The sequence below is a fragment of the Haemaphysalis longicornis genome, unplaced genomic scaffold (assembly GCF_048455015.1).
Source record: "Haemaphysalis longicornis isolate Haplotype H1 unplaced genomic scaffold, Haemaphysalis longicornis Haplotype H1 scaffold_2, whole genome shotgun sequence".
Classification (NCBI taxonomy): Eukaryota; Metazoa; Arthropoda; class Arachnida; order Ixodida; family Ixodidae; genus Haemaphysalis; species Haemaphysalis longicornis.
Window position 1 is genome coordinate 160,340,661 of NW_027526295.1, and position 60,948 is coordinate 160,401,608.

Sequence of the window (60,948 nt, forward strand, 5' to 3'; positions counted from 1 at the left end):
CTCGATCTCGGCCGAAATTCGGGAGTGCTTTCGGATGTCTCCTACGGCGTCTCCGACGACGGTGGGTGGCGAGAGAGCGATCGAGGGGCGCGCGGGCCTTCTTGTGCCCTCCGCCGGTGCGTGGAGGGAAAGCATAGCTGGGTGCTAGTTCGGGGAACTGGCTGCGCGCATAGACCGTAGACGACGCCTCCATCGAGCGCCGGGGTGTGAGCGTGGCGATGTCTGTCGCGGCGGGCATTGCTCGAACGCGGGGTGGGACGTGCGTCGGCTCTTCCGGGTTTCGGTGTACGCCGTCGGCTGCCCTAACAGACAAGGACGACAGGACGACGCTGTATCACAACTTATTGAAAACGCAACACAAACATAAGTACTAAGGCCGAACGGACGTATTCTTACATCAAGACGTACAACTAGATTATGATCACTTATTATCAGTTAATGATCAGTTTGTTATCTAGTTCTAGGTCATGATGTAAGACCACGTCGGTTCGGTCTTAATACTTATGTTTGTGTTGCGTTTCCAACAAAATTAGTTAATCTTGAGTACAGCGTCATCCTGCCCAGGGGTTTCCCCAGGCATCGAATCAAGGGGGGGCGGGGGGTCTCAATGGCTCTGGGGGGGGGGGGGGGGTTTATAAACTAGAAAAGCTGTTTTTTTATCCCACTAGTTAAATAATAGACGTCTGTTAACCAAACGCTCATCCACGTGACGTACGTTTTTCATTTTCTATATATATATATATATATATATATATATATATATATATATATATATATATATATATATATATACACCTGAGAGGCGGTGCTTTCTATTCAATCTAAGAAAAAAACAAATTTAGAGAAATTCAGTTTTTTTTTTAATTTCTCGCCATTTTTCAACGTATAAGGACATTTTCGAACTTGTTACCGGGGCCAGTGACGAAATTTGAGTTCTTGAAACAATGTTTAGGTAGCACACGAATTATGCAGCTCTTATAAATCAGGCACCGATTGTACGCTCCCGATTTATTAAAACGCCAGGATTAGCTTCCGTAGCGCTTCGCCTCGCCAGATTGCCCATTTTAAATGTACATGCTGAAAGAGCTTCTGCAAAGATTACGGTTGTAAACAAAGAACGGCATCGAATCAATGAAGAAAGTAAATTATGTGTGTTTACTGCACTTCAAGTCAAAGGCGGCCTCAGTCGAAGTAATTTTGGGTGAGTGCTTGTCGATATATGCTTTGCTCGTACCTCCTCACGGGCTTGTTCTTGCTCTTTACCAGTGAAAATCGATACTGAGAAAGGTCCATACAAGGACTGACAAGAGTGACATTTGGGGATTCAAGGGGGGGTGTCCAGAAAAACTAGGGGGGGTCTACACACCCCCTAGGGGGGGGGGGGGGGGGGGTGTAGGGAAATCACTGATCCTGCCGTCTTCTTTCCCTCCTGCCTATTACCCTGCCGCCGTTCAAGATGCATAACCAGTACCAACTCGCTCAAATGTCGAACGTTTTATTTCAAATGTACAAATCACTTGTAGCACAACAAGTGTGTGGCCAACGCTCACGTCACTCTCCTGATAAAAAGTAAAGGAAAACATCGCCGACTGAGTCGCTTGCTAATATTTGCCCGGCAAATTTATTTTGGTTAAGCGCCACCTGAAGAACCAATACGCCGCCATTTTTGCTCTCGGCGTTGACGTTGCAATAAAGCCGGCCGCCCAGCTATTCGAACTCTGTTACTTATTAGAGCATGAATTTAATTATTCTAGAAAGAAAAACGTGCACATTATCTTGGGCAAAAAAAAACATTTAGCCAAATAGGTGTTTAGCAAGACTACTGTTAAATAAAGTTGTTAAAAATACATTGGCTCACCGGCAATCGTTACCCATTCGTGGCCGGTGGCCACCTTTGACAAATTTTGGGTTATCATCCATGCTCTGGCCTCTCCTCAGATAAATACGAGCTGATCTTTCGCCTTTTACTAAAGATCACCGTGGGGAGGGGCCACGTAATGAGCTTTTTAAGCAAATTTTTGAATGGTCCTGGCCGTTTGGCCGGGGCCTCGCAATAATCCCAAAATCAGAACTCGCATGACACAACAATTCGAAGCCAACCGTGACGACACTAGGCCTCCTCAACGACTAGTCCTAGATCGTCCAGCGCCTCGAGACGCGGTCCCCGCTCAGTGTTCTTATGTTTTCATGTGGGGCCTTAGGTTAAGACTGCCCGCGGACCGTCCAGGACTGGTAATTTGTGAATCGAGGACGCCGATTAGTGGCGCGGTTGTGTGAATCCTGACCGAAATACATGTGTTCAGCAGCGCCGACGCTCCGCTGTCCTTTCAAAGCCCATCGGACTCATTGTCGCTTTACCTGGCCAGCCTCAGCCGAAGTCATTGCAAGTTAGAGATGCCCTTGTTCGTATTTTGAGAGCCGTGTAGTTATACAGTCAACAAAAAATTATGGAGCATTTGCTTGCGTTACTCATTTGCTTAAAAATGACGTCGAAAGACTGCCGCCCTGTAACTCCTCATCGCACTGAGGAATACAGTGACGGTATTTGTGTTGCGAGGATATATCATTGGGCCAGAACGTTTTTTTTATTACTTTGGTTAGAATTAGCACGTTGAGTGTGTTCAAGTATAGTTTAGATATGCGAGTTCCAAACCAAAATAGCTCCAAACTAACACCTTCCCTCACAACAAGCTGTGGCACAAAATATTCCCCACCCCAATACATGCAGTCGGTACATGCAGGCAAGACGTGTATACCTGCCTCAACAGAAATTGCCAACCTGTTGGCAAGCCACTTCAGCTCCAGTTTTTCAGCTGTTAATACTGGCAACTCCGACTATGCAGATAAGACCTTACAGGCAGACTTCATGTCAGCAACGCCAGTTACGAGACGGAGATCTGTGACGCCCCCTGGGAAAATGAAAGCCAAAAAATCATGTGACCATAACAGCACCCCTAGCTTCATTGTTAAGGGCTGTGTACCAGTGCTTACACTCATACTGAGACATATCCTCAATCTCTGTATACACTCCGGAGTCTTTCCAACCCTATGGAAACACTGATCAATTGTTGCACACATATTTAGGCTCGGCGACCCTTCTCTTGTGGTCAATTATAGCCCTGTATACTGGTTTGCTCCTTGTCCAAAGTTCTGGAGCTTATTCTGTACAACCGCCTTTACTCTTACTTCTCCCAGAAACTGTGTATGCAACAGCATTACTTTCTTCCTCATTGTTCACCTGTGACAAATTTGTGTGCTTTCCTTAGCAAAGTGGTCCCTGCCGTACATTCAATACACCAAATTGATGCAATCTACTTCAATTTGCCAAAGGCATTCGACATGGTGTCTGTACCTCTTGCTGCTGTGTAAACTGGATCCCTATGGAATATGTAAGATGTACTTGATGCTTTTTGAAAGTAATCTGTCTAACCGTACAAACGTTGTTTGAGGCTCGGGTTGTTTCTCTGGTGAACTTAGGTCAACTTCTGGAGTGCCTCAGGGAAGTAACCTGGACCCCCTGTTGTTCTTGATTTCTATCAATGTCTTGGCTCAGCACATGCAACACTCTGAAATGCTCCCCTTTGCTGATGACATTAAGATCTTTTGGGCTATAGATAGGGATGGCGAGTGCTCTCTTCTACAGCATGAAATTTACACCGTCTCAGCATGGTGTTCAGCAAGCATGCTTCACATCAACCTATCCAAGACAAATGTGATGTCGCACCATCGTCGACAGGTGCTGATTTAATTTTTGTAGAAGCTGCGCAATGGTTCGACCCATTACTCGATTTTCAGCAGTCCGGGACTTGGCGGTGCACATTGATCCATCACTAAGTTTTAAACACCCCATTGTAAGAACAGGCAGTGAGGCAATGAAGTCCCTTGGGGTCTTGTCACAAAAGAGTTCACCTATCCTACCTGCTAGTTGTCCCTCTTTCGGGCTATTGTGCGTTCCGGGCTAGAGTACTGCTCAGTTGTATGAAACTCTGTTCCTCAATACTTGTCAGTCTCTGGAACGAGTCCAGATGAGATTTGTTCCAAACTATTATGACCGTTAGCTTTTCAGACTATCTTATCCCCCACTCAGGGACGCTACACCACATAATGTGACATTCCCAAACACCCCAGCTCTCCCTCCCAACCCCAGCCCCTTCACAGTGGGCAGTCACGCTGACCAGCTCCGACCCCTGCTCCCAGCTTCGGCTGGTGAATAGCGCACGGCCGGCCAGCTACTGCCATGGAGTCCTGGTCTGAGGACAGGTCTGGAATGACCGCAACGACAACCGATGGGAAAAATAGGGAGTTTTTTCCTCTTCCTCCAGTTATTGAGAGGCCCATTTCCATTATTAAGGTGTAGGTTCACTTGAAGTCAACGTACTAGTACAATTAGTTTTAAACTGCGGGTTTACGCTGTAGAGTAAGAACCCCCAAGGGTTGGCTTTTGAACTAAAATAATAAAAGCCGTATTCTAAAAGAAAAAAAGAGGACGGGTGTCCTGGCATGATCGAAAGGGAGAAATCGGTGTTGTTTTCATAGAAATGCAGCAGAGTTGGGTGAAGTTATGTCGTTAGAAAGATCTGGCAAAATGAGAATGTGAGGTCATATTGCAGAAGCTCTGGTCAGTGCGTTTTTCCTCAGCAGTGCCCAGGTCGCAACTGTAATAGCTAATTCGAGTGGCAGCAGACAGATCAAAATCATTGCTTTTAGGCAGCCCAGGAAAGGCTATCATTTTCGAAAGTCGATGCGTCATCCCAACCATGTGAAGTGGGTGGCCAGAGAAGCCGTTGCAAAAGTAGTTCACCTTCTGATGGGCATATGCAGTGCATTATTGTTTTCGAGTACAATAGAAGGGGCAATCGCTTTGTCGTCAAGACCACATCCAAACATGATCTGTACCATGTGGTTGCTCGATAGGGGTCGTAGTAGCACGAGAATCTGAAGTTGTCCAAGACAAAACAGCCAGGAATCAGTCCTTGTTTCGCAATGCCAGTATTAAAGCTGCAGACGATACTGGTGTGCCTCAATCTTGTCTAAGCCATGCGAAGTGCTTATGCATGAAGGTGTTGATGTCAGTTTCGTATTTCAAAGAATTGATGTGGGCTGTGTACATAAGCCTTCATCCACAAACATTAATTCACACTACAGACAGCTGCACAGCAGGTGTATGAGCTAAGTGCTGCCATGGTCACATTGCACGAGTTTTGGCACTTGCATGGAACGAAAAGTCTTGCAGAAAGCGTTGACCAATACACCACTCTCCATATGTGCCTTTCTGTGAGCATATATGTAACGCTGTCCGAGTTTTGAAACTCCCATGAAACTAACAGTCCTGGGGAGGGAAGCATTGGAAAATACACCTCAGCAGGTACGCAATTTGGTGTTTGTTAGGCCTAACGGTAAGGAGCCCTAACTTTTGAGCCTAATGCCCCTAAACCACTAAATGTGATAGCACTACCGCCAATGTCACAGTGTTGTCCAATACACCACTGCAGACATGTGCTACTCTGTGGCTGTTCTACAGCGAGATTTCACCTGAGAAAATCCAAACAAAGCAAAGGCTAACAGGGCTGTTGCAAGGAAATAAAAGACAATCTTTTAGGTGGCTCTCTGCTTCATAGGATTGCGCCAGTGAACGGTTTACATTTCTTTAGCCTCATCCCACAGTTACGCACTGCAAGCAGGACCGCGACGATAACAAAAAAAGTAGACAAAGTTTGCTCAGTAGGCTTAAGTTCCCTTTGCAGATGTAAAGTCTACAGAGGGCCTTTTAAATGGCCTCTGAAATATGGAGGCATTGGCAATGTTCACAGCACGGAAGACTCAAGACAGCTGGGAAAGTGCAGATTATATAAGCATGTTTCATGTCACCCTCCACGGTCTGCTCAGGCGACATGCATATATAGTGTCCCTGCTAAACTTGCACCACCATTTCAAGAACTAAAAAGTCACCACCGGCAATGATCATAGCACTCTCTAAGAAATATAGTGAAGACCCTTAAATCACCCGTCGGTAATGAGGCTGTTTGTCAATTGAACCCCAACAGCATTCTCTCTGGCAAAGCACTTCTTCAGAGGAGGCAAAGAGGCTTTCTGGCATGGAGGTTGGTACAGCAAAATTCTGAAGGTGTTTTGTGTTACTGTGCAAAAAAAAAAAAAGAAAATTGCATGAAAGGGAACAAGGACAGAAATCAAAGGCACATAGACACCGCTCTGTGTGTTTCTGGCTTCATCTTCCAAGGAGAGGTGCAATCCTCTCCTTGCGATTTAGTCCCTGCGATTTACTCCCTGCTTTCTGTTATTTATCTTTCCCCATCCTCCAATCTTTTCTTTTCTTCCAGGTGACAGTGACCACAACCACAGGATAATAAATGATGCATAGAGTTACGATGAGTTCACGACATTTGGAAGAACGTGCATGCATAAAACAAGGAGTTCATTTCTAGCTGCAGCCAAAACATAGTCTGTCCCTTATTTTTAATGTTGTCAATGTTGAGTTCCCTCTCCTGCAAGAAATAAAATAAATGAACAAACATAAAATGTGCTCTCATAAGCACGATATGCATTCCCAATGTGATATAGCTGTTGTGCTTCAGTGTCTCACCACTCGGTTGGTTCCAGATCGGCTACGGGAATAGAAACCTACAATCTCGCCCCAGACAGCACCATAGCACCTCGCACACTACTCCCACTCCTAATGGAGGGCAGTATCAAGTCAGAACCCACATTGCTTTGATATTTTATTGAGCACAAAGGTTCTAGCCACAACTGCACACAAAAGGCTTCACCAGGCACCATTCAAATACATGCGCATCTCCTTCTCTCCCTCCTTCCATAGCAAAATCTCCGTAGAAAAAGTGAACGCACATTCCCACATCTTTCAGTGCAAAACCGTAACACCTGCCATAAGCTTACACAAAAAGAAGCTTATTTGTGACAGATGGGATTTGGGGTTCACACACTTCCTCAATACAAAACTTCTTCCTCTCACTAGTTTCTTATGGCAATTAAATGCCTCGATGTGGCCATTGCCCGAAACCCAACCACACTTGAAATAAGCTTTACTACAACCCTGTGTGACAGCATTACCGTAAGGGTCAATGACCCAGAACAGGCCTTGTTCAAGCTGCACTGCGCTGAGCCCTCCATTTCTATCTTGAACAAAATGCATGAACTTGCACGCTCAAGATGACCTCGTAAAAAACACTTCCAAAAGCCACACTGACACAAAGATGCTGCGGCGTGCACACAAATGCAGGTCATGAACGTAGCCCTTCTAATAATATGGTTTCCTAATTACTGGCAAGATAATGCAATGTTGGACTAGTATTGGCACATAGTCTGCATCAGTCAAAAGCAATGGGCCCCATTCTCAGGCTTAGAATTTAGGGTGGGCCGTACAGAGAAACACAGTGTCATTTTCAAAAACCACTACCTACAGCAATTAAGAAACAATGAGCGGCACACCCTGCAAATGTGCATGTACAGTAAAGCCTTGTTATAGCGAGACTGCCTTACTTGAATTGTTGCTTTATTCAAAGTTTTTGCAGCCCCCACTGCAGTGCAGAGAGGGAAAATCGCTCCAGCTTTTAACAAAGTTATACCCGTGCCACACGTACATGAAAAATGACATTAGCTGTTTAAGGCCTTAATATACCGAATGACATTATTTGGCGGGCCGTGCTACATGCCAAAACATGAAGGCATTAAATGTATTAGCTGTGATAACAACCAAAAAAAGAAATACACTAATATTTTAGAAGTTTTTAACGAAGAGAAAAACGTCGTACGAGAGTTAGAAATGTTTTTTGTGAAACAAACCGTTATGAGAAATAGTGTTTTCTAAAAAACGGTGTGAGCCGCTTCTAAAAGCGGCTTTAGCAGCTGCCGTCGCCTGCCTGCCAGCGGTAGCCAAATCTGAAAAATTCAAAACAAGTAACAAAATGTTTTGCCTTTGGCCGCTGTTTTAGTGAACTAAGTCTTTTTCAGAACTTCTCGCCACCAACAGTGCACAAAAAATTGTCTTCTTTCGAAGTTCAGCTACGTTTCCGCGTCAACGCTCTGGTGCTGAGAGTTTCGTTGGTTTCATTTGGTGCTCAACGCGTTCAAGAGTAGGCAGATTTAAGGTGTTCGTGAAGGCGAATGAGTTGTGTGAACTCCTTAAACCAAAAATGACATTAGAGCGAATGGCATTATATTTTTGCTTGTAGCAGCAAATTAATGGAATTAAAATTTAAGGCATTAAGCACTTACTGTCATTTTTCGTGTACACGCGGCACGGGTATTATAGGTGTCTGCTCCGAGGAATTCATTGAAACAAGGGTTTACGGCACACTTTCCTGCGGTCAACAGAACCATCACAAAGCTTATTAGTGATCCCCTGACACACAAGTCACACTACAGCGGCATATGGTAAGGCACGTACCTTGCTGTTATCAGTGCAAGACACCATTGTGCACTACAACGCGACATGCATGCCTGAATGTCACGTGTCACGAGTAACATGCTACCCAATGCAACGAGGTACTCCGTGTACGAACCGCGTGTTCGGGCACTACCACATATTGTGGACTAGTGGTTTTCAGATGAAAGTTGTCTGACCTTTGGGGCTCTCTGCAAGGTAATTACAGTTGAACCCCTTTATAAGAGACACGTACCGGGGAGCAATTTCTGTCTCTTATACGAGATGTCTCTTATAAGCAGGGAACCATGTTTTCACTTACTAATCAGACCCTAGTTCAATGTGGGCACCGTATGACTAAAACAAGCTCAAAAGAACGCTACAGCATGTTGCAAAAGAATCATTTTAATTAATGTTTGGCCCCAGAATTTATGAAACTTTGTTTGCTTCATGACTGTATTTACACTGTTTTTTACAACCTATTCTACAAGCTTTTTTTCCTTTCCTTGTTTGTGGAAGATGAATCGTCGATTATGAGTTCACAAGCCTGATGAATAGCTAGAGCGCACAGCTTCTTCCGCTGTGTGCTCAGGCTATTCATTATGCTTGCAGGACTCAACATCTGCAGTGCTTCTTGATTGGGAGCTACGCGAATGGGAGAGCCCGCATGTGCTATCGCGCTACATCCAATGGATGGCAGCAAGCTTCAACCACTTCTTTAAGTAGCATTTCCATTGGCAGGGCTTCTCATTGTCATTTTATAGCTGACTGAACCACTTCGTGTTTGCTGAAGTTATAATAAATAGCGACTGCAGGTGTCTGTCGTCCACCTGTGTTTCCACAATGGAAGCAACTGCAATTAGTGACTGGTGGCACTGCATCTGAGGTTAAAATGTCTGTTACAAGCGAGATTATTGATTAAACTTCAAGGATGACTTGTCCCTTATAACCAATCTTCTACATCCAATGTCTGTTATAAAAGAGGTCGATTTAATGGGAAAGATGGGGCGGCCAACCATGTGGGTGAATACTGTCTCTTATACCCATTTGTCTCTTACATCCACGTCTCTTATAACGAGGTTCAACTGTAGTCACTTTTGAGTGAAAGTCTCCTTCACCTATTTCTTTTTTTCGCTTTGCCGCACAGTGCTGGTGTCATGAAGGCAAGGCCACCATTGAGCACAGCTTGAATTGGCTAGTAGAATGAAAGGAGTTCGTGAATGATTTGTGGCAAAGCCAGCATTTTGTATCATCGTCGTTAGGGCTAGTTAAGAAACGAGGTGAGAACAAAAATGAAAAGACAAGGCTTTACAGAGTCATGGTCCCTAAATTCGCCTCTTTATGCCCCAACATATTCAGAGAAGTTAGTATAAAGAACCAATTTTCTAAGGCATTTGTCTACTGTAACTCGATTTTAGAGCGGAGGTTTAGTAGAACAAAACATGTAAACGCATTCCAGAGGCCCCAGAAATGCTGCTTCCCAAAAATGTGAAAAACAGCCTTTACACCTATTCTAAACACAGTACAAAGTTCCATAAAAATGTATATACATATCAAGCCTGACCCATCATCCAAATAATCACAGTACAAAATCAAACATTTCAAACCTCAAACATGCGCCAAGAAAACATACAGGAGACCTGCACAGCTATTACAGACAGGCGAAAAAAAAAGCCTCTTCAATTTATGCCTACAACCCGCATAGTAAGCACAGCCCAGTGTTTTCAAAAACTGGTCACACACCTTCCCCGGACCAGCCATCACGTGACAAACTGTAAAACTACGAATTGTGCACAAATTGGCAGCAACAGCAGGCTTACAGATCTCCCCAGTCCTCCTCTGCCTTTGTTCGAAGCTCTGGCCATTCCTACTGACCCAAAGGGGTCTGCTAAAAAAGCACTAACCACAATGACCCCACCATGCCTTACAACATTACTCCCTTATTTCTGCGCACCTTGATTCAGGAAGATAGCCACCACAGTTTGAAGCATTGCCTCGTATTTTGAGAGACTGCTCAAATACTTATCGTGATAATCAGTGGCACAGGAACCAAAACTAAATGGACATAGCATTGAACAAAAGATGTTTTCCTAAACAGAGGCCTTAAAAATAGTTTATATTTATATACGTGATAACAAATATATATATGCATATAGAAAACACAAACAAAGGAGATCAGCCATCATTTATCAGCTTGCAGATTGATAACTTTTTTGAAAAGAAGCGCCTGACAGACTAAAGGGCTATTTAACAAATAGTTCAAAGCACAACGAAACATTCGTTAAACATAACCAAAAATGAGAGCTACATAGATAAAGAACACACAGTGAGATCCAAGGGAGTCTTTTTTTGCCCACAATGAAATATTTATTAAAGGCTTTCGGGACTATATTGTTTCATTCTGCTGGCGAAACATAATCATCGCAAAAAAAGGAAAAAAATCTAATTCCTTTCATGATCCTCAAAATGTTCGACTGATTTACAAAAAAAGAAAGAGAGATGAACTTTCAGAAATTTTTAAGAATTAGGTCACACGTGATATGTATGGTAAGATAAGAGGTGCAACCTGGGAAGAAAAACATTGTTCAGGATGTCTGAAGTTCTGCCCGTTTTCCTTATTTCTAACTTGATCCAGCTTGATCAGCTGAGCACAAAAAAATTCATTTCCGATCAACTCAAAGTGATATGACCTATAGCAACAAGCACTGAGATACAATACAACTTGGCGATCACGATGGTTCTCCAGAGAGGAAATTTCGTACAGAAGGCATTATATTGCTGCTTTAAAACAAACAGCTTTTTATTTGACAGCCTGATGGTCAGTCATGAAAAGTTGCGCAACAATAACTACAAATTTTCCGCCGATTTTGCCACAACACCACATGGGCCAGACAAATTAGCAATACAGTAAAACTTCGTTACAAGAGACACTCAAGGGAACCGGAAGATGTGTCTCTGGTAACCAAAGTCTCTTCTATGCAATGTTGCTAACATGGCAAGCATAGGAAAGCCAACCAAAACGCTTTCATTCAAATTTCTCTCATAGCTGTAACTTGAGCGCACAAAAAACGAGGACTGAACGAAGACACGAAGACCACCGCAGACTAACACATGTCCAGCCTTAAAGGTTGGCCATACACGCATCTGGCTGCACACAGTGTGCAGTGCACAACAAAAAAGTGCGAGCCGTTGTTTGACCTAACGACGACGGAGTTCCACCACTAAGACAGGACTACAAGAGAGATAGTGGAAGCCTGGCAGATGTCAAAATTAAGGGAACGTGCGTAAGTAAACCATCAGTAGCCCTGTCCGATAAGGAAATTAAGTTGTTAGACGATAGAGATAATGCAAAGGTTAAAGTGTGATTCTTGTTTTTCTTCTTGCGTTTGTGTGTATGACGCGATATGTACACATTTGATCATGCGTGGGTGTTGTCAAAGAGGGTATACATGTGTTGAATGATGAATAAAATTTCAGTTGTTAGTCTGCGCTGGTCTTCGCGTCTTCGTTCAGTCCTTGTTTTTTTGTGCACTCAAGTTACAGCTATCTAGCTGTAACACCAACTAGCCCACCTTTCAGCGTTATTGTCTCATATAACCAAGTGTCTCTTGTAATGAAGTTTTACTATAGCACAACATTGTAATTGTACAGAGGAAGCTCATGAAAAGTCAATATTAAAGCTCAGTATACGAAAGCAATATTTGCACTTCAAAGTGCAGCATATTGGAGGGTTACCGGTGAACTTACATCACCTGGGTACATTTCGCGTGCACCAAATGTCACACACGACAGAATCTTATTATCGTATCGAAAGCTTTTGCTGCACAGGAACACAGTTTAGGTGTTGTTAAGATTGGCTCCCTGTCAAAATGCATACGATCAGTCAGTGAATCAAAAGAGAGGTGCAACTTGCTCTTGATGGCAAAAGTTCACATCAGGAAATTTATACGCCTATTCAGACTTCAGCTATCATCTACCAGTCACCCCAGATAATCGCAACCCTTGTTACCCCCTCACCAATGTGCTTGAGTGAATGAATAGAGTGAAAAGTTGTGTGCAGTATGTCTGTCACTTACAAAACACACTGAAGTTTTCGCAGTGGAGAAAAAAAAATCTCCATCATCTTTGAAGTCTCCTATCGCAATACCATGCCTGACACCACTGAGCAAGGGTTTTTCTGGCTTTACACTGGCAACACAACCCCAAAATTTGGTAGTGCGAGAACACTGAGTGGGGCAGCAGAGCATTGCATGGCAAAACTCCACATAGATTTCTGTAGGCCAATGGTTACTAAGATAGCAATGGCCATCATGGTGGCATTACAGATGGGCTGTATAGTTCAGGAATAGATTTTCTATCCTTCAACGAACTTATTAACGTTTACAAGTACCAGCTAAACAGGCATGCAGCAAGAGTAGAAGAAATTGTGTAATGAGGACTAGAGGTATACAGATCACGAAATAACGCTAACATATTATGATCTGTGCCTGTATACTTTCTCGCATAAAAAAGGTGCTCGACTGTAACAGCGGTAAACTTTAAAAACTGGAGCATTGAAATGAACCGGACAAGATGAGCTTCACGAAAACGCTACCTTACTTTAAATGAACGAGCCCCTCGCAACAGAAAAAAGCATAACACAGAGATAATTTCAACAAAACTTTGAAGAAGAAGAAAAGTTTCATTGGCTCCTTCAAGATGGTCGCTTTGGAGGAATAACTGCTTCCAAGATTTTAATGGTACCTCTAAAGCAGAGCTACAAACCAAGTCAGACAAGAAATTTGTTTGACAGCACTAGTTAGAAGCAGCTAAGTTAAATGGAAAAAAATTGCCGTCACTCCCATAACATAACCTGCATTTTTGTAAGCACTTAGTATTTCATTCGTACGCGCACACTTTCATCATGAACATCTAAAAGCTAAACTTTTAAAGTGCAGGGAACGTCAACAATAAACAAAACATATGAAACTGACTCCATGCTCACAGATAATGACCGCACCATTACCGAAGGCACATTGTCAAACCCTCTGCCCAACGATGGACCAATTGATAGTGTCCTTCAATTTGGCCATACGTAGCTGTTATCAAAAGGCTAAATCTTGTACCCAATGGCTAAATGCCTAGACAGAAATTCTATTCATATTTGGGTCACGGAGGTAGAACTCAAAGGCCTGCGCAAGGAAAGCACATACAAAGATGCTTTGACCATTTTTCTTGTGGGATAATACACAAACACCCCCACTGTTGTCTTTCGTTACCAGATGTATTTGTGTATGCCGCCACACAAGGAACAAAGTTGAACCCAGCAAATAATGTGTTGCATCCTGCCTATTTTATTATGACTGGTCCCAACTGCATAAGGAGGTCCCGAGTAACAAGGAGAAATTTCAGATTATTCCAAAATTCCCCGACAAGACAATGACTGAAGAGTATTTGTTCCGCCGGCAAAGAGTTGTGGAGAGCAGATTTGGAGAATGGGTCTCTTTAGCCACTCTAGTCGTTGGCAACCGAGCGAAGGTGTCTACCAACAATGTATTTCAAATGCACAGCCCACAGATACCAAATGTGTTCATTGCATCACTTAGGGGTGATACAAAAGGCTTACTTCCTGTTCCTCAAATACTACTGGCAAAAACGAGCCCTTATTCTCAGAGACAACATTACCCCAAGCAAATGCAATCATCATCCCTGTTTTAGGAAGAACACTTCGTTTTCTAAGAGACTAAAAAAACCTCCTCTGCCACACTTCTGCATCACCCATAGTTGAAACAAATAGAAGAAATTTGGAATGACTGGACTAAGTGAAGCCCGCATCCACATACTGCCGTGTATTGAACACTCCAGTCTGCTATTCTTTTGTAATAGTTACCACGCAACTGAAAATGCACACGGAGCAATCGCCTTCACCCAAACCGTTCTTGAACTTATCACTTTTGGTAGCACTGCCACGTGTTCTATGAGGAACTACTTTTCCCTCATCTCTGGCTCTCAACAAGCAGTCAAAATACCCTTTCCAGCCGTGACAACTTATCTTTATTGCAGTCAGTGTCCTCAGCTCTGCCGCCCGATTCCCAAGCTACCCAAGCGTCTTTTCCCTCCACAGACAACTGCGGGCACCTTTTCTAACATCTAGCGCAAGCCATATAAATTAACTACACCACTGCTACGCTGCCTTAAATAGCACTCGTAAAAAAAGATATGGCGGCTTGAAGGCGCCAGTACTGTAAAGAAGATCCATACAAAAGGGGCGGGAGACAGAGAGATAAGAGAGCACAGTAGTACGGTACTTCTCACACTCCGCTCGATTCTCAGTCATCACAGACAGCGGGGCTCTTCGATGTACAGTCCCAAACTCACCACGGATAGTTCGTGAGTAGTGCGAGGATTCTCTGCACCATAGAAATACATGCATGTGAAAAGCAAATGCTGGACTGCTTCCCAGGGCGCCCTTAGTGAGCCCGAGACTGATATCTAGGAGCCCCAGTATCGAAATGTAATAACCATAAGCTCGTACAAGCTAAGGTTGAGGGAAGAGGGAACCGCAACTGTTCTATGCGCGAGCGTTGCATCAGGGGCTGCCGCCCTCCTCCCCCTCGCTTACGCCATCGTGGCACTCAAAGAGGCGGGCATGTTCCTCCCGCATATGTTCGGTGACCCTGAACATGGGGCCATGGCCGGGGATGATGTAGTCGGCCACGTCCAAAATCATCTGGCGGCTCTTGCACTGCTGCTTGGGGTCCTCGCTGCCACCCAGCTCCCTCCACAGCTTGGGGTTCCCAATGTCCTCCACCTTCTCAAACAGGTCCCCTGCAGGAGAGGTGGGGAAGAAGGGAGGACGAGTTTTACCTTAGATAAAACTCCCGTGGATGCCCACAAATGCTTCGGCATACGACGGAAAGATGGCATGTCGAACGACGAGCTCTGTTTTATCAGCTAGCTGCACAGATGGAGGAGTGAGTTAAGAACAAAGAACTTCTTCCTCTTCGCAACACGACAGTTGGGGCTGTTTGGTGCCCAAATAGTGAGCACGTACCCCTGCCCATACATAGGGTGGCAGTATCCCTCCACTTCGAAAAGCATCGTCTCGAAGCAAAAATAGTCGAGAAAATAAAGCAAGTTGCAAAAGTCAACAAAACTGGGGATACAAAAATCGCAAAGAATCGGAGCAAGATCGAAAAGAAAAGTCCATGAGTTAGAGGTGTGCGAATATTCAAAACTTCAAATAAGTTTATTTATTTATTTGTTTATTAGTTCTTTTCTGAATACAAACAAGTCTGGATATAGAGGAATGACTAGCAGGCATTCAAAAGTGTTTGCTATTCTATTTGACTCACAGCAAAGTTTTACCGTTCGAAGTATATGAAGTTTTTCGGTGTTTAAAATTTACAAAACATAGAGGAATAAAAGTTGGCTCAGCCGCACAACTTGTATACTATAACAATAGAGTCCTTCAATGCTTTTCCTAATCGTGAAACTCCCATCCACAGATCGGAGGGCACCAGGCGGGCGCCGCTGCTCTGTGCGTGCAGCCACGTGACAGAACCTGCACCCACCTTTGGTAGCACTTTCTCGATAGAAACACATTGTTGGTAATTGTGCCCTCAATTGTTGTTACAAAACAAAGCCAGCAGAAAAGTCTTGTAATTGCAGCCCTTACGGGGAACCCACATCAGGCAGAACGCACACTCAAAACTGTTGGCTGATGTTGGGTTTTGATTCTGAGAAATTTCTCAAAAGTCTCCATGCCAAAGGAGATTTTAAAGGGAGTTGGGTTCCAAGATGGTGTAAAATCTTTCCTGACATTCAACTACGCTTTTCATGGCCTTGCCCGGCTGCAGCTCTCAACCTTAAAAATCGATTTCACACCACGGACATCCAAGTTCGGCGCAGTTGATTCTAGGGAAAATTCACGCGCGTCGAGAGCCTAAGTGGCTTGGCCGTGATGCTTGCATGCCATAGGCACCAAGGTTCGAGACATTTTAGTTTAACCTGCAAGGAGGTGGATATAGGGAGTGACATGCTGAACTTATTTCTGACACCTGCTAGGACTGTACTTGCGTGCAAAAAAAAAATCCCGGGCCATTTCCACAAACGTGAAACCTGGAGAGGGGCGAAGCATGCAGTGTATAAGTGTATTCTTGGCACCTTGGGGTTTTTTCCAACAGTGATGAAACCGTTGGGGGTAGAGGTATACAGCTCTACTGTAAAAGACTGGTGTCTTTGAAGCATGAAGCACGCTCTAGCGCGAGGCGTAAACGAGTGTCCCGGTGTTTTAGTACCGTGACTACATGATGCGATGATTATGACGACGATTACAACAATGATGGCGACAGGAGGCGCCAACAGCCCCAGCCCCTAAGGGGCTTGTCCCCTAAAGGCAGGGGAGACATATTGACACGGTGAAAAACGTAAAGTTTGCACGGGTGAACAATACTTCTATTTAGTTTACTTTGGACTCAGCTTCTTCAGTGCTTCCCTTTTATGCATCACTGAGGTGCGGTGTGGTGACATACTGTGATTTTGAAAACACTGAAAGTCTTGGAATTATTGAACACTTTAAAACAACGACTACTCTCGTGAGTGCCTCTGGTATCTGATGGAAACAAGTTGGCTGTAGCATTCAAGTTTAGAATGGGAATGGCAGTTGGAATATTTTTGAATAATTCTCGGCTTTGTACATTGCTCGTTACGCTTGCGCTCACAGGAACTCATTCACAGAGAGCATTCACATTCTTACATATTTATTTTACAGAACATATTAACATAGTTGGCATCATTACAGGCATGCGGTTGTAAGGCCTTTTATTTAGGGAGGTTATTTCTGGCCCATTAACCCCAAGAAGCAAAGGTCGTCAGGGTGGTTAAAAAAAAAAAAAAAGATGTCCACAAAACAAAAAGGCTGCTGTTTTAAGAGCTCCTTTTACAGTTTGGCAATGTGCTTAATTACAAAGCATCCAATATGTCCTCCCCTCCCCCACCCAAGAGAAAGAAAACAAAAAGCGAAGACAATGCCAAAAAAAAAAAAAAAAGGAGATCTCCATTGCAGCTTTAATTCACCTGGCTTCACGTTTACTCACAGGGAATCGTGAGAAAACCACTATACTCGAAGCCTTATTATTTTTGCAAGTAAAAAAAAATGCAGAAGGCCCTTCAAAAAAAAAAAAAAAAGGCATCTTATCTGCCGTTGCCGAGGGGTATGCCCTCTACAATGTCTGCACACACATTGACGCGGTATTTATCTCCATTCACGACAGATTCGCCAAGCTGGTGTGAGATTGCTTTTTACATAAGCAGACTCGCAGTGAATAAAAGCTCAATTGGTTAACTTTTTTTCGGGGAATGGTACGCCTCTATCTCGCGCGCAGCTCAGCGCCAAAAGGAGAGCGAAAAAATCTGCAGAAATTCAGGGAATTCTCTACTACTGCGTAGCATTCTTGTGCCGCTTGTCTAGAGTGTAGAGGGCCAATTCCTTACAGCCAAATATGGCTGTACTTTGAATACAGCCATATTTGGAACGTTTTTTTTGCTAACTTTTTTCTTTTATTGTTCGGTAGTGGGGGGAGATACATAAGATGCGTTTTTTGATTTGTCAGATCATTTTTGCGAACATTTTGTTTTGTTTATTTTATTTTTTAGTTTTTCAAAATTCTGTCCAATTATCTAAATTTCCGCTTTAACTATAACGAAGGCGGAACTTCCACCAAATTTGCATTTTTGTGGAAATGCAGGACGCTACACGCTTCGCCATTTTCACTGTTTTCATTCGTATTTTAGACGTTTTTTATGAATTTTTTTATTTATCCTTTGGTTTCTTGAACAGATATGTATAAGATGCACATTTTTGTTTTTCTTGGATAATTTTTGTGAAAATTTTATTTTTCTACTTTTCTTGTTTATTGGTTTTTTCGAATTATGTGTGACCAATTATCTCCATTTACGCTACTATAACGACTGAAAGTAGAACTTCTGCCAAATCTGCATTTTTGTGTGAATGCAGGGTGCTACACAGTCCTGGCCGTTCAGGTACTCAGCAAAGAATTCTAAGCATTAATAGAGACGTTTTGTCGCCGTTTCCTCTGTAGCAACACTGGCAGGCAGCAGCGCAGTAACAGCGTGACTGTTCACACAAAATTTTTTACTGCTCAAAAAATGCCAAGTCCATTTGAGCGGCCCACGACAATTAAAGCGAATGCACACTGCTGATACTGTGGCAAGCGTCCATTCCCTACCGAATGCCCTCCGACCACTTCCCTGGCTGCTCTTCGATCAATGTCAGTGTCGCGGTGCGGCCTCCTCGGGTAGCGCACAAAGCTCTCCCATAGCGTGACGGTGGAGTTTAATGACCAGAAAAGCCTTGAAGGACTCTGATAACGCTTTTAAGCGCAAAATAGGCTCCCGTGGGTTGGCTTCCTCGCACGACGCCAAAGCCGTGCAACGAAGCCCAACGCACATAAGCCTTTGGTGAAAACAGTGTATGCTTACTCTGGGTGTAGCCAAGCCGAATGCTACTTGTGTAAATTTTATAAGAAAAGAAGTTACCCGTCAATACAGCGGCATATGTGAGAAACTTGACTTGCAGTAAGGTTGTACAAGCCACTAGCATGCTCAGCCTGTTTTCAATGACTGGAGGTGCGTGCCAGTCGAATACATCTTGTCAAGTAAGGGAACTCATATTTCTTCATGAAAATGTATGCAAAATTTTTGTTCCATTGCTTTCCCATTTAATCTTAATACTTTATACCATTTTCTTATCAAGCACTCAGCATATGTGCTAAGTTTTGACTTGCTAAGTCATCGCTATTTTCTTGTATCTACGTTTTAGAAGGGAGGCCAGTGCACAGCGTTCCAGTGACTCCAGCGTTCCGGCACCTAAAATTTTCCTTCGTTATGTAGATGACTGTTTTTGCATAAATCGTAGAGACGTGCTACCCCAGTTTACAACGCACCTCAACTGCATGAATGCGGCCATACAGTTCACTGTTGAAGAGGAGATCAATGGGCAACTGCCGTTTTTAGTCGTGCTCGTCAAACGCGCCGGACCGGACCTCGAATTTGACGTGTACCGGAAGAGCAGCCACACCGGTCGTTATCTCTGCTTCAGATCCGTTCAACCCGCCTCACACAAGCGCTCTGTGGTGTCTTCTCTGATCCGACGCAGCCACACTGTTTGCACTAGGCCAGAAGACGATGGCGAACGACATTAAGAGAGTTCGTCAGGACCTGTCGGGCTGCGGCTACCCTGACGCCTTTGTTTCATCCGTGGAAAGAAGGATGGCTCTGCAGACAACGCCCAGTGCCGGCAAAAAGAAGTGGGCTGCCATTCCTTATGTCACTGGCACAAGCGAAGCTTTGGCTCGTGTTCTGCGCAGCTATGAAGTACATCGAAGAGGCTGCGACACACACTGACCCACGTAAAGGATAAGCTTCCTAAAGAAAGATATCCCAGAGTGATATATGAGGTCCCTTGTGCAAACTGCAACTCTGTGTACGTAGGCGAGACGGGCTGCTTTCAAAAGCGTCTAAAACAGCACTGCTATGATGTGAAGACTAAAAAAGTGGTGTCAAATGCCCTCGCCGAACATGAAGAGCTGTCGGGCCACGAGATAGACTGGGAAAATGCATGCATCATCACTACGGAGAAGAATTTGGCCGCAAGATTAAATTTAGAATCGCTAATAATACAGACAACGCCTAACACCCTTAATCGCAACATCGGAACCTTGCACCCAATGTATGCACGCTGCCTACATCATGTTTTAAAGCCTACTTAAGGCCAATTTTCTCTGCAATAAAATTAATTGTGAACAAGGCTCCCGTGCGGGAGCCGAAACGTATTTTAAGTTTTTCTTTTTCGTTACTTGGTCGGTGCCCTCTTTCTCTCTCAAATGTACCCTCCCGACCAGATGGTTGTCCGTCAAGCCCTTGACTTCAACAATGCCATTTATAACAATACAGCAGATATGACAATGAACAACTATGGCACCGTCCACTTTTGTATGCCTTATACGGTAAAATAAACCGCTCATTACAATGCTCCAGTGCTGCGATATCGAATATAATGATTTAATTCGGTCACAGTGTGCACCAACAATGTGAGCTGCCGCCGGTACGCGCCGTGAGCCACGATGTGCCTCGCATCCCTTCCACCGCTCGGAAAATGAGCTCGCCCCCGCGCCCACTCGTGAGCTAGTGCCGCTCGCTCGTGCGTTCGGTTGTTGTGTCACATGCGTGCCGCTTTGAATTTGACTGGGTGCCTCTTCAACTGCCTCAGTCTTTCCGCGGATTGGATGCCAGGGGCGATGTTAGCGATGTCAGGAACCTCCGAGTGCCTCATGGAAGAGGCGATAGTTGCGCGGATACGTGCTGCAGACAGCGGTGACAGTGACGACTCTGACGACGCGGTTGTGCAGCCTGCTCAGGTAATGTCTTCACAGGAGGCCCAAGATATGATGCAGTCCCTCAGGGACTTCGTTCCTGCCAAGGACTTTTTGCTCAGCTATATGAAGCACCTATAGATGCTCTTGAAAAAGGTGTGCGCCAACTTTGCGTGCACAAAACAAAGCTGACCGACTATGGCTTCTTTTCTGCAAATAAGTAGTACAATTAAACCTCGTAATAACAAGACAGGCTATAATTAAATAACGGCTATAACGAGCAAATCGTAATTCCCCTTGAGAGTCCTTATAGAAACCAATGTATTTAAAACCTCGTCTTAATGAGGTAAAATTGCAGGATATAACAAGCAAATTTCGTTCGAAAATAAAATTTTGAGACAATTTCACGACAGTGCACAACGCAGATTTTTGACGGTGCACAAGGCGACAAGTGTATGTTAAGGAGTTCAAAACTCCCGCCATGCACACTCCTGCAATGCACACAAAGCCAGACGGCGCGCCATGCGTCCACTGTGCCCGCACAGCCATTCCCACCTTCCTCTCGCTGCACACAGTACGCAGCCAATGCATGTGACACACACAGCCGTGGCGCGCTCGCCTACAACTGCTGTCACTCGTCGATGTGCACCGCGAGAAGTGCGTTGTTAGTTTTGTGCGTGTTTCCTGTTTTCTTTCTTTCTTCTTTTTTTTTTTTTTTTTACTGCTTCAGCCTTATTCGTTTTGAGCAGCATGACTGCGCCAGGCGGAAAGCGAAAGATGCTATACGTGAAGGCAGCTGTAATAAAAGCCATCACATCGGGCACGAAGCTGAGCGAGCCGTCGTTTGCATCAGAAAGATGCATCAACGTCCCACTACGAACTTCTTTTCAGCAAAGCGGGTTTGACATAGGAGTTCTGTATTTGGAACTGCAATAAAGTAGGTGTGCGAATGTTCCTTTTTATCTCCATAATGCGGTTACCTTGTTGTGTACCGCTATGCAGCGCGATGCGATTGCACCCGCTATGCCCGCTACAGCTATAATGGAATATTGGTTATAACGAGCAAATCACGACGCCCCTTAAATTATAACGAGGTTAAGTGTACTACGACCTTGCTAGCATGCGAATAAAATCAAGTGCGCTCTTTCTTTTTTTCCCGCAACCAGCTTATAACAATTATCAGTTATAACGAAATTTCCTTGGAACTCGCATATTGTTATAAGTGGACTCGACTGTACAGACAGTAAAGCTTACGAGGTGTGCACCGTTTGTTACAGCAAGACTTCGTACATCCAGCTACAACCTCCAGCCTTTTCTTTTTTTTCTCAAATACGTGGTAACTACCAATGGCAAAACTGACTTCGTGGCAGAAAACATCGAACCAAGTTTGCCGAGGTACCTGCCGGAAGACATTGATTTGGAAGACATTGATTGGAAGACAAGGTAATCAAAACTACACCAGAGCCCCCCACTACAGCACGCCTCATCAATGGCCTGTGTAGCGTCAACGCATTAAACCTAATGATCAATCAATTAAGACATTGATTTGACGCTGGCCGTGTGGTCGGGTTATAAAACAACCGCAGAAGTCAGTACCAGTAATGGCGACTGTGCCGAGTTTTGCAGTCTTCACCACCACGCTCACGTCGGTCAAGGTGTGGCCTGGTGTGGGAATGACTTGGACATCGGTGGCAATCCGATAGGGCTCGTCCTGAGAATGAAGGCAAGGCAGACAGACCCCACGACAAGTTATACATAGCCGCCACATACTCTTCACTTCTAGTGTAGATGAAATCTCTGGGGGACTGACACAGAGTGCAACGTATAGCATGAATTCGTGTACCATTACTTTTAGTTTAAGAGATTAAGGGGGGACACTGCTCTTAAAGGCCAACTGCACTCAAATTTTCGACAGCGTAAAAATAATGTCACCTAACAGTTCATATAAAAAGGGTGCGAAATGCAAAATACTGCGCTTCAAACATCAACGCGCGCGACTCAAACGGCTCGCGACATTCGCGTTTTCGGAACCGAAACTGAATAGAAAAGGCGGCCATAGCGGCGGCCGGATGTGACGTACGTGAGGGAACGGAAGCGACCGCGCCAGAGTCGGCGGCCGCTCAGAGCCGCCTTCAAATGCGCGTGGTAGCGCCGCGTTTCGCTTTTTTATTTCCACAGAAGAACTTCCACTAACGTTTGCCCATGATAATGGAGTTGGGCGCAATTCCGCCATCCCGTTGCTATCAATCGAGATGAAGTAGACCGCCCGACAGTAATTTTTTCCATCATAATAACTGCCGGAATAGCAATTTTTGGCATTGCAAGTAGAAAACGGACCCTGATTTACAAAGCTATTTGCTCGTATACGATATCGAAAAGCAGCTTTTATTATAGCCGACCCCTCGGCTATCACGTCGCCCTCTCTGAAGGGAACAAATCGCACGCGGGCGGAGATAAATCACTATTTCCACTATACATTACATGCAAACAGCTTCGTGAATATCGGCCCAGTATTTTTTCCCCTGTGTGCACATCGAGAATCGAATTATAAAAGGATCTGAAACTATAAGCCCGCCTCCAGAGCTTATGACGCACTAAAACACGAAAACACTTCCTATCTACCGCTGTTTTCTACTTTAACCAGATACAGGTACTGTTGAAAACGTTTTACTTTCAAATAAACTAAATCTAACGCTCAAAGTAAATACTTCACTTGGGAATCAAACAAAAATATAATCTATTGTTTAGGAGAGGAGCAGTTTAGTTTTCGCACTTCCCAAATACGACGGCCAATATTTGTGCGCGTGTATTTGTTACTACGAGAAAGGCTGATTTTGGTTCACTTAGCTAGGGAGACAGAAGTCGCACAAATGTTTAAGCCGCGTGTACTCTATTTGGGTCGTAAAACTTTTGGAAATGTCTAAAGGATAGAGGTGGCGTTGGGCCAGCCCAAATGAGGCCAATATTGGACGCGGAAGTGCAAGTGGTCAATAATTTATAATATATCTTTTTTTTCTGTGGTAAATGCTATAGGAATGACAAATGTAAGGCAAGTGCTCCTTTCGCGCTATTTTTTTCTTTGAGTAAAAATATTATTTTCAAGTAAAAATAGTTTTGCTAACTCCAACACATTCGCAAGCGCCGTAATAGGTTTAGGCTTCTAATCATTTTTTTTTTTTTGCATTGAGAAAAATGGGGGATATTACTGCCTATGCGGCTGGTTTAAACATTTGATGGCGACGCCGGTACAGCGCGCTGGTGTAGCAGAGAAACCCCGGGCGAACGCATCCCTGCGCCCGGCGGAGCGCCCTGCAAGTCGCCGGAGAAGCGCGAGCTTCACGGGACAGGTTCCCCAACCTCCGTCACAGGCCGCTCGGAACTTGTTACGGCGACTCTCCGCCAGGTGCAAACGTCGTCTGCTCGGAGGTACTTTGAACGGCGGTACCTAGCGCTCTCTGTGATTACGAAGCTAAGGATTTCGCCATAGTGATTTTAAGAGCACAGACTACTTATTTGTAGAAAAAAAAATTTTGAGTGCAGTTGGCCTTTAAAACAGCTTCCTTTAATTTTGAAGTAAACTCTGTGCCACTTGTCAGCCATGCTACTTTTTTCCAACGATTCCAAATATGTCATTATTTTTTGAGTCAGTCCATTAGTTACCAAGATAATTAGAGATAATTAGTCATTTTTGAAGGAACAATAGACAAAACAGTTTTGGTCATAATCTTTATGTTTTCCAATACTATGAACCCTGGTGTGTGCAATAAGAGAATCGGTTTTTTTGATGCACCACTTGGAAGTAATTTTACAGCTCATTAAACCTTGTTGGCACCCCTGACAAGGAACCATTTCGAATGCCCAACACCAAAGTTTAATGAGCTGTAAAATTAGTTCCAAGTGGAGCATCAAAAAAACCGATTCTCTTATTGCACACACCAGGGTTCATAGTATTGGAAAACATAAAGATTACAGTTTTATGACAAAAACTGCTTTGTCTATTGTTCCTCCAAAAATGAATAATTATCTTTAATTAATTATCTTGGTAACTAATTGACTTATTAAAAAATATTGGCATATTTCAAATCAGTGGAAAAAAAAAGCAGCAAGACCGACAAGTTTCACAGAGTTTACGTAAAAATTAAAGGAAGCTGTTTTAAGTGCAGTGTGCTCCCTTAATAGACTGTTTTTCAACTTTTCACATTCTTTTCTTCTGCCACCCTTTCTTTGTGCTAGAATTTTCAGAGAACTCAGCTTTGCAAAACTTCAGCTTCTCTCCTGCAAAAAGGCTTGTAGATATGGGCTAACAACGTGCAAGAATTGACTGGAAATCAGTATCACCAAGACATTTAGGATTAGCCGAGACAAAAGTAAACTTTTAAACAAGAAACCCAAAACGTTAGCGCTTTTTCTTCCAACCAAAACTACTTCGCTGAAATGGCCGTTGAAGCTGCGCCTGTAAAGCTAGTGGCGTATTCACTAGGGATGGGCGAATACAGAATTTGAGGTTCAAAGCAAATTCGAAGCAAACAGTGATTTGGACGAATAATTTCGAATCGAGTAGTTCGAATCGTACACATCACAAATTACGAAGGAAAATGAGCAAATTGTGGTCCATCTAAGAATTAGAACTCGCGAAGGCACAGCGTTTTGCAAAACTATTACCAGAAATTACACGCAGAGCTTTCCTTTACTGCATTCACAAGTTTTCGTGAAGAAATACTAGTTGCTCATCATGCTCCGGGGAGAAGCAGCTCCCGCCGGCTGCTGACATTTCCTGCTGTCAATAACGTCCTGTCACTCCTCGCCTGTGTAGAACGAATTTAAAGATACTTTCGTTCCACCTTGGCCAGCACTGGGTAAAGCCGGCTCCCACGGTTCATCCACCACTCCAGAGTGTTTCCAGACCGTGGGAGCACAGGGGCACCCCAGTAGTTTGTCACTGTCTGTCACAGCTCACACAATGAGCTGACGTATTTACTAGATTCTAATTTAATAGATTCTAAGCTGATACTGAAAATACTCATGCAGATACGAAAGTGATGGGTCCACTTAGATTAGAAGATTTACATTCAAGCGCAACTAGTAGTCGCCAAAATGGAAAAGTGACACGCAGTTGACTCCAGAGTATTTAGAGCTACCTAGTAGCTCCTCTGAAAGAGAGTATTGTAGCCACTATTATCCGCGGCCATAGCCAACCAAAGCGCAAGTTACAGGCCGCCAGTTTGAACAGCGTTCCGCTAGTTCCGTATCGAATCGGCAGTACGAGTGCACTGGCTGGTGCCGCTATGTTGGCCGCGGTGTCGTTTCAGTGCCACCTTTGAGCAAAAATGTAATGGCAGCCGAGAGCTCGTCGGACTTCCAGGCAAGGCAACAACTTGGCACTGATGATAGAAATGTCCCCCCCCATTGGCGGGGTCTTGCGACAAGCCTGGGATGATATCTCAAAAGGCTTAACCGAAAAGCTTGGGTTTTGGCTGCCTATTTAGGAGTGCCGAATAATCCAAAAATATCCAATACCTGCATTTGGATCGAAGTGAATAACGAATAGAGAGGAATTCGATCGCATATTTGACAACAGTGAATATTCGCCCATCCCTAGTATTCACACATGGGACCTAGGGTGCGCTGACTGCACATCACTTGAGAAATTCCTTACAGTATTGGCCTGCATACAGAAAGAACAAATTATTAGTATAATAGCACTTCACACTTTTTCACTCGTGGATTCTGACTGGGACAGCTGGGTTTGAGAGTAAAGCAACTGGACCTTGCAACAGCTGGTGGCCAGGACAGGCAAGCCCAGAGAAATTAATGGTAACAAATTTATTTGCAAAGTACAGACGATTAGGTCAAAAAGTGCCAAAGCAATGGTACAAACATGATCATGGCAAATAAAAAATAAAAGCAAAAGCATAAGGGCTTGGGCAAATGCCCTTAGGTCACCAGAAAGCCTTCCGGAGTAATGTTGAATGAAAAAGCCTTCCAGTTCATATACTTGCCACGTGTACATACCATGGGAACTATTTTCATTACTTGATTACCTGGTAACAACATGTCCGAAGTATGTAACTATTTATTAAAAAGCTTGGGCAATAACTAGAAGGTCAGTTTCTATCATAAAGATGAGCACTGCTTTATGAAACACTGATGGCATCGATAAAAGTTAGAACCTCACGCATGGCATGGCCAAATGGTATTTGGCATCGATACGTAGGAAATATGCAAAACACTAAGAAAGAAACATGCCATGAGCCCGTTACATTTTCGAATGTGCACAGCTGGTAGACATCCCCGCTGGACACTGTCGTCCCGATGATGTGGGTGGCCCTCTGGAAGAGGTTCAGGTTCCCGATGTGGTCCGAGTGGCCGTGGGTGCAGACAACGTAGTTGATTTCGTCGCAAGACACGCCGAGCTTCTCAAGACCTGCACGGGAGCACAAACAGGTTTTCAGTGCCAACGAACGTGCATTGACCACGCTGCATGAAATTGCCAATGATTGCATCTAATCTACAAAATACCATGCCCATCAGGTGCTTTATCAGAGCACAAGTAATTCAAAGTCCCTCCTGAAAATCGGCAGTTAGTGTCTGCAAAGTGCATCTAAAGGCTCAATAATTTAGTTGGTCCCTTACAAAAGTAGCAGACTGCAAAGCATTTTACTGTGGTCGAATTCCCAAAACCCCTCTCCAAAAAGTGCTATCAGCAGGATCATGAAGCCAAGTGTAAAGCAGCAGCTGCCCGTAATAACAGAACACGGCCACTACCTGGGACCCCCATCACATACACAGCCAGGCTGGCAGCGACATCCCCAATCGGCACCTGCTGACAGACAACTGAGTCCCAACCCAGTTAGGCCAAATTTAACTGTCCACCTTCCTGTGCGCAGTAAACGAGGTTTGGGGGGGGGAGACCTGTTGGGGACTGAGGCTGACAGGGGAGAGGGTGGTCGTCTACACGGGCAGTGGAGAGGCTATACAACGCCTTAGCCACATCCCCAGAACTGGCACGCTTGCTCACAGCATCGAAATGGCAAGAAAAGTGCTGTAGTGGCACTATGTAGTAGAGGTGAGCCCGGACTGGGTACCAGGTCACACCGGTGGCATTGGCGACGGAGCCACAAAGGCGTTGGAAAATGACCGCTTTGGCGTTGGCATAGACAACCGCTCCGTCCTGGCGACCCAGAGTACGGCTGCACCAGACGACCCCAACAACAGCCAAGAAGAAGCGAAGGCACCCTTTGGTGGCACATCCCTACCAATGACCACCCACTGCCACGAGGACTGCCGTGGGAAACTCAGGCCCTCTTACACAAGGGTTGCGCGGGGGATGAACTGGAAGATGTGCTCGCAAAGCGGCAGGCCCACCAACGCTGTGGACTCAAGGCTACCAACGACGACAGTGACGACGTTCGACAGCGATGACAACGACAGTGGTGATGACAATGACAGCAACAACGATGACAATAGTGGTGACGACGGCAGTGACGACGATGACAGTGATAACGACGACCAGGACCAGGACATTATAGTGAGCGGTTCCGCGTGCACAATCAAAGTGCACCCAAAAGCGGGTGGACCAAATGCTGTGGGAATGTCCTGGCCACCAGGACTTACCTGCCCAGTACTTGCCACTGCACATCACCACACTGCAACAATGGAATGCCCCTAACAACAACCCTGACACACTGCTCACCCTCTCGGCGTTCGCAAATGAGGTGGGCATTGATCACTGCATGCGATTGTGTATGTGTGTGTGAATGTGCAGCGTATATGCGATGCGTATGTGCACATTTTCTTTTTTCCCTACTGAATCCCCTTTCCCCAGAGCCACCCTACTATAATGACCTTTCATTCATTCACAGTGGCCAACTAAATCATTTAAAGTTAATTCTAAATAATTTCAATCAACAAAATTAACTAAATAAAGTGGCCAACTAGATTATACATGACTAAATAGGGGCAGGCTTTTCTGTTCACATTAACAAATCAGCTTGCAGCAACTGCTTTCGGTAATTCCTTCATCACTGTAAGTACAATATCAATTCTAATTTGAAACAAAATCTGCAAGTTATGCTTTCATCTTCACTCACTGTATGGTTTTGTTCTTAAGACGACTGAGCTGCATTCAAAGGGAAACAGTCAGAGAGGCTCCCTTACTTTCCACCAAAAAATCCTTGTCCCAAGCCGACAAGGTGTCGACAATGATGTTGAAGCCGGGTCCACGGACAAGGGTGGAGGTACCATTCGCAACCATGGTTCGGCCATCCTTGCTGAGCAGCGAATATCCTTCCTTGATTACGTGGACATCGTAATCCATTTTCTGGGTGAAGGGAAGTTGAAGAATGCTCACAATTAGAAAGTACATATGGACTAAACTTCACACTGCAAATTTCTGTATGCTGGGTGGCGGCATGTGCAAGTCTGCTTTTAGTCTGTGGTTCTCAAATGAGGGTCCGTGGACCCCAGGGGGTCTGCGAAACCCTCCGCCACACTTTTCCGCCCCCCGCCCTCCATTCAGTTCTTCTTTTCGCTAAACCTTGCTGGAAATGAAAAAAAGGTGGCTCCGCTACATGGAATACATTTAATTAGTCCGCGAAGCCTATACTTCAACATTGGCTTTTTGCATGACATGCCAGCTATGCGAAAAACCGGCACACACAAACGACAGCTTATACGTGTTTGGGTGACTTTTAGCTGCAAGAGCAAACTGTCTGACAATATGACACGCATAAGCACAAAAGTGAGACAAAATGCGGGTATTAAATAAGTATGTGGGAGGCTTCGGCTACAAGTGCCAAATGTTTCACATTATAAAACAGATCAGCGTAGCTCACCCTGGAGTCCATCACTTTTTCAAGCCCAAAAGAGGCTCCCCGGAACACTCATGTTGAGAACCACCGCTTTAAGTGAAAAACTACTATAGCATTAGTTTGTTAACGTGACTTCTGTATTAAGTACTGACACGAAAATTTTATGTTCCACTTTTATTGCTTTTATCAATGCTTAACGGTCTGGCGAACACTAAATAACACTTTAAATACTCCAGCGCACGGTTTTAGTTACACTGAATGGCCTGAAAATCGTTTGTTTCAAATTCCCGTGCTTTCATCCCTAAAGGAGCATATGACAGAATCCCGGCATGACCTCACTGCTTTGTGCAGACGTAAAAACACTGCGGAGGCCGGTGGGGGCGTTGTATCAACCGTGCCGCCACCGGAGCTGAACGGCTGAGCTGCCTGAAGGTGGTAGGCCTACCACTGCGGCGGAAATTCGATGACCGCTTTCAATAAAAGTCCTGATGGCGACTTCTACAGCGATTCCGGGCTATATTATCGCTTCCTTTCCCATGTGTGGAACTTTATCTTTGCCAACAGTGCCTTTCTGGGCAGCGGTTATGCCTGTAGCTCTGGCTACGTGCACCCATTTGTGAATGCGCTGGCGCCCGCTCGCTGCTCACGGGGTCGCGCGCGCGAAGTGATGTCACGAGTTTTTGACGAGTGCTGTCGCGTTACTTCTTTTGGCTTTCACGGGATGACTTCACGCTGATGTCCATTTGCTGAGTGCCGCTCTGCGCGCTGTTGCGTCGGCGCGATAAATGAGATCCAATTGAAGTATGTTCTTCGCGTCGCAGGCCGCTCATATTTCAGCCAGGGTATTCTGTTGAGTAAAAAAAGCAAACTCTGCAATAATATTAAGGCCGAAAATTGGTGTCAGTGCTCCTTTAAGTGTATTACGGAGAGACAAACAATACATCCCAAATGGGACTTTTTTTTTTTTAAATCAGGGTTGCCACTGACAACTGCTTTAGCCAGATTGCATAATTAGAAAGGCACGCGTTGACATGAATTTATCAATGGCAACACAGCAGAAATCTGGTAATTTTCAGCTACGGTCTTGAGACATATCTTCCCAACAAATGAGCAACAACATTTTCTGTACTCTTCACAGCACAAAATGTTGACTGATTGATTGATTGTAGGGTTTAACTCGCCGACGCTACACAGGCGACAAGGCGCACTGTAGTGGAGGACTCCGGATTTTGACCACCTGGGTATCTTTAACGTGCACTGAAATCTCAAACGCATGGGTGTTCCGCTTTTCACCTCTATCAAAACAAGCGGACGCCGCGGCCAGGAATTGAACCCACATAGCACAGAAATGTACCAGTAGAAAGCACACATGATGTAATCAAACATCATAATCATGAGGTCGTGCCACAGCCTCCACAATCACCTTTGTCGCCACTGTGCCATTATTCTAGTTGTCAAACTCAGCTTTGATACGCATGAAAGTTGGCAAACTCCTCCGCGTGTTGCAATGCTGCGGTTTCAGCCAATGGAGTCTAAAAAGGAGGACTTAGGCAAAAACTTTGCTCCGGAGAATTTACAATGAGAGCAGTGGGGAGGCCCTAAACTGCACTCAGCCGGTATTTATAAATTAGGGTTTAAAGCAGGGTGGCCCCTTTGTCTCCACCGCTGCTCGTGCTTAACACTGAAAGGATAGGACGAAAGACACTGCCAGAACAGCTACTGCCGTTGGGGCAATATCAACTATGCGAGTGTCAAATGAGCATATGCAACACGGAGGAAAGCGGAGCGGTGCACGATGTCAACGTGCATGAATCAGATGCCAAAACAGGCTATGCTGCGAGAACAAAGCTGAAGAAGAACAAAGCGGTGTTGCCGCTGATGTCCTCTGGTGGCCGTTCTGTACACCACACTTGTCAGACTCGCTGACCTCTCACCAGAGGGCAACCTTCAAGGTTCATAGGCAGGCACCTTACAGGCCAGCTGCACTAAGATATCACCTTGGCCAAATTTACTTTGAGCCTACAGACGTACCACCAAACTAACTGGGACATGACTGGTAGCCCCATGAAATACATTGTTAATTAGTTAGAAACAATAAAATAGCTCCTTCGCAGGCGACGCTGCACCTGCCGGTAGATCGCACAAACAGCCAAAAAGCGGAAGTGACATTACAGCCGGCTAGGTGCTTTTTTATCTGGTCCGCCAGGAGAACCGGTTGAGCTCCACTGGGCGCACTTTTCCTAGGGCTGCTGCAAGGGAGAAACGTTGCATGCAGGTTTTCTCCGCCGCGTTTAGCCGCTTGCCCGCAGGCTGGAATGTTGCTTTAGCCTGGCCGTAGTGGTTGTGCTCTTCTCGATTTCGGTTTCGAAATCTGCGATTTTCGGCAGTCGTTTGAGCGATGGATACGCATATTTCAGCTGTCTATTTTGTATACCTCGCAGTCTTTTTAGACAGACTGTACAGAAATAATGTTTTCAGGATGTTGAAATTTTGAGTGCAGTTGGCCTTTTAATTCTTAAAATCTACTTCAAAGATAAACGTTTATGCCGCATTATTCATAAAAGCTTCTACACCAAAATTTTGGCAAACAGACCTTCATTATATACAGATTAATTAACAATACATCACGCACACACTTAGAAAAATTTATGTATTTCGTTACATCTGGGCGTTTTTCTGAAGTTGGTTACACGAGAGTTTTACTGAACAGCCGCAAATATTATAACAGTTAGTACTTTTGCAAATAGGACAGTATTTTTTGTCTTTGCAGCAACTCATCATACATTTCCTGCACTGAGAAAGAGGCCCCTCGTTTTTAGGATTTAAACATACAACTTGTAAAGGTGCAGCTGAGGAGAGAGAATATTTTTTCGTTGAGTTGTGCACCAGAGAGCAGGTCTCTGTTATACACCTCTCCACAACATTCATGCATAAAATTGGAAAAACATTGTTATTGACGCAGTAGCTGGCACAAACCAGATTTGTATGCCTGGAAACATGGCACACAAAGACTACAGTACACAAACCAGGTTTGACAAAAACTTTTATCTAAGAGACCTACAAAAATGCCAGGTAGATACTCGTACACAAAGCTAAAACAGGGCCAGTGCTCGCACCAGACATTATCCACGAAAAAAAAACGAAAATCATGTTCAGTAATCGTGAAGACTCGGAAGCACTTTTAGATACAGCTAAACCTGGATGTAACAAAGTTGACAAAAGTTCGCAATTTCTCGTTACATCCAGGTTTTCGTTACATACAGGTTTCGAGATAAGTAACAGGAATGAAGCAAAAACGGAGCCAAAATGCTAGACATCAGAGAACGTGAACCCACCCTTTATGAATTTATTTCATAGCGAAAAATTGCGTGAGTTGCGACTTTTGCTTTCGCACGAGCTTAGGCCCTACACACCACTCCAAAGAAGCAAGAAAACTTACCTCCATATAAACAAACGTAACTCAAGTATCAATTTTGCCTTTTGACACTTTTTGACGCCTTAACGCGTTACAAGAACCAAAGTTATGCTGAAAGGGTCCCTTTTTGTGAAGTTGATGCTCTTTACCACCCTCAAGATTGTTGGGAAAGTGCTAGCTGGGATACTATACCAGGCAGCAACAATATTCTTCTTCACCAGCGGAGATAACATTTAAAATTGCGAGCTTTTCTTGGAAAGACACAACTTTTCGTTTTCTAGAAGCAGTATTTATCACCGACAAACCGATACCACAGATGAAAGTGGAGACGCACGACTACACACCGACAGGACGGCCTACAGCACCTCAAAACTTGAGTTTCGAACCGAAACCACACTCACACGTGGAAACGCACGGTAGTAGTTTGCGGTGCGGGCGAAAAAACAAACCTTATGGTTAGCAACGCTCGCTAGATGGAATGGTCTCGCGCTACACAGACAAACCCAGAAATGACTGCTACGTTAGCCACGGGATGGTACAAGCGCCTCTGTTCATCATAATCATCATCATCATCATCATGACAAATTTTGCGTTAGGCGATTCCAGACGTTTTCATTGCTGTTGGCTCCTCACGGCTGTTGGCTCCTCACGGCAGCGCTAGTATTTGCTAAATTCATTTATTTCTCCGGTCGATTTATGAGTAAAAGTGCAAAAAACAATGACTGATCTGCTCGCCGACTTCGTTACATCAAGGTTACGACGTTTTGTTACAAAGAGGTCGCAAACACATGGGCTTCAACAGTAGTGGCAATTGAGAATTGAAAAACTTTGTTAAATCCAGGAATTCGTTACATCGAGGTTCGTTACATCGAAGTTTAACTGTAAAGGGAACCATATTCATCATGCCTTCAAGGCAACAACCGAGTGCAAAGGGACGGTTTGCAAAGCAACAGTACAACTGCAGTACAGCATTGATGTACCAACCATACAGCCATTAGTGAAAACCCTCAATCAAACGCCTAAGTAGCAGCATTCCCCCCCCCCGATACAGTTTTTAAGCATCGATGAGCGTTCAATTAAGCTATAGCACGTCTAGGTGACAACATGCGCAGAAGCGTTTGTGATGAGGTAAAATTACCCTTAACAATTGGTTCACAAAAACACAAAAAAGTAAATAGGTTTATGACATGTTAATTTACCCAGCCTTCAGGATGTAGATGTTGACATGCAACAAGGCATAAAACATTTCCTTTAGATAATTCACAAGCAAAGTATAGATGATAAGATGACACTGCTTCATGACCAAAAACCAGCTGAAAAGTGCTTAAATTGCACAAAAATCGAATAGCTTGGTAGCAGAGATAACAAATGATGAAGGAAGTAAACAAAAGTCTCAAACTTTTAAGGTACTAACAGGAAAAACAAAATTCGGCTCTACTGCCTCTGCATCCAATCATCAAAACAAAAAATGAGCTTGAAAATAAATTTTGTTCTTTCATTACACTCCTCCTTCCCCTCTGCACAATCTCTCCCACTCCCAAGGCACTGAAACCACGGGCCCTTAAATTGGGTCAACTTCCGAAACTTCTGCCGCACCTAGCCGTTTTGCGAATTTTCTGTACTGAATTTTCGAGCGTGAGAAAATTGAGAAAATTTCAGTGGCAAGTAGGGGTGCGGATAATACGCGAGTTTTTTTCTATAGTGCAGATTCACGGCAATGCGCAATGTGCCATGAAGCTCCTATGCAGTAACCCTGACTAAGCCTTCCATGGGCAGTGATTCCACAAAACATACAAGAACAAGGAAGAAAAAACAAGGACGAGCACACTCTAACAACTGAATTAGTAAATTGTGGCTTTTGCCTAGGAGTCAGTGTATTCTACTTGCTAAATATACGCTTTTTCTGTCCACATAGTATGCAATGTGTTGCTTGAGCAGTAGCTTTAGTGCAGCCTTTCCTGAATCAAATGTGCAGGCAATACGCAAGGACTTTTTTTCTTTCTTGTTGGGTAGGCTGCGGGTGTGGATTACGTGGGGGTGTGGATTATATCCAGGGGTGGGTTGTACACGTGAAAATACCGAAGTTTGCTTACCAACATGAAAGAGGCGAATGTTCATGTAGCATTTAGCTTAAGAATAGGTAAGGATTTTCTAATTGAATACTGTCATACACGAGCTCATATCAACCCCCATTCCCCATTTTTTTTTTTTTGATGGAAAGAATCAAATACTGCATGTGCAAGATCTTCAGAAAAGTTTTTCAATGACCACTGTGTGTGCGGTGCCATTTGCACTTGTAAGTTGCATTTCCTGCAAATAGAGATTACCCCTTTAAAGGGGTATTGCAGCCTTCGTCTGCATTTTTGCAAACGGGTAAGTTGCTGTTGGTCCTGCCTGGTTGCTGTCCGGTCCTGCTAGAAACAGTAGTTTGGTACACTTCCCAAACCGGTTTAGCAGCCCACTTATGTGCACGCAATATAGCCAGTGTTACGAATCGGCCAGCAACACGTGTTTTCCCGTATCAGCGTCCACGTGGGAATCAACCATGTGCGCCCGCGTGTCGGTGAATCGTACTTCCGGTCTCGCCATGCCGGGTCAGTCACCTCGCTTTGCAATGTGCCTCCGGCGGTTGCCAGCGCCACACCCTTCAGGCACCTGCGCGTCGGAGAGTCCCGCCTTGACCTTCCCGGCTCAGACGTTTCGCTATCGGCACGATCAGCAGTTGATAGCGCGACCTCGGCACCTTTCAAGGACACTCTCTACCCCCCTCTCGGACGCCATGTGGGACGAAACCATGGGTGACTCACTAACTATGGACAGAGTGTGTGCGTGTCTGTGATTTCGTGGCGTGTTACTCTTGGGGGCGTTTTTTGGGTATAAAAGAAGCAGCACAAACGCTGATATTCATTCCTGTCTGAGCAGCGAATCCATGCGGCCGCTCTGCTCGTGTCCTGTATTGTAACCTCGCCCGTCAGGGCATTGTATGTTTTTTTGGCTTCGGCTCACCTCTCGCTATGAAGTAAACAGTTACGTTATCCTACTGCTCTGGACTTCTCTTCACGGCTGCAACACCGGCTGGCCGCTCGCATCATACACGCTACCCATCATATGTTGGAGGCCACGGAGAAAGGATCGGGTGCCCCCGCCCGGTCGCAACACCAGCCAGTATGGAACAATTCTACCATTCCATTCTGATTCACTGACATGTTCCCAATTTGTGACGTAATTATTATCTATTCTGCAAGATCATCTTGCGCACTTGACCCATCAGGAAGCACCCTTCTTGGTGATGAGGCATTTATCACTTCAGCTGGCGTAGCCTCCATGGCACTGCTTCATGACAACACCGCAATGCTCTCCGTGGGGTAACCAGTTTCCCGTGCCAGCGTCTGAAAGCTCATTCATAACGACAACCTTTTTAAATGCAGCCTGAAAGTGCTGGGTTTTAAGGCCCGTTCACACTTGCGACGAAGCAACGCGACAAAGCGACAAAGGCGAAAGCGATCGCCACCTTTGCTGTTCACACTTGCACGCGACATCGAGCAATGGGCGAGAACTATTTTTGCTTTTCTTGTTATTGTCTCGCTCTCGGAGTGAGACTTCACGGGAGCTTCGCCGCTTGTGGAGACACAGCATCCGGGTGCTTTGGCAGGATATGACGTCAGGAAGTCTCGCCTCCTGCTTCAGCTTCAAAAGCGACGGCGCGACGGAGGCGAAAAAAATTGGTCGAGACTGATCGCTCTCGTCGCGCGACGAAAGCAATGCCAGGCGACGAAAGCGACAGAAATTTCCGTCGCTTTCGTCGCAAGTGTGAACGGGCCTTTAGGTTGCAATTGTGGCCACCATGAGCCCTAATCACTCCCAAAAACAGTTTCAGGTATCTTGACAAACTTTTGTGCACTGATATGTACACCCAAGAGCAAAAGTTTACGGACCACAAAAGCAGCAATTTTTGGGTTATTTCTCTGCCGCACAGCAGCCCAGGGTACTATGCACAGTATTTTTCATTTCTTCAGTAACTATACGACATCTCGCATGCACACGGCAGTTTGTCGGGCTGCTACCAGAAGAGAAATAACCTAAAATTGACCTTTTCATGGTGTGCAAACTTTTGTTTCTGGCTGTACTTCAGCAACTTTTTTTCTGGTAACAAGAAAGTTGCAAAGACTCAGCAGGCTCTGCGTGCAAATACTGAAACCCAGTAAGCCAGTTTTCCACGCAGTTTCAGTCATTTTTTGTTTACTTTGCAATTCCTTCAGCCATGGCAGTTACTGAGCCAAAGAATGTAAAAACCCATCAACAACTTTAACGTTTGCTTCGATCAGTGGTTTCCTCCAGCCTCCCCAATGCATACTTTCTTGGAATCAAAATATCTGAAAAGTGACTGATGTGCCCCAAAAATTTTTTAATGTTTGGAAATTTGTGAAGACTGTCAGTCCTAATTCTCTGCGCCAAGCCATATTAGAGGCAGTCGCCACTTAGTCTGATAATAATCGAACTCTCCTTACCTTAAGCCTTTCCCAGTGCACACGCACTCAATGTAGGCATATGTGCACATCTTCTCATCCTGGTCAACAAAGCCCCCTTTTGGTAGTAAGCGCATTTCTAACCAGCTTCAACCAAGGTCCAGAAAGCTGCAACACACCCCTTGGTGACAGGATAACGAAGGCTGTTTTAATCAGTATTGAATTTCAATATTACCATCGAGTTCCTGCAGCCCGGCAACATTTGCCAGGTCCCATGCCAGAGAGAATTATAGCACCTGCCTCATAGGCATCACTTTGCTGAAACCCTTGTTCTCTAAAAAAATTAAACCCGTTCCACTCAATGCGAAAGCTGTCGGAAGTGCAGAGCAGTGATTCGCCATAATGGGCTGTGGCGCCGTTATCCGCTCACTCTTACCACCCATCACGCTCTTCACCACCCTGTCTCATTCCTCTCCTGATGAATTCAACAGAGGGTTGCCCAACGAATTTTGAATTTCCCGCCTTCGCAGTGCTCGTGCACCCCCCTGCCTGAAACTGTGCCAGCGGGAGTTCTGTTCTTTTTGTGCTTGCTTTTCCTCTCGCATGTGCCGGCGTTGCACTGCCACTTTTTTTTTCGCTTACTATCATAAAAACCAACCCAACAAGTGTTCCTAACTAAATGAACGCGGGCGGTGGCACTTAATAACGTATGTTTTGCCTCAAATGTACCTACAGTTTTTGTTGCGTTAAACAATGGGAAGATGTATGTTGCGTTAAACAACGGGAAGATGTATGACAAGCGCAAACGGTTCACGAGGTTCAAACGCTTATGACTATATAAACCGTTTGGCTTTCAAAGCCTCTGGGTTATGCCTCAATAACAGCCGCTAGGACGGAACACCGTGTGGCTCGACTCGGGTCCAGCGAGCGTGCTACGATGACAAGGTGAGCCCCTAAAGTGCTCTGCACTTAAAAAAGTATCCCAGGAGCTACTTTTACCAGCCATTGATAGCAACCGTAGTGATCACAAAAGTGGCTCTTGGATGCAGCAGGCCACAGTCACTATCAAAACAAGTGCCAATATCAACAAATCTTTCGTAACTGCCCCTGTACCACTATCCCTGCTGGCATATAGACAGATCGTAACCTGCAATGCTTCACATGGTTGGGTGGCCCAGACAGTTGCTATGCGCATACTTTGTATAAACAATGTTTTGTCGCAGCAGTGTTGTGAACACAAACTAAAGCTTGGCATCCCTCTTTTGTAGCTCTCCTCTCGGTTGCAACAGTCCTTTAGAACCTTTTTGTTTGGTATGCTTGGCTGTGAAGTCAACTGTGCAGCACAATCTTTCAGGTAGGCCCTTTTTGCAGTGTCAGTCTGCAAAAGCACAACAAAACTGCAGTCCACTGCTCAGTCAGTCATGCAGTTGTACAACTATATATTTGCTGTCAAGAGATTTTGCTTGCAGGTACCAGCAAGTGCACAGCCAGGAAGCTGATAACTGCTCTAATCAAAGCATTTTTAGATAACGAAGCATACTTTTTCTACAGACCCAATTTTACATCTTATATATATTTTTTTAAGCCTGCATTATAGGCACATTTCTTTTAAAGAGGTAAACAAAAAGTATGAAGATGTTAAAAGATAAATTACAACCAGAAGCTATTTGTCTACAATAAATGGTGCAACAATTGTCACAATTACTGGGGTTGTGTACCAAATAGATGTATAAAACCAGCTCATAAATTTTTGTAGCTAAATTAGGTCGTCAGCTTATTCTTCACTCCATCGCGGCAGCCAGAAAAATTTCTACTAAATGCCAAATTAACCTAGGAAAATGTAAGCAGGCAATTTTTTGTTTACTCCTTTATAGCTCCTTATCCCTGCACTGATATTGAATGTAGGAGAAGCCTTTCACAAGCATACTTTGCCAGTGTTTTTCGCAACGTGACTCAATGTTGCAAACCTAAAATGCTAGACTCAGCCAAGAAATAATAGAAAGATATTTTGGCTCAGAGAGTATCAGGAAGCTTTAACTTTGCACCCAGTTACTTCGTATGAAAAAAATGTTCACACAGCTGCAAACAAACGGCTTCTTCCACACAAATGTATAAATGCTGCTGGACAATACAAATACAGTAAACGATCTGAAACTTACCAACTTGATTGCAGTCCCCTAAAAATGCTCCGTCTGTAGAAACTCCACAGCCACTTCCACATGAAGAGCAGGTCACTCACTCTTGCAAACTCGTTCTTTTATTGACTTCACAAAGCATACAAAACCTGTTTACCCAGGTTACACTGGAACACCCATAATGAAAATACGTTCAAAGCCTTGTGAGAAAAAAGACAGGCTGCAGCGATAGAGTTGAATCTCATCTCTAGGGCACTTGCCCTGGCTGGATATGGATACGATTACCTGTTTTCTTCTTTTTGGAGTTGTCATGGCACTTGGTGTTGACTGCGAGCTTTGCCTCTTTAGTCTGTTCAGCAGCTTTTCAAGGGATTGCTTCAGCGGTGACTCTTGCACGTCCTGTAGCAACAAGTTTAGTGTCGATCAAGTTTTCTTCCTTTCGAAACAACACATGAATATGCAGTGTGTTGTAAAATAATAGTGAACACACTTCAGTTAGCCAGGTGGCAATATCAACTTACCCATTAGCACTTGAATGATTGCCATGCAAGAGCCACAAACGTGCTGTTCGTTCTAGGCAATACGAAAGAAAACAATTTGCTACACGGTACAACAAGCCATACCTGGCAGGAAACTACAAATGCTGCACACAAAGCAGAAGCGTATGGCTTAAAGGAGCCATGAAGACAAAATACAAGTTCGGTTTATTAGAAAGACTGCTTAGTCCTGAGAACAATGATACCAATATCATCGCAATCTTCGAACAAATAACGGAGATATGAAAGAAAACGTGTGAAGCAGTCGCGACCCCCTAGCCAATTTCCCGCAACTTTTCTTCACGGAACCTTGTTTGTGCGATTGGCGGCCACCTAACTGACCTGTCGCGACGACACATGACTGGACGTCTGTAATGGGGCCTCTAGTTTCATTTGACCGCATCACTTGAATGCTAACGTGCAGTTAAAGCACTGAAAATTATATTTTATTGTTGGCCCGTATGACGTCATTCTTGCTCATCACACGTCACTGTGGCGCAAAATTTGAAAGTTTTTAAATACTTGTTGCTTTTTTTTTTCGTTAAAAAAACACCTTTTGTGGCTGTAATGGAGCTGAGTGAGATACTGAATCCTAGTTTTTTCAAATTAAACGAAGTTGTATTTTCTCTTCATGGCTCCTTTAACCCATTACGACAAAGTTGGAATGCTGGATTAGCCTTCGACACGAATGTACCTTATGACAAGGTATCACTGCAGCACAAGAATTTTCCAGAAACCAATAATTATTTCGAGGTGATGGCGAATTGTATCGCTGCCGAAAAGCACTACATTACACAAGTAGCAGCCTAGAATGTGACACACTATCTGAGTGGTCATTGCATGAGCACAGCAGCTTTGCTGGCCGGACAATATGTGGTGTAGCTGTACGGCTTCATGAAGCATCATTCGCTCGATTACACTGAAAGTACTGTATTTTAGCTTAACTTTTTCCCCTTTTCAAGGGATTGCCTGAAGTGAAACCAAAAATTCATGATAACACCATTACACAGGCCTTGTTAGCTTTTGCTAGATTTGCTACTGGTGGAAACCTTATTTCCAGTTCCAATTGAGGCACACCTTTTGGTACGAAAAAAAAATGTTTCAGCAGCTTCTAATTCTGGCAGGAATTGTATACAGTGAAAAAAGCAGGCGGTTAGAAAACTACCCTTCTGTTCACACGTGCGAACCATAAAAGAATAATTTCTTGCTCAAGAGGACTGTACTGAAATATGAATGACCCATTGCTTGCAAATGAAGCAGGGCTTTTTTTTTTGAAGACCCTTTTAATGTAGATATGCCTTTATTTTTACATCCTGCTCCTTTACGTCAACTTAATAAAGAGGTGTTAATGCTACCCTGCCCGATAAAGACCAAAGTGCATAAGCCCATTTCGGTGTCAAAAATAAATGCGAATAAAGCCATGTTTTGCTTCAATTAGGCATTTCAAAGTGGTTGTTAAACAGTTTTATGCCCAGAATAATTCAGATTGCAGGTTTAATGCGGCAAGAATACACCCGGGCTAGGAGACGAGACATATATGAAGGGCTAAGGCTGTTTAGACCACCTGGGGACGCTGAAGTCATGCTGAAATCTTGTGTACCCATCTCGAGTTTAAAGAAAAAGAAAAAAAAAAAAAACGCCACAGACATGATTTTAACCTTGATAGCTCACTTACTGATTCACAATAGCAGTCATTTTAAATCTTGAGGCTCTATAGGCTGGAGTTGGCATGGTTAAACATTCTCAATCTGGTTTGTGTTAATAGAAGAAAGTAAGAGGAATTATGAATTACAGCTATCGCAAAAAAAATATTTGAATAAGAGCAGCCCAGTACTGGAGGCTGTCAGTTTACCTCAGGAGGCATGGAGACCTCCAGTGGACCTGACAGCGCGGACTCTGAATCTTCTTCACTCCATGACACCATGGCAGAAGGGGATGGACTTTGCTGCCACCAAGAAGTGAGACACGCATTTCACAATCATATTTCTGGAACACAGGTACATGGGACTGCACTTGCTAGTTGATCAATGCCTGGGTGTCGATTAAGCTTTAAAAGTTAACTCGTTTATTAAAAGGAACAACACATGGTGTAAATTTTAGCTGTTAATTCTTTCAAAAACAGTGATGTGCACCAACCATATACCCCAAGCAGTAATTATATTTCACCACATTTGAACTGATGCAACTAGCAAAATAATCTCCCCACTTAAAGCCAAATTAAAGCAAATGAGCCGCCCTCCCCACTCATCCTCACTTGAATAGCCGCGGTTGTGCTCTTATTTTTGCTCTTTGCACTTGTCACAATAGGCATTGTATATCTTTTTAAAAACCCACTTCCCCGCATCATACGGTGCTCGTGCTTGGCTGTGTTGAAATTTTTAAAATTTTCCCATCCGCTGGAGACACTTGTCACCACCGGACAAGCAATGACAACAGTTCCTTATGTACATGAACCAAAACACATAAGAAGCTAGAAAAAACAAATGCAGTTCAATAACACAGCCCGACTGGTTTGTTATTCACAATTGAAGGCGGTTGCCCTAGTAATAACATCAAAGTGTCGAGGTCATCATGTTTTGCTTTTTGCCCCCCCCCCTCCCCTCCCCCCCCCCCAAAGGGGAGTTGTTTACATTGCAATAATGACCACTTGCAAATCATCTAGTTCCCCGCTGCTCTCACTTTTCTTTCTTTCACGGGTGGTGAAACAATTTCCCCAAGTGACGCAGAAGGTTTCAAAAAGAGTTTCCAAGTACCTTAAGCCTGATGTCTATGGGAACAAATGCTTAACCAAGAGTGGAAGTACTGCTTTAAAAAGAAAAATAGCAAGCTCCTAGGTTTCAGTGGTACCTTGAAAGCCACTCCACCATTATATGTGTGAATGCATATATAGTATATAAATTTAGGAAAAGAGAAAACTCACAAAGAGCGCGTAGAAATAGTATCTATAAACAGTCAAAGACACAGCAAGAACAAGAGAGAGTTTTAGAATAACGTACGCAGCAGTACGCAAAGTGTTAGCAAACTCTATTTGTTCGCGTCGTTTGCACTGTGCATGCGTCGTACGCTAAGCCGCTTCTGCGTGTAGCGGACAGAAGACGAGCGGACGCTATTTCAGCAAAATACTGTGCGTACGCGAAGCTGCTTGAGTTTCCAACATGGCGGCAAGGAGCGCGACAACCATCGACAACCATCCACGGTTCCACTCTTCTGTGGACAGTAATTCGCTTCTGATGGACCGAGTTCTTTGCTCCAGTGTTGTTAAATATGTCGCGTGGTTAGCACGTCGCCCTCGCTCAGCTCTGTATCGTCGTGACATCGCTGATTGTCCAAACGAAGCTTTGTAGCCAGGCCAGCGAGCAAAGAGCTGTGTGTGTGTGTTGTGGACGCATTCGCTTCGCCATGAAATGCAATGTTGTGCTTCTGCCGTTAGAAAGTGCTTGCCATGCTCGGGATTATCTTTCTCGAGCGAAGTATGACAAACCTCTCACATCGGGTATGTATAGTGTGCGTGGCACTTGCGCCCCTGAGTTAAGTGACTTTCTGTTCGGCCCCGCAAACCACGAGAGCTGAGTGCCGAATTTACGACAACAGGAGGAGGCAACCGATTGCCTGTCAATCGCGGTTCAGACCTGCAACGCATGTCGTGACGTTGTGTTCGTTCGAAACGCATCTCTGGATTGTTTTGAAGTTGAATAAAATGTGTGCATCAAACCCGGGCATTTGGTTCAGGGCATTCTGTGCAATTGCCCGAAAGAAGTGCCACGGGGCTTCACCACTTTCTTTATGGAACGTACCCAGGTAAGAGAATATTCATATCATGTTATGGCCATGTAGCATTTAATACTAACCGGGAAGCATTTGTTTGCACTTGTTTGCATAGTCGTAAAATGTCCAAGCACTCCGGCACTCCGCTGGTAGATCAGCCCGCGAGTCATTTCGCAAAACATTCGACAGATCGCGCCGTAAGCATTAGTGTGTCAAACTTGCTGAAGTAGCGACATCACCTCGCCAGAAGTCGGGGGTGGGGCACAATCACCTTCGCTGTCTGACTCCTCAGTGGCACTATCTTCCTCGTCTTGCTCACGCACCATTCCGACAATGTTCTCATCAGAGAGGTCTTCTGCCACAGGAAGATTGTCATCCGCTTCAACGAAGCCCTGGAGAGTGCCGCACTCTTCAAATTCGCTCTGGATGAGCGGTCAGTGTTCCGGCTCGTCGTACCCGAAGTCGTCTTCATCTTGAGTGTCTTCATCCCTGTCTTCCTGCTGCAGAATAAAACCCGCTTTCCTGAAGCATCCTCTCACTGTGCTGCTCTTAACGTTGCTCCAGGAGCCAGTCAGCATTTCTATTGCTGTCCTTACATTCACTGTTGTTTCCCGCTTCTGCTGCATATCGAACAGAAGTCGTTCAACAAGCCGTCCTCGGTATTTGGCCTTAACAGCCTGGATGATGCCTTGATCCAGAGGCTGCAGCAACGAGGTGCAGCCTGGCGGAAAAAAGCTCAGCTGAACAGCTTTCAGTGGCGGGGTCTTCATATGGGCTGAACAGCTGTCCAGAAACAACAGAATTTTCCTGTTTTTCCTGGCCATCTTTTCGTCAAATCTGGACAGCCATTTGTTAAAAATGCCGGCTGTCATCCATGCTGACTTGTTTGCTGAGTACTCTACTCCAATGGAGCAGTTCTTCAGGCAGCGTGGGTTTTTTTACTTTCCAATGACCAGAATACGTTCTTTTTCTGTTCCGTCCATGTTCGTACAGAACATGGCTGTGAGGCGGTCTTTAGACTTTTTGCTCCTGCTACAGTCTTGTTTGGCAAAGTCAAACGTCTTCCCAGGGAGCATTTTGAAAAATATCCCCGACTCGTCGAGGTTGAAAATGTCCCATTTGTCCCATCCTCTTAGGAGCGCTGGCAACGTCTCGCTTTTTCATTGCCTTACGGCGTTTCTGTCAGCAGCATTGCTCTCGCCACAGACCGCTTTATAGCTGAGGCTATGGCGATGCTTAAATCTGTCAAACCAGCCTTGACTGGCATCAAATTGTATGTCAAGAGCGAACGCAAGGTGCCTAGCTTTTCCTTGAATTAAAGGCCCACTGAGCGGGATGTTCTTGCTGCGTGCATCTTGTATCCACAAAAGAAGCGCTTCTTGTAGGGCAGGATGGGAGGACTTATGCAGTTTCGATCTGCTTGCCCCCGTTGGTGCTTCCTTGGAGATCTGCTCTCGCTTCGCCCAAATCTCGCTGATGGTCTTTCTGGACAGCCCAAACTTCCTGGCGACGTCCGCCTGCTTTGTGCCGCAGTTGATGTCGGCTATGATATCCAACTTTTTAGTGACAGTGAGGCTAGTACGGCGCTTAACTGAGCAGTCCGCCATACTGGCAAGGCCGGCGGTGATGCCAGTGATGCGCTAACGGCATTCACAGCCAGGCGATGGTGCACAATCACGGAGCACGAAAAACGTGCACGTAAGACCTGCGTCGCTACGCCTAGCCTGATGTGAACCCAGTGAACTAAAAACAAAAATGGAAGCATGCATGGAGACATGAAGTTGATTTAAAAAAAAAAAGTGGCGATGATGATAGGTAAAATGCGCCAGTAGCGTTCTCTGCCCCTCTTCAAGGGATGCTTGCTTTGGTCTTGGCTTGGTTACTGGCTTGCTTGGCGATGGGTGGCATCATGGCTGACGCCAGCCGATGCATGCTTTATTCGCATTTGCCAATTAGTCGTTAACGGAACACAGCGCGAGAAATGGTGGCGGTGCGCTCTGGCTATTCATCAGTGCTGCAGATTCGACACATGCGGTGTTCTTGATCGGGAGCAACGCGATCGAAAGATCCCATTGCGTGCTCTCGGTACTCTTGGCTCGTGCAGTTGCCCGCATGCGCGGTCGCGCTAGTAACCTTGGCGGTAAGCTTTAACCACTTCTGTACGTTGTGTTTGCATTGGCAGAACTTCTCCTCGTCTTTTCATAACTAACTGAGACACTCTGCATTTGCTGGAGTTATAATAAATGGCGACTGCGCGCGTCTGTCGTCCCCCTTTGTCTCCACAACGGACGCAACTGCAGTTCGCGACTGGCGGCACTGCATCGAAAGCTAAAATGTCTGTTACAAGCGAGATTGTTGACCAAAATTCAAGGATAACTTGTCTGTTATAACCGACTGTCAGCTACAGCCGATGTCTGTTATAAAAGAGGTGAAATTAATGTGAAAGATAGGGCGGCCAGCCATGTGGGTGAATAGTGTGTCTTATACCCGCTTGTCTCTTACATGCGTGCCTCTTATAACGGGGTTCAACTGTATAATATATAACAACAAAACATGATTCCTTTCGACGAGGAAATTTACAGACTGATAGAAAAATGGTCGTGAAGGCCGAAAATGCCATTTTTCAGAAAAACGCTTCTTTTGACTGTTTTTCGGCCCCAAAGACCCAACTTCCCCCTTTAAATACAAAAGAAGTTTACTTAGTTTACTTACGCATCAGCAAAGAGACTTGCCTTCATCAGAGTAAGGTGATGTAAACCTTACTCTGACGAAGGCACATCCCTTTGCCGACACATAAGTAAACTTCTTTGTTGTTGTTGTTCTTGCCGTGCCTCCAACTGTTTACTCATACTACAGCCAAATTTCGTTAATTCGAACAAATTTTCGAGCCCCTTCAAGTTCGAACTAACGAGGCTCGACTGTATGTGTGTGCGTGTGTGTGTATATGTATATGTATATATATATATATATATATATATATATATTACTATTATGAAAGTGATCTGGTTACCTGTGAGGTTTCGGAAACAGTGCTCAATGTACCAGCAGGTACAAAGCAGTAGCCATGTCCTCCAGCTCCAGGATCAGCAAGAGTCTGCTGCACCGAACGCGGTGTCTGAAATCGACAAAATGAAAGAAACTACACTGTCAGAAATGGTCAAGAACTATCCCGTCCCAACGACACGTTTGGCAAGTTTCCTGCAGTCACTGACACGAGTTTTGAATGGCTTTGCAATTTCACTGCTTGACGAGAGCACATGCTCCGAAATAATAAATGATACGAGCAAAACATGCAACTCTAAAGGGCAAGAACAGATTGCAAAAGATGTCCATAACTGAAGTAGAATTAATAAAAATTTACCGTGTCTTTCTAAACAAAATTTGGAAAAATTTTTTTTATTAATTCTACTTCAGTTATGGATATATTTCGCAACTGTCACTGCAAGAGTGTCGAATCGATCATTAAACCTTCAAAGACCCAAATCATCAAACAGAAGACGAACCCATGCGCAATTTTTGTGCAATAAGTCAACACTTCTACAAACGATCTCAGTGTATACCGACACATGGCTTTTGAGATAAATGTATACTATTGTACTCCTTCATCATGATCAATGTGTGTATTGTCTTATCTGGAACCGTTCCTTTTTCACGCTTTTCAAGTAACGTTATCACACAACAAAAACCCGGTTTCACGTGCGCGCCGTGTGTCCAGTGATCTTATCAGAGCTTTTCGGTCGACAATAGGGAAATGCATTAGTTTTCTGGCAGAATGCCATCAGTACCACAATGAAAGCTTTCGCTTTATTTAAAATAAGACAAACTCGAGAAGAAAGAGAAGGACACGAAAAATGGCTTGCTTTAGTTTACTATTATATTATGTAACTAGGTAGGACCTTTACAATGTAACTGCTTACAGAGCTGAACCTGATTTAAACCGGGTTCTTGTGCTCACTGTTCGCCTTCCATAGAACTCAAACTGCATACCACCTAGAACACAGCACCCACGAAACACAATACTGGTAATGGTGAGGTCTTTCGGGACAAGAAGGCGGCGACTAGCAGATAAACTGGAGCAGCTGGCGCGTTATTTCAGGGTGCAAAAAAATAAGGAATTGTTAATGCCATTAGCCCTCCGATGCAGATGACTCTCCCCTCTAGAATGACTACAGAACAACAACAACAAAAAAAAAATAAAGCCGTTCCACACAATGTGAAAGCTGTCCGAAGTGCAGAGCACTGATTCGCCATATGGGCTGTAGCGCCGTTATCCGCTCACTGCTACAACCATATGCAATTCAAATTTCCCGCCTTCGCAGTGCTCGCGTGCCCCTTGCCTGAAATTGCACCAGCAGGAGTTCTGATCTTTTTGTGCTTGCTTTTCCTCCCGCACGTGCCATCGCTGCACTGCCACTTTTTTTTCGCTTACTATCACAAAAACCAACCCAATGAGCGTTCCTAACTAAATGAATGCGGGCGCTGTCGGTTAATTACGTATATTTTGCCTCAAATGTACCTGCCGTTTTCTTTGCGCTAAACAACGGGGAGATTCATGACAAGCGCGAACGGTTGACGGGTTTTGAACGCTTATGACTATATAAACCACTTGGCCTTTGAAGCCTCCGGGTTACGCCGCGACGACAGCCGCTACGACGGAACGCCGTGTGGCTCTACTTGGGTCCAGCGAGCAAGCTAAGACGACAAGACGAGCCCTTAAAATGCTCTGCACTTAAAAGGTGCCCTTTCATTCACGCATGTGATAACCACAACTGCCCGGTCCCTCAGTGCACCTTGTGGATGCCCTTAATGCACCCATGTGTGCTCAAGGTGACTGATCTCTCATTTGCCGCCTCTTGCAAGACTCCAGTGAGTGAAGCCAGCGACCATGGATACATTTGATCCAACTGCACCACTCGAGCTAGTCCAGGTGGTGTAGCTCTGGGCACCCCCACAGTGTTGTTCAATTTACTGGCAGTGCAGACAAGTACAAGATGATTTAACGGCTTTGCCTGCACTCCTAGCCAAGGATGCAGAGAAGCAGAACAAACGTGCAGGTTGAATCATGTGAACCTGATGTGTCGTCCTCCTCACAAGTGCGTGGTTAATCAGGTAAGGAAATGAATAAACACGCCGATGTGAGTGGTCGCTTTGTTCGAAAGAATGTCCGGCACATACAATGCACGAGTTGCGATCGTGCAATGTTCTCAACGTTGCACACCGTTTGCGAATATGGCAAGAGAATGCACAGCCTATGCATTTGTTTTCGATGACTCATGCTTCTGCACCATTAATAAAGCTCTTTCTCTGAGTGGCTTATTTGACTATAACATTTAGAAATGAGTGTTTCACTCTCTCGTACACTTGCAATGCAACCACAACTGCTTGCCCAAAACAGGGCAGCACGGCGTCGCAGAAAATGCTTACATAAGGGCCTCTAGCATACGAAGGGACCTTACCTAACACAGGTTTATTTTCCAGCATTGGTAATTTGGCAATCGCGCATTTATTTTTGAGGGAAATAGCAGCCTTCTACATAAATGGTTCTACAAAAGCTGTACTCTGTACATTCATTTATGCGATCAGACTGGCTCCATCATCGCTATGCTGTGTGCAGAAGAAACGGGCAGGAAGCAGCCGCAGTTTGGCACACTTGATAACTGGCAGCCAACAGGGGAAGCGCAACTTGAGCAACAGCAAAGTAGAGGTTGCATGTCAGCCAAAGAAAACAAAGAAGGCTTCTGCCACTGTTGCATCTGTCTACCGAATGAAATGACAAGCACCATTATGAGCCCTGCCCCACCCCACCCTAGTAATAACAGTAGTAACGTCAAGACCGAATCTGCAATTGGGAAGCACAGACTAGCTGCACTGCGAAAGAACGGTTTGTGCATAAAATGAACACGTAAAGGCCCGTTCACACTTCCGACTGGAGCGACCAAAAGCGACAAGTGACACAATTTCTGTTGCTCTTGTCACTCGGCATCGCTCTCATCGAGCAACAAGAGTGATTGGTCTTTTTTTGTAGTTGCTGTCATGCCATCGCACAGTGTAGGGTTGCCACCTTTCCCCGAAAAAAAAAAGGGGGGGGGGGGGGGCCCTCTGGGAGAGGGGGGGTGCGGTATTTAGAAGGTTGAATTTGTGGTGAAAAAAAAAAGAATCCATGATTTATGACATGCAAAGCCATATGCATTGTAGCGTTTTCCTAGAGAGGAATCAACAAAACGTTTGCGCTGAAAATTACTGAAATTTTGGTTATTGCTCTGAATGTGCTGCACTGAAAAGTAACCGCACATGCTTCGTCCATTAAAAGCTCTTCTTTGCATCTCGCCCGCATATTTTCTCTGCTCGCGTGTTTTGGCGCAGCTTGCCGACACCTGTTTATCATCATAGTTGCTGAATTAACGCTTATTAAATGCCAAAACAAGGAAAGCACGGTGGCCAAAAAACCAGCGAATGACGGCCGGTTTTAAGTACGGCAACCGGCCCGCTGTCTAAAAAACTGGTTCGGCCGGTCAAAAACTGGGCAGGTGGCAACCCTACCGCAGTCGCTCTCAACGCGGAAGGAGGCAACAGCTCCCAACATCATATCCTGCCTTAGCACCTGGATACTGTGCGATGTTGAAGACGAAACTCCCATGAAGTCACGTTCAAAGCGAGAGGCAATAACACGAAAAGCAAAAATAGGTCGTCACCATCACTCTTGTTGCGTGCGAATGCGAACACTAGAGTTGGGAGTCGCTCCAGTCACATCACTCCCTTTTGTGGCTCCCGGCGTAAGTGTGAACAGGCATATTTTCTGTTCTTGCAAGTGCTGTGCATTTCAGCGATGGCAAATAAATTAAAGAATGCTTGAAAGGTAAAGTGTTCAATTTTGGCATTCAATTTAATCGATAATTTTATCTCAAATAAGATCACATGTCAAAACTGGCATAAGTAAGCTTATCTCCTAGAAATTCGTTATGGAAAACGGCACAAAACGCAGGGATGGTCTTTCACGTACCGAGAGCGTAGGGAAGGCACCTTTCTGCAGACGAACCCTCAGTGGCGAGCTGCGATCGAAGTCTTGAGGAAGAAAATGCTTGGAACACACGCGACTATTTCGCCCCGGCTCCCATTTCTGGCGATCACATCGCACAACGTCCGCCCACATTCTGCGCTGTTTCTCTTCGATGGGGAATCTGTTCTCAGAGGACAAAAAGACTGAGTTAGGCAGGCAGGCACGCACTTCAAATGTGCTCGGCAAACAAGGAATTTGAGAATGTATACTCACTTGTGAAAAGTGACGCCCGGTACGCGCAACCGCGAATGCGACCGGCATCCTGGCACGCAGCAGTGAGGCATCTTTGAAACTAACCGCGAAACACGTCGCCGCTGTGTAGTGCGGACGCAAACACGGCTCTCCTCGTGCGCTTTCCAGCAGCCCGTTATCGAACCGGAAACAGCAACAGACAAGAGTCCGAAGAAGCACACAAGGAGAAAAAAAGGGTAGCGGAGGTAACAGAGGTAATCAGCTCCATGGACATCTCAAAATGGCGGAGCAGTATTCACAAAAAACGACTGTTACAAAAAGCGGCGCCGCCACCGCGCGCCAACACAATCCCGGGGCTGTGGAAACAACATTCAGAAGCTATGATTACTATGTCCCGAACGTATATAACGGGGCGACTTTTTTTTTTTGGCGAAGTTGCGCATGAAGTGGCTACTTTTCGTTCGGCGACACTGACTTAAGCTCGGAGGCAACCCTGAAAAGGATGATATGGAAGCATTATCTTACAGGCTGACGCTCCCAAGCCGAAGCGAAGAAATCAATGACGGGCGATCTGCCGTAACTTCCGGACTCGTTGACAATCGCTTCTTTTACGGAACTCTTGATAGCGATTGCGGAGTGAGCCGCTTCCTTCCGGGAGGCGCTTCGCATACCTCTTCTGCTTGGGCCCCTGGAATACAAGCAAACAGTACTCTCCAGTGGTTTCGCGCTACCTCGAGCAACGTAGCTTATTTTTTAGTGGCTCTAGCGCTACCCTTTCTGCTTACGTACAAGCGCCCTGCAGGCTTCGCGCCCTCACACGAACAGACGACATGTATGCGTCACAAACGAAAACAATAGCGGCAGTGAACAACACACTCGGGGCGTTTGTTGCACTCCGCTGTTATTTTCCACTGCTGAAGCCTTCCAATAAAGCATGCACAGGTCATGGGCTTGCCTGTCGCTCACAGTTAAAGGCGCTGGCAGCTGCTATATTGCCATAGCCGACGATTAAACGGTACCCAACCGAAGACACCGATGTGAAACAAGTGATACTCAACACAGCTAACGGAATCCCTGCAACAAAACAAACAAAAATGGGAGCTTTTACCACCTCTACTCACTTTTCACGCTTCACAGCAGTAAAAAATGAGTCCAGAGATCGTGATCGCCAACAGCTGGAGACGGCGTTACTTCCGATTCACAGCCTCGGCTTCGTTATGCTGATCGTACTGATCATACCAGGTCATACCCCATACATCGTCAGGCGTCAAGCTGTCACAATGAAAGGGATTTCAGGTGATGTTCTAGTGTGGCAACCCAGTGTGAAACCGAAACCAAAAGATGAAGCTATGGGACTAATATTATTTATTTTTAGTTATTATTGATTCATACCAAATTGGTCATTTTCTACTTACACTTATGCGTAGCACAGCAATTATAAAGTTTATGATTCGGTCTACTCGTCTAGTCAGTAACTGCATGGCTCGTCTGGCTTGAGCAGTGGCTTGACTTCGTGTCCTCACTGCTCTGCTCTCATCGTTGGCGTCGTGAGTTGTGTGCGGCGGCATCGCCGAATTTTAGCCCGCGTTTAGGCCGCATTTCCTCTTCTAAATATGTGGTACGAAATATTGCCATCTGCGGGTCTTATTTTCGTTATGATGGGAATTCCTAACCTAATCGACCGGCCTCTGTGTTGGCTTTTCGACGGCAAGGTGAGTACACGCATGACCTTGATCGTCAAAGCATTCTGAAAATTTTTACGCTGTGTCTAAAGGTACGTCGGACGTATGCCGACCTCAGAATCTGAAGTTACGTCGGACGTACCCCGATAGTGAGAGGCTAAAGGTACGGCGGACTTAGCCGGCGGATGACAGTACAGGCTGGTCGGACGCACCCGCAGGCCGCAGATGTATTCTGAGGTTGTGCTACGAGGTTCCCTCTGGAAATGCAAATCCGGTGCCACGGAGGAAGAGCCTCTCGTGTGGTCTCATGCGATTCACACTGGACGAGATTGCCATAATGTAGGAAATTTACCACTGGGATATTGGTGGCACAATTTTTCTTTAAGTTGCACACCAACACCCTCCCTTGGATGGAAGAAAAATGTTTGTTTGTTGCCTGGTCAACAAATTTCACATTACGTGGAAAGCCAGAAACAGTTGAGCATGTTTTCACGGAGTGCTGGGACGCCATTTTTTTTCTGGGATGTCTTGCAAAGGACTTTAAAGAAAGACCTGCCCGTTTCACCAGATGGTATACGGTTTCTGTCAGTACAAAGTGATAGCAGTGTGCCGTACGATCTTATCATGGCCCTAGGCCTGCATGCCATTTGGAGGTCGAGGATGGCCGTACGCCGTGCTGATCCTGAAGCGCTCACTGTGAGCAAATACTTTGCACAAAGTAACCATACTGTACGAAATCCACAAGCTACAAGACCCTGACCACGAATGGCTGCCAGTTTTGGAAGATCTGTGTACTTTTGATGTTTATTTTAAGTTCTCCGTCAGCCAAAGCATGGCAGACGATTTTTAATCTATCCTTGCCTTGACATGTGTTTTGAAAAACGGAAATTAAAAAAAAAAGAAGCACCATTGTTCATCTTGTTGGCCCTATGTTACGCCGCGCAATGCTGCCTGGCTTCGTGGCGACGAGATACTGCCTGTCCTAAGTTCAAATCCTCCTTCCCGATTTTTTTTTTTTTGCGAAGACAACAAACATTGCTACGCATTTTTGCGTCATTTTTAGATGATGGACTGCAGTGGTATTATGCTGCTTTCATTATACGAAACACTGCACCAATCACTCGATTATTGAAGGCTGATTGGTACCGCGGTACACACTGCGTGAACAAAATGCTTTTTAAATTGCTGGAATTCAGCCAGCCAGTCACTCCGCTAAGGAGTAATTGTAGGACAGGCTCATCATAAACTCATTACGAAAGAGCAAGAAAAAGGTAAATAAATTGCAGTGCACACAGAGTGAATTTTTCACAGTTGTGGGTTGTGCCGCTGCAAAACACTGCTTTGGCTGGTCAAGGCATGACCAGTTTGGGTCCAGAAAGCGCAGACTCAATGAAGGAAAAAAAAAAACTGGGGCAGGAGTATTCGAACCTAGGACTTCAGATCCAAAATTCGAGGCGATGTCTCATTGCCACAAAGCCAGGCAGCATTGTACAGGGTAACAGAGAGCCAGCAAGATGAACTATCGTGCGACCAATATCCCAGTGGTAAATTTCCCACATTAGGCACCCCTGCATTATGGCAATCTCATCCAGTGTGAATCGCATGAGACCAAACGAGAGGCTCTTCCTCCGTGGCACCGGATTTGCATTTCCAGAGGGAACCTCATAGCACAACCTCAGAATACATCTGTGGCCTGCGGGTGCGTTCGACCAGCCTGTACTTTCATCCGCCGGCTAAGTCCGCCGTACCTTTCTTTAGCCTCTGGGTATCGGGCACGTCCGACGTAAAGTCCCTTCATCGGAGCACGGACTTTAGTCCGACGTACCGTAATATTTTTGGGGTCGGCGTACGTCAGACGGGCCTTTAGATTCTGAGATCGGCAAACGTCCGAGGTATCTTTAGCCGCTGAGGTCGGGATACATCCGACGTACCTTTGGACACAGCGAAATTTCTATGAACTGAAATGCTGCAACGTGGCTACATAGCGAGCGCGTATGCTTGCAAGTTAGCTGCGCAGCTTTACTGGAGTCTTCCCTTAAAAAACGGTCCCTTGAAGTACACAGCCTCATGGTGGTGTGGTTAATGTGTTGGTAGAAAGGACATAGTTCGAAGCGGTAAGAATTTTTGCATTTGTTGTTGCTTACAGCGAAGCAGCCTTTGCGCTAAGTTCTCTATCAGGTCGCGTCGACAAGGCATCACACGCAGTCGCTCTAGAATTACTGTACAATGCCCTGTAACCTTAAAAAGGAATCATACTGAATTGGCCACTGAGACGACTGTATTGTTACGCCGAGTGTCATCTACTTGTTATAGTTAGGTCACAGTGACGTTGCAAATATTGTGGAATTCCCGTCTGCTGTCAATGCGTGGTTGTCTACAAAGGGAGTCTACAGAAAACGGCTGCAACTCTTGTTTTATCGAAATTTTGGCAGCAGATTGTATGAGAGAATTTCGAATCAATTCTAAGGAAGTTGTGTGTATGTATCTTTGTTCGATCAATACACTAAGTCACCGGGCAGGTGCCGTCATAAGTTACGGGAATAAGGATTTGTATCACAAAGTATTTGTCTTACTAGCTTTATGACAGCCATTACCGGTTACAGGAAGCTTTTTCTATTAGGGACGACTCCTTTAAATGCACACGAATGCAGCCAGGCAGTTTCCAGATGAAGAAATTCCTGTAAATTTACACCCGCCGCGGTGGCTCAGTGGCTAAGGAGTTGCGCTGCTGAGCACGAGGTCGCGGGTTCGATTCCCGGCCGCCGCGGCCGCTTTTCTGATGGAGGCGAAAAGCAAAAACGCCCGTGTGTACGAGATTTCGGCGCACGTTAAAGATCCCCAGGTGGTCAAAATTAATCCGGAGCCCTCCACTACGGCGCACCTCATCGCCTGCATTGCGTTGGCGCGTTAAACCCTACAATCAATCCTGTAAATTTACGAGACCGCGTTCTAATTACTTTTGACATTACTCCAAATATTTATCCACCAACAGCTATCGTCTTCCATCTTCACAGCTGTGTCAGGTCTCTAAATGTTTTTTGTCGTTGTTGTTACAGCCTTACAGGCGCACTCTTCATGACCCCCGATTCTGTAATGAAGCCATGCGGGATCACAGGTTGTCAGGCGCACCGTACAAGACCATTGTAAGCTCTCTGCTTTTTGTTTGTTTGTTTGTTTACCTTTAGGGCACTGATGCTGCAGTTGAACAAGTACTGTCTGCATTAAGAATTGCGATAGGGGTTGCTCCTGGTGCTCTGGAAAGTGGTCGTAATGAACGAGAAAGTGAGTTCTATGGACGAAGCTGGAGCGGAAAGAGAAGGACCATTGGCTGCACATGGGTGTAGTTGAAAGGTCATTCAGAAGTAGAAAAAAATATAGTAGTGATATTTTCTAGCACAGACTAGGACTGTGGTTCAACTATAGGCAGTGTCTATTCTACCAGCATGAGGGAGAATGTGTGAAAATAGTTTACCCCGGCACTCACTTCCTAATGGCTCTCGGAGCTCACCTCACACAACCCAGATACCTTACTGCCATGAGAAGTCTTGGACACTCATAGCCCAACGCAAGCTGCTGGCAGAGCGCCGTTCATTTAATTACACCGGCGGCAGTCAAGCGTCTTTATTCTTTTAATGCATATATGATTTTCCCCCTATTCCCTGCTCTATAATTTCTAATTAAGCACTGGAAGCTAATGGACAGTTACTCAGAATCTTCACACTAAGTGGCAAAGCAGGGATCTCGTGCACAGCGATTGGCTGTCACGCGATCGTTCACTCCACCAAACGATGGGCCCAAGCATACAGTACTCTTAATATTCCTATGATTAGCACAGTGAAATGGTCATAAGAGTGTTCTAAATTCGATGCTCCAGCTAGGTAGCACCATGCCAGATTATACCTAGTTGTATAGTTGTCTGCGAGTGTGTATGGGCCCAGGCGACGAAAGTGGTGGTGTTTTTAGCCGTGTTGTAGTCTTCTCGATCATTAAATGTTGCCTTTTGAGCGAAGGTCCCACAGAGAGAGAGAGATAAAACATTTGTTATCATGTCCAGCAATAGTGGGGTGGGGAAAGAAGGGATGGGGCGGCGAGGTGTGTGGTGGACCTCCCCGCTACGGCCGCCTACTCACTGCGCGTCTCGGTGGAGACGGCGTTTTCGGCTGTTGCCGCGCGAGGATGTCCATCACCTGCCGGACCGTGCCGCGCTGATGGCCGATGTCGTCGCTTCTTATGGCGAGTGCCATGCTTGGTGGCATTGGGTCTTGGGTGTCTTCTGGGGGCCTGCAGTCCCATAAAAGATGTGGTGTTGTAGCCCTGGCTGCGTTGCAGTGTTGACAGTGGTTGGTCGGGTAAACCGTGGGGCAGATGTGCTTGGCGAATACGGGGGTCCATATCGCTTCCGTTTGAGTTGACGGAGTATCGTCGACTCCCCTCGTGGGAGGTCGGGGTGCGGCGGTGGGTACTTTCGTCTGGTGTCGCGGTACCAGGCTAGAATCTCACCGTATGTGAGGAGCGGCGTGGGTTTTGGGGGGGGGGGGCTGTTGGACGGAACGTGCGGGGTCGTATAGGGACCGGGCGGCCGTTGTATGGCACCACCGTCGTTTCAGCGAACAGCGCCGCCCGTGGCGAACCACTCGTTAGTGGAATGCCGGTGGCGGTCGCGCAGCGTAGTTGTGCATGGCTTTCTTTCGTTTTTTTGCGGTGCGGCTTGCAAAGCGAACGTAACCCCACGTGCATTTTTCAGATCGGTAAATCTTGAGTGTGGATGTGATGTTTACGGGGCATGCCATGTGTGTTATTTACGCCCATACTCAGTATTTACAAATAGCAGACGACGCTCAATGCGCCAAGCTGGAAGTCAAGTTTGAAGTGAAAGTTCGTTGTTTCATGTAATTTTTTCATGCCAGCATGCAGTTTCGCGAATCGAGGAGTATATTGCCGCTAAATGCTCCCACAAAGCCGGTGTGTGCAACCGATCTAGGAATGCTGCGGCGCTGGCCTTGGGCAGTTGATGACGAAACGGCGCCAACGTCGCGCACAAGCGAAAGACAAAGTTGGAGGGTGTCTTCGAAGATTTACCTCAAAACAGAAATTGTGACGGACGACGCTTCCATATCTTCTTTACCTACGGCTGAAACGTGTTTAATTTCACAGAAATGCTCTTACTGCAGTCATCGGGAATCATTGATAGAATAAATACCGTATAATAGTAGAATGTTATTGCTTGTCGTGGAGAAGCGGTGCTTTACAAGAATTGCAATGGTCGCTGGCTACTTGGTAAATGGTTTTTCAAAAACCAATTCCTGCGTGGCTGAAGGACGCAAGACAGGAGGGTGCCCGAAACCTGTACTCAGCTTCACAACTGAATGCTGCGGTCGGTTTACAAGCTGCTACCTACGCTTGAAAAATCATGCACACCTCCGTCTAACGACGATGATTGTTTATCGCAAAGCTCTATTGTATGGTTTTTTTTTGGTTGCCTTCTGGATTTAAAGTTTGACTAGTTAAGCGTCGAATTTGACCAGCACGCAGTTTGGTCTTTTGATCGCAGCGTCTTTGACTTTGACCATTTCCCATTCGATTTCGCACGAAGAAAGCTTTGTGTTCAACCACCATAATCATTAGACCGAGGGCTAGATGAGTTTGCTGTTTAATTTTGAACTTCCATGCCCCCTCTCCAAATATAAACTTTTTCCAGCGTGTCGGAAATGTGTCTGTGGTGGAGGACTCGGGCTCATGCACCTATATTTGAGGCAACTAATCGCGCGTTTCTGGTGTCTTCACCAGGCATTACACGATTTTTATAGGTACTATGTAAAGAATACTTAAGCATTGAAAAACACCGACTGACGTTAACACTGCCACATTTTTTAACTATCAATGCCAGCATTTATTCTACGCAGGGGGTAAAACGGGAAGGGGAGGAGGGATGGTTTGTAGCTTGGGCTGTTGAGTTGGTGAATAACTTTGGCTCTTGATAAAATGACCACCACAAACGTAGGATTTCCACTTCGGCTTTCAGGCTCCCATGCTGTCACAGTGTCACCCACCAAAACCGAAGGTACAAAGATCACGGTTACAGAAAGTGTAAACTACCGCAACATTTCTACGGCTACACGGAAATCCATCTCGTATGCAGGTGCCTTTCTATTTAAAGCACACGTATCGAGGTATCCCAGCGCTGAGGCTGGCGTGGAAACCGTAGTCATTGAAACCAGTGAAGATAATTTAAAGTGGTAGAAAAGAATTCTAATATTGCTAATAGTTTTATTCCTACTCAGATCGCGCGCAGCCAGGCGCAGAGCGCTGCAAAAAGCGCTCGTGTCAATGTAGCCCTTCCCCAACCTTACAAGCATCCAATAAGTTTGCGTAGCCGTGAGTGCATTTAAGAAGAAAATAATACTAATAGTAGTAGTTTTATTCATACTCAGAACGGGTGGAGCCAAGCGCAGATCGCTGCAAAAAGCGCTCATGCCATTGCAGCCGATACCCAACTTTAGACGCGTCCGACAAGTTTACGTAGTCATTACTGCATCTAAGAACCCAACACATCTGTTTAGACTTCGTTTCATCTCACATGTCTGCTCACAACGCCACCAAAACATACAAAGCACCGAAGCAAACACGACAAAAACAACGGGAGGCTGTGTAGTCCAATGCACCGGCTCATTCCACTGACGAGGGGAGCGCCGAGTGGTGGCGCCACCCGTCCAGCTGCCTGGTCCCTATACGGATGCACGACTGGTGAGCGCGCGTGCCGTAGCGTCCGCCTCCGCATTCCTGTTAACAGTTCCGCCGTTCGGTAGGTCGGTGTGGGCCGGGAACCATGTGATTCGGGCGAGCTTTGCGGGTGCCCGGGAGGGGGTGCAGATCCGTAGGGTGGCGGGGGCTAACTGGTTGGTGGCGAAACGGAGGATCGCTAAGCGAGAGTCACTGAGGATCATGGTGCATGGAAGTTGGGTGAGGGCCAGAGCGATAGCGAACTCCTCGGCCAGAGTCGTGTGTGTTGTACGTATGCTTGCGGCTGTCTTGAGGGCTCCCATGGCAGCTGATATGACGGCGACCGCGTAAGCACCGGGTCTGCCGGGGTATGGTGTGGCGTCAAAAGTAGCTACCTTAGAGATCATATTCTTTGGCGGTCTGGGCTGGACTAGTTTTGGCGGTAGACTAGTGCTGGACACATTCTGCATGGTTCTGCCACCAAGGGGCGGAAACATACCACTCATAGATGTCAACGCATCTGGCGCTTATTTTGTGAAAATGATCATCACTTGAGAACTGGCGTAGTAATTACTGCACTAATGGGCACATTGCAGTATAAAGTGTGAGCCCTCTTTAACAGATCTGTATATTAACCAAAGCATAAAACAATGCTTATCATGCTGCCTCTTTGTCGCGCTGCCTGCATACTTCAGTCAGTCAGTTTTTAGCTGCAGTTTGTCACAAGACTTCCAAAAATTGTTAAGGCCTGGGCCCAGCCCGACCCAGGCATCCATAAGTCAGCCGGGCCCTCTATAAACGTTGGCCGGGCCCGGCCTGTTCCCATTGTTGGAAGCAGAGGCTCGGCACGGGCCCAGTCATTTATTTAAAGATAGTGGGGTCCTGTGTGTGCGTGACCAGGCCCAGGCTTGGACAGTAAGGAAATTTGTTCATTATATAGAAAGGCTCACTGTGAACAAGGTACCCGTAGGGGTACCGAAATGTCAAACTGCTTTTTCACTTGGTCAGTTACCTCCGTTTCATCATTGCAAACATGTTTTTACCTGACCAGACAGTGTTCCATCAAACACTAGACTACTGCACTTAAGTTCACTACCCAGTGCTGCTAGGTCACCTTCACCTTAAAGGGGCCATGTAGACAAAGTACAAGTTTGTTTTATTTGAAAGATTTCGTGATTTGTGGTGCCCCCAGCACTTGTTCGGAAGCAAGCGATGTTTTATTCACTGACAAATTAATCTGTTTAAGTTAAAATTTTGATTCCCCCACCAAATCGTGTGTTTTCATGACGTCTGCAATGATGTCGTGTACTGGGGAGCCTTGTTTACCGTTAGTCAAACTAAATGGCACCACCATACCGCGGCAGACGGTTTTCTGCCTTTTTTTTTTTCACCGTATTT

General features: G+C 45.3%; 1 protein-coding gene and 1 non-coding gene across 3 annotated transcripts; one reads left to right on the forward strand and one right to left on the reverse strand.

Annotated features, from left to right (window-relative positions):
* Positions 1-1,918: 1,918 nt before the first annotated feature.
* Positions 1,919-2,046, forward strand: LOC144171257 (U5 spliceosomal RNA). Its single transcript, XR_013322925.1, has one exon. It is a non-coding gene; the product is annotated as a U5 spliceosomal RNA (small nuclear RNA).
* A 4,678-nt stretch (positions 2,047-6,724) lies between these two features.
* LOC144169398 (metallo-beta-lactamase domain-containing protein 1) lies at positions 6,725-52,451 on the reverse strand. Of its 2 annotated transcripts, XM_077698519.1 has the most exons (9): positions 51,170-51,614; positions 50,900-51,077; positions 46,910-47,014; positions 41,987-42,079; positions 39,884-39,997; positions 28,930-29,092; positions 27,033-27,196; positions 22,369-22,483; positions 6,725-15,205 (listed from the first exon to the last, which is right to left on the reverse strand). In XM_077698519.1, the coding sequence occupies exons 1-9, from the start codon at positions 51,238-51,240 to the stop codon at positions 14,967-14,969; spliced, it is 1,242 nt and encodes a 413-aa protein (XP_077554645.1). In that variant the 5' UTR covers positions 51,241-51,614; the 3' UTR covers positions 6,725-14,966. The 2 variants fall into 2 exon arrangements, with proteins under 2 accessions (XP_077554645.1, XP_077554646.1); XM_077698520.1 differs by lacking the exons at positions 46,910-47,014; positions 50,900-51,077; positions 51,170-51,614 and adding exons at positions 51,674-51,836; positions 52,270-52,451.
* Between the last annotated feature and the right edge of the window lie 8,497 nt (positions 52,452-60,948).

Excerpts from the sequence above, each read along its gene's own strand:
- LOC144169398 (XM_077698519.1), bottom strand. The coding sequence starts at position 51,240 with ATGCCTCACTGCTGCGTGCCAGGATGCCGGTCGCATTCGCGGTTGCGC. Across the intron at positions 39,998-41,986 it reads AGGTCTCCATGCCTCCTGAG|GACGTGCAAGAGTCACCGCT; the intron begins GTAAACTGACAG and ends TTGTTGCTACAG. Across the intron at positions 15,206-22,368 it reads CGGCACAGTCGCCATTACTG|GGGACCTGTTTGAGAAGGTG; the intron begins GTACTGACTTCT and ends CCTCTCCTGCAG.